Source organism: Trachypithecus francoisi, unplaced genomic scaffold, assembly GCF_009764315.1.
Source record: "Trachypithecus francoisi isolate TF-2019V2 unplaced genomic scaffold, Tfra_2.0 Lachesis_group2, whole genome shotgun sequence".
Taxonomy (NCBI): domain Eukaryota; kingdom Metazoa; phylum Chordata; class Mammalia; order Primates; family Cercopithecidae; genus Trachypithecus; species Trachypithecus francoisi.
This window is the reverse complement of record NW_022681465.1, coordinates 115,944,652-116,012,178: the sequence shown is the minus strand read 5'-3', so window position 1 is coordinate 116,012,178 and position 67,527 is coordinate 115,944,652. Positions and strand designations below refer to the sequence as shown.

The window sequence follows — 67,527 nt, the reverse complement described above, 5'->3', positions numbered from 1 at the left end:
ACCAGGGCCTGCCAGTGTCCGAGTGCCCGGAGCTCTGGCCCTCACCGGCCACAGTGGACCTGCTTTCCCTGTAAAGGGCCAACCAGTGTTTTTCACACTGCTCAGCTCTGCCACTGTGACACAGGCAGCCAGGTGGTGTGTAAACAAAACTGTCGCTGGACACTGAAACACGCATCTCATCTAACTGTCACATCTTTTGATTGAAAAATACAAGAACTACTCTTGGCCCATAGACCACAGCTCGCCATCCCCTGCCCTAAGGCAGAGAAGACACACTGGCAGCGCACAGCAGGTTGTGCACACAGACCTTGGTTTACACACGGCTGCAGTGTGACAATGAGGAGTCTCTGTCAGCTGCCCCCCCCCCCCCCCCCGCACTGCTGCCTTCCACACCATCCACTTCAACGGTGTCTTCTGCCTGGCTCCTACAGGGATCTTGGCTATGACCCCCACTCTCAGACCAGCACTCCCTGAGGAGACACTGAAGAGGTCTGAGCCCAGTGTGAGTAGTAGGGACACACCCAGTGCTGCCCTGTCTGTGTCACACCTGCCTTAATTCCTGGTCTGCATGTTAAGTTTTAGAAACTCCCACAATTAATATTCCTGGCTCTGGAGTTTGCTTAAAGAAAAACATTTTTAGAACCCCTGCATTAGCAGAGCTTACTCACTATTGCTCAGGGTAGACATAAGAGGACAAAACCAACTCCTAACCTCCCACACCTACAGACAAGCCCTGCAGTGGAGAACGTCCCATCCTTCTGTTTGTGTCGCTGAAATCAGAAGGGGGCAGGATGCTCTGAAGGGAAAGGTAGGAATAAATACAAAACTCTTGGTTCACTTGCCTGGTGGGAGATGCGGGTACAAGGCAGCTTCCTTCAGCCCTGTGGGTCCCTCCTGGGAGGGGTCCAGAGAGCTTGGCCCTTCGGATTCTGGCATCTGTAGGGACTGGAGTTCACCTGTGGACGGGTCCACTTCTTTTGAAGACAAATGGGTCCAGTCATCGTCTCCTCCTGAACAGTTATCAGACTCCATCTGTTCCTGGAACAAAACTCACCATGAGCACACAGGAGACACGCGCAACAGGCCAAGCCTGACCATGGCACTGACTCCTGGCAACCAGTCGGGGAGCGTGCACGCACACACGTGTTTAAGGCTGCAGGGGGCTACGGGCAACAGGGAGCCACTCACAAAGACCAAGTAACTACAAAGTTCTAGCAGGTTCCCAGAGTGACTTAAATGGCACAGACATCACTGCAACAGCAGCAGCTCCCTCGGGTTTCATAAGTGGCTGCATAGGTGCTGAGGATGAGGCGGAGGCGCAGCTACAAATCGCTAGGCTGGTCCCAGCTGGTGGGAGGGGCACAGGCTTGCCTCAGGCCGCCCCTCGGACTCCAAGGCGATCTTTCTCATTTGCTCTGCCAAAGATTGCGTGGCGCCCTCAACATTCCCACCCGGCTTGCTGGGGTCAGAGCAGCAGCTGCTTGGCTGTGAGCTGTTCTTCTCCTCTGTGCTGGAACTCTCTGGAGAGACAGGGGTCAGGCGGCTTCTTTTCCCTCCGTGCTCCACATCAATATCAACTTCGATGCCTAGAGGCCAAGGAGGAAAGAGAAAGCTGTGAAGCTCCCCCAAGGAGGCACCTGCGAGCAGGAGCTTGGCCCGTGGGGACTACAGACTCACGAAGATCTCACACGTTCAGTCCCCACACGCAGGTGAGGGTCTGGATGGTGGCACTCAGCGTGTGGATGCAGGGGCTAGGTTCTCCTACTCAGCTCAACCCCGGAATCACACAGTCAGTATGGGACTAGACGATGCAAACCTGTGAGTCCGAGGCTTCTCCCAATATCCCAGCTACAAATCTCTGTGGCTTCTGGAAACATTCTCGGTGTGCCCGTGATACTGGAGCTTTCTCTTTCTCCAATTCAGTAAAACATTAACCTCAGCAAGCATCTAAGGTCAGCTTCTAAGCCAGAAAGTCAAGGGAGACCTTGTTTTTCCTAACCTTGCAGGATATGGGCTACACAGCAGGTAGGGCCAGGCCCTAAGTACAGGGGGAGCCAATACTGCATGTGGCAGGCACCTCCAGCCACAGTGATGGAAGGCTGTGTACCTCATGACACTTGCACATAGAGGCTTTGTGTGATGACACATAACACACCTAAACGCTGGGGCTCTGCTCAGGGAGTGCACAGGCCATGCAGGCGAGGCGTGGGGCCCGACATGGCAGCACAGGGAGCCTGCACACTTCCAGGCTCACGTAACTCACCAAGGACAGGGAATAATCACCTGCGCTATTTTTGAAATTAAATAGTGTCAAAAGTCTCCATACCCACAGCTTAGAGTCACCAGTTGTCAAAGGCTGTGGTGCACACTCTGCTCCCATCCCACTCCCCAAAGCCTCCCTGCACCCTTTCAGCTCATGCTGCTCTCACCTGATGATCGAGTTCACATCTGTGCATTTCCTACTCTAGACCAGTATCTGCCTCCTTCCACTACCCTTTCCAAGACTCAGTTTTTTGTTAAAAGAACATTCAGTGTTTCAGCTAGTACCTCTATCTAAATGTTCTTTGCTGGGTCGAGGAGCGGACTATTTCCTTGGATAGCTTTTTGTTTTCCTACCACTGATGATGGCTTTTTTTTTTTTTTTTTAGACGGAGTCTCGCTCTGTCGCCCAGGCTGGAGTGCAGTGCCGCAATCTCGGCTCACTGCAACCTCTGCCCACCGGGTACAAGTGATTCTCCTGCCTCAGCCTCCAGAGTAGCTGGGACTACAGGCACATGCCACCATGCCCAGCTATTTTTTATATTTTTACTGTAGAGATGGGGTTTCACCATGTTGGCCAGGCTGGTCTTGAACTCTTGACCTCAGGTGATCCGCCCGCCTCGGCCTCCCAAAGTGCTTGGATTACCGACATGAGCCACCACACCCAACCTGCCTTCTCTTTTCATTTGCTAACTTTCCCCATGTTCTCCCATAGCATCTCCATAGTTTTCTACAAACTATAGACTATTGCTCAGAGAGTGAAGTGGATCAGAGGCCCCACTGGTTCTGGTGTTTTCCATAGAGAATGTCCCTGGCTGTGCAGCCTCCTGTTCCAGCCAGGACTGGCGGCTCTCTGGGCAGAGGCTCTGCTGCAATGCTGTGACCACCTTTACTCTCACCCTCTGTCCTATTAGGTCCCCTGTTTCCTAACACCTCTGTGCTTCATTTCAGGTTTATCTCTTCATGTGGTTCAAATCAAAGTTAAAATAATTAAGACTGTATACCAGAAAGTAACTTTGTTCTGCCCTGATACTTGATCGTTTTAGATGGTTATAGAATTCTAAGCTGGACCAGGCACAGTGGCTCACGCATGTAATCCTAACACTTCAGGAGAACGTGGGAGATCTCTCGAGCCCAGTTCAAAATAGGCCTGGGCAGCATAGCAAGACCCCATCTCTACAAAAAGTTTTTTAAACAGCTGGGCACAGGCTGGGCGCGGTGGCTCACGCCTGTAATCCCGGCACTTTGGGAGGCCAAGGCAGGTGGATCACAAGGTCAGGAGTTCAAGACCAGCCTGGCCAAGATGGTGAAACCCCGTCTCTACTGAAAATATAAAAAATAGCCAGGTGTGGCGGGGGGTGCCTGTAATCCCAGCTACTCGGGAGGCTGAGGCAGAAAACTGCTTGAACCCAGGAGGTGGAAATTGCAGTGAGCTGAAATCACACCACTGCACTCCAGCCTGGGCGACAGCAAGACTCCGACTCAGGTGGGGAGGGGGGGGGCGTAAAAAATAAAAATTAAAAAAAAAAGGCTGGGCGGGGTGGCTCAAGCCTGTGATCCCAGCACTTTGGGAGGCCGAGATGGGCGGATCACGAGGTCAGGAGATCGAGACCATCCTGGCTAACACGGTGAAACCCCATCTCTACTAAAAAATACATACAAACTAGCCGGGCGAGGTGGCGGGCGCCTGTAGTCCCAGCTACTCTGGAGGCTGAGGCAGGAGAATGGCGTAAAGCCGGAGGCGGAGCTTGCAGTGAGCTGAGATCCGGCCACTGCACTCCAGCCTGGGCGGCAGAGCGAGACTCCGTCTCAAAAAAAAAAAAAAAAAAAAAAAAAAATAGGCACAGTGGCACATGCCTGTAGTCCCAGCTACTTGGGAGGCTGAAGCAGAAGGATCACTTGAGCCCACGAGGTCAAGACAGCTGTACCACTGCACTCCAGCCCAGTTGACAGTGAGACCATTTCAAAAACGAGAACTCTAGGCTGAAAAGCCTTTTTAACTGATTTTTTTTTTTTTTTTAGATGGAGTCTCGCTGTGTCGCCCAGGCTGGAGTGCAGTGGCCGGATCTCAGCTCACTGCAAGCTCCGCCTCCCGGGCTCACGCCATTCTCCTGCCTCAGCCTCCCGAGTAGCTGGGACTACAGGCGCCCGCCACCTCGCCCGGCTAGTTTTTTGTATTTTTAGTAGAGACGGGGTTTCACCGTGTTAGCCAGGATGGTCTCAATCTCCTGACCTCGTGATCCACCCGTCTCGGCATCCCAAAGTGCTGGGACTACAGGCTTGAGCCACCGCGCCCAGCCTTAACTGATTTTTTAAGTCATCAGTTGTTCCATTGTCTCCTAACTTTTCATGATTGTTTGCTCTTTGTATTCCCAAGTATTTACAATAACCTAAAGTTTTAGAAGCCCCTCTTTATCCTCAGGGTTCTGACACTTGACAGTGATAAGCTTTGCTGTGGGGTCTTTCTCAGTCATTGTCAGGGCCGCTTTCAATCTAGAAGATAAGGTCCTCATTGCCAAGAAACTATCTTGCATTCCACGTTCATTTCCTCCTTTCAGTTTTCTGTTCTTTCTGGAATTCCTACTCATCCTATATGGGGCTTCTAGACTTGTTCCTACACTAGTTTTTTTTTTTTTTTTTTTTGAGACGGAGTCTTGCTCTGTCGCCCAGGCTGGAGTGCAGTGGCCGGATCTCAGCTCACTGCAAGCTCCGCCTCCCGGGTTTACGCCATTCTCCTGCCTCAGCCTCCCGAGTAGCTGGGACTACAGGCGCCCGCCTCGTCGCCCGGCTAGTTTTTTGTATTTTTAAGTAGAGACAGGGTTTCACCGTATTAGCCAGGATGGTCTCGATCTCCTGACCTCGTGATCCGCCCGTCTCGGCCTCCCAAAGTGCTGGGATTACAGGCTTCAGCCACCGCGCCCGGCCTAGTTTTCTTTTCTCTCCTTCTATCTCTGTTTTGTTTTTGGAGTATCTCCTTGAGGCACTATTAGAATCTAAGCCTTCTTTTGAAGTTTTTTTTCTATTTACATTTTTTAATTTCAAGAACTTTCTTATTCTATCCCCTTTGTTATCCTTTTTATAGTATCCTGTTCCTTTTTCATGCAGACAATACTCTTTTGTATCTCACTGAGGGCATTAACATTCTTTTCCCTTTAAGCCCTTTTCTCCCATGTGTGGGGCCTTTCCTCAGATGGCTGGTGACCCAAGGCTGTCTGATCCCCCTGAAACACTAAGAAAAGGTTGACAGGAGCCTTCTGTGAGGCCAGCGCCATCACTAACTTCTCCTCTGCAGGGTGACTGGGGGCCTGGCAGGCAGGAGCTGTAGGATGCTTCTCTGGGGGCATTCAGCCTCCCTCAGCAGGGACTCCCCATCTCCTGCCTGGCCAGGGAACTGACTGCTGGGCCCATTGCTCATTCGGGAGGCCCAGTTTCAGGCTGGTGCCTCACCCTGCCCTGTGTCTCTAGCTTCCCTGGGTCAGGTGCTCCTGGAATTAAACATGAGGTCTCCTTCAGTCGTTGGCAAGAGCTGTCATCTGGTCAAGTGGGCCCTGAAGTCTCTGACACTTCCTACAGGTTTTCAACCCTCCCCCCTTGTTCCTGCCCCCCATCACTCCCACCTCTTGCCTTTCCTGGTACCTGAACAGATGGTCTTGCTTCTCACCAGGATGCCTTGTTCTGGCACACAGATTTCTGAAGCTTCCCTCAGCAGGTTGCCACCCTCTCCCTCCATTTCCATCTTCCAAAATCTGATCACATCTTTGTCTTTTCCTCTATTACTTTGTCTATGGTGTTTTCTTTTTTGTGTCAGCCCTTTCCTGCTATTTCAGTAGCGTGTAGGGGGGAGCAGAGGTAAAAGCAGGCTTAACTACAAGTACCTCCATCTGTAAATAAATTGTTTTTCTCCTTTATTCTTCCCAACGTGTGATTATGAAAAGGTTGAAGCTGCCAGGCACAGTGGCTCACGCCTGTAATCCCAGCACTTTGGGAGGCCAAGGCAGGTGGATCACCTGAGGTCAAGAGTTCGAGACCAGCCTGACCAACGTGGAGAAACCCCGTCTCTAGTAAAAATACAAAATTAGCTGAGTGTGGTGGCGCACGCCCGTAATCGCAGCTACTCAGGAGGCTGAGGCATGAGAATCGCTTGAACCCAGAGGTGGAGGTTACAGTGAGCCAAGATTGCACCATTGCACTCCAACCTGGGCAACAAGTGCAAAAGTCTGTCTCAAAAAAAAGAAAAAAGGTTGAAACAAACAGAAAAGTTGAAAGAATAGTACAATCAACACCCACATGCTTTTTAAATGGGTGAGTGATGAGACTTGTCTGTAAACAGGTCAGAGAAATTACAGAATTAGGATTTCTCCAACTTGATGATAAAAGCCTGAGATTTCAGGGCTTATAAGAAGACTCTGCCGATGGAGTAGCCATTCTTGTATTCCTTTACTTTCTTAAGAAACTTGCTTTCACTTAAAAAAAAAAAAAAAAGTGGACGATGCTTCGTGCCCTGCTGCCCCACAAAGCGTCTGCGTGTGGGTGTGTTTATCAGAGATACCGTGACCAGGAGGGGCCCTGTGGCTTCATGTCCTGCATCTCGGGGCCTGCAGCCTCCCAGCCAGGAGTAGCCTGGGTCTCAGCGGTGGCTCCCTCAGCGGGTTCTCACCGCCCCACCAAAAGGCCTTGGCACTTCACATGAAAGCCGCCGCATACCCCACACACACTGCCACTGGGAGGCGGCTGTTGACTCGTTCCCCTTTGGGCCCTGCTCTGGGAACAGTCCCTTCTAGGCAGTTAACCTGTGAGTCATCCGGCTTATAGTTCTTCATAAAGAAAGGAAAGAAACTAGCTCTAACTTCTGTAACAGTCTAAGCCACTCCGTGACTGGCTCTCCTCAGCTGAAACCTCTCAGTCTATTTTACTAAAATCTTCCTTGCTTGTAGAGCTGCAGGCTCCTCCCTGGTTAGGAGAAAGCAATTCTATCCACTTTAAGCCTTTAAGCTTTTAGTGCTCAAAGACATCTGAGCACTTGCAAGATGATTCCTGTCTGTGCCAAGTGGGGCATCCAGTTCAGTTCTGAGATGCTGCACCAGCACAGGTGGGTCTGGAGACAGTGTGACCCCAAGCACCTGGGCAGCCTCCCAGACAGATTCCAGGCCCCACCAACACCCACTTACCACAATCAAAAAAGGTAAGGTCTGGGGATCTGCGCTGTTTTAAGTCTCTACCTGAACCTACACTTGCTTTTGTGACTTCCCAGGATGTCTCTCCTTTGTTCTTTGAGTGAAGGACTCTTGTTCATACCTCCAAATTCACCTGCAATTTCTCAGACCTTTACTATGCCCACAGTGAGTTGCAGGATTGAGGCACAGCCTATCTCTCAATCATGATCTCAGTGCTCCACTGTTCTACCCTCCTTCGAAGGCATTAAGAATACTGATTCTAGGCTGGGTGCGGTGGCTCACACCTGTAATCCCAGCACTTTGGGAGGCCGAGGTGGGTGGATCATGAGGTCAAGAGTTCGAGACCAGCCTGGCCAACATAGTGACACCCCCGTCTCTACTAAAAATACAAAACTTAGCCGGGCGTGGTGGCGGGCACCTGTAATCCCAGCTACTCTGGAGGCTGAGGCAGGAGAATTGTTTGAACCCAGGAGGCGGAGGTTGCAGCAAGCCGAGATCATATCATTGCACTCCAGCCTGGGTGACAAGGGCAAAACTCCATCTCAAAAAACAAATTAAAAAAAAACAGAATAGCGATTCTTCTTTCCTAGTCTCTGACTTCGCCTCTAAACTCTAGTACAGAAGCCATATGTGTTTGGGCTGTTCAGCAGCAATGGCAAGATGTCACTGCTGCCTCAAAGTGGAATGAGCAAGGCTGGGCACAGTGGCTCACGCCTGTAATCCCAGCACTTTGGGAGGCCAAGGCAGGTGGATCATGAGGTCAGGAGTTCAAGACCAGTCTGGCCAATGTAGTGAAACCCTGTCTCTACTAAAAAAAATACAAAAATTAGCTGGGCGTGGTGGTAGGTACCTGTAATCCTAGTTACCCAGGAGGCTGAAGCAGGGGAATCACTTGAACCCAGGAGGTGGAGGTTGCAGTGAGCAGAGATGGCGCCACTGCACTCCAGCCTCGGCGACAGAGCAAGACTCCACCTCAAAAAAAAAAAAAAAAAACGGAATGAGCAGAGTTGGAGCAGATGGCAGTCATGCCCTGTAGCCACAGGAGGCAGCAGGCAGGGTTCGGATGTCCCTCCTGGCAGCATTCTCTCAGACACTGAACACAACCTTTGGACAGGCTGACACAGCCTGCCACTGCAGTCGCAAAAACAGGCTCACTCTTCTAGAGAGAGATGCAAGTGTCCCAGCGATCCATCTGCCATCACGGATCCACCGTCATCTTGAACTAGAAGTTGGCTTCATTCACTGATCCTCACTGCCACATGCCTGACCCTGCAGCACCCACCCCAGACCCTTAGCCAGACACTAGCACTTTCTAAAGCCCAGCGGGGAGGGGTCTCAGAGCCTGAGCTCATGCCTGGGGTCAGGTGGCACCACTCTGGGGGTACACATTGGGGTTCACCCACCCCAGCAGACCCACTGTGCAACCTGAGGCACCAGAACTGGCTGTCACCCAGAGTACCTGCCTCCACGTTCTCCCCGCTCTGATGCAGGCCCAGCACCCAGAAGCACCGGAAAGGTTTGGGGGTTGTAAACTAAAAGAAGGAAAAGATAAATAGCATCTCAACTAACTACTGCCCAGGTCCTCAACAGTCCAAATCCCAAGGCCTGGCTTAGGGGAAAATGCAGACTATTGTTCACCCAAAGGAGGGCAGTCAGAGGTGACAGGCAAGCCCTACAACCAGACCCTGGTGACCCTCCGTTACTGGGACTGTCCCAACCAAATGCTGATTCTACGTCACTCCATGTAGAAAGTTTGAGAATTCTGTCAGGGAATTCAACCGTGAGTTGCCTGTGGTCCAGCATGTAGTAAAGGTTGATTTGAGGCAGCAAATCCTCACCAGTGTCAAGGGCATGTCAATTTCCCATTTCTCTGCAGTATTCCAGGTGAAGGTGACATAAAGCGCAGGCTGAGTGAGGGAAGCACTGGGCAGGAGGCGCACTCACCCAGAGGGCTAAGGGCAGCTGCCACACTCTCCCCCACGTTCTTCAGGAAATTCACACTGGGATCCTCCGACGGACCAGAAGCTTTGATTTTTACAAAGATAAAATAAAGATATCTTTAATGCCTTGGATACCTGTCACCTTCTTGCCAAGGTCCCTGTGTTCCTGGGTGACCTTTAACCCAGATGCCTCGTCCAGGGGCTCACTCAGCATCCCCCTCTCCTCCCTCCCACTCTGCACCCCCTGGCCCTGCACCAAGAGCCTCTCCACTCTCGCGCGCCATTCCCCCTCATCTGTGACCCTGGTGCTCAGCAACCCCACACAGGCTCAGGCTCAGTACATTGTGAATATTGATCACATCCTTGAGTAAATATTTACTCAAAGTCAAGCAAACATCCCATCTTTGTCCCAGAGGGTGATAACTAATAAAATCAGAATCCAAAAAATCTAGACTGCAAAGCTAAGGGTAAGTCTTTAACTTACAACTATGTTTAAAAGGACTTGAGAAACTTTGGCTCTGATCTTCCTGACAACCATCACAAAAGAGAACAAAGTGCATCAAAAACCCTGGGCTGTAAGGGCCTCCCTGCCTGCACCTCACGGCACCTGGACAGGGCAGCCTCCTGAGGTGGGAAGGGCTATGCAGGTGAATTTGTGGCTTCAGGCACTCACACCTCAGTTTCCCTGTTTGGGAAATGCAGAGCATACTCCCCGCTTTGCGGGGTTCTTGTGCGATTGTAGGACACCGGGAAGGTGGGGAGGTATCCTAAATTCTTGCCTTGCACACAGGCTTTGCACAAGGGCTCTGCGCACAGGCTGCCTGACTACTGTCACCATTCAGAAGCCGGTTCCAACGCAAGCCTCACCTGATTCCGCTGTGGGACCAGGGCGGGCATCCCCTGCACGAGGAGGACGTGGGCTCCAGTTTCCTGGTGGGCCCATTTCCCATCCTGGCCACCCGAAGTGCCCATGTTTCAGCTTCCGGAGCCAGCGGCTGTGCGAGAAGCCCTGGAGAAGGAATTAGCAGAGGGGCAGGCAGTGAGCGGGTCAAGGTTCCTGCCACCCTGAGCCCACCCCAGGCCTGCCCGGAGGGCCTGCTCACCTCAGACAGGTGCCCGAAGGGGCTGGGGAACGCCAGCTTGGTGTGGCCCTGGTGCAAGCCCTTTCCCTCACAGACGCTACACAAGTCATAGTCTGGACAGACGCTGCACTTGTAGCGGGTTCCTACCACGGGCCCGTTGCAGCCATCACAGATCACATTGGGGTGCACCATGTTGCGGGGCGCCTCCTGAGCACACGGTGGGCGGTGGTCCCGCCGGCACTCTTTTTTCTCTACAGGAAGGGCAGAGAGAGCTGCTAGGGTGCGGCCCCCTAAAGTGCTCCCCCTCTATCATCACTGTGGGGCTGTCACTGCCAGCAAGGCCCCTGGGCCTCCTCTCCAGCATGGAGTCCACACAAAATTCAGCTGCTTAGGTGAGGGCAGCAGAGCAACCAAGAACCTGCTAGGAGGTTCCCAGTCCCTGTGTCTGTTACCTGGGAACTGTGGCCCAGGCAGCAGAGCAGCAGCAAGGAGCCCGGTCTGTACGGCTTTGGCCTTGCTCTTCACCCAAGCACCGCAGCAGCAGACCCCATCCCTAGGGGTGAACACGGACTCCTCTTTCTCAGGTCAGGCACAGCACTTAGTATGCTTTTTTTTTTTTTTTTTTTGACACAGAGTCTCACTCTGTCGCCTAGGCTGGAGTGCAGTCGTGTGATTTCAGCTCGCGGCAACCTCTGCTCTCCAGGTTTAAGCAATTCTGGTCTCAGCCTCTTGAGTAGCTGGGACTAGAAGCGCACACCACCACACCCAGCTAATTTTTGTATCTTTAGTAGAGACAAGGTTTCACCATGTTGGCCAGGCAGGTCTTAAACTCCTGACCTCAGGTGATCTGCCTGCCTCGGCCTCCCAAAGTGCTGGAATTACAGGCATGAGCCACCACACCTGGCCTATGTCCCTGTCTTAAACAGCCCTCAAATTACGGACCTCTTCATTGGTGGAACATCAAGCCCTGTTTTTCACTCAGCAGGGAACTGAGTACAAGCTGAGCTGGCTTCAGACAGCCCCCAGAGCAGCTCCTTACCTTTAATGTAGATTCGGAAGATGTCATCCTTCACGTAGGACATGGCCATTGTCAACTCCTCGTCACTGGAAAAGGCAACCAAGTCCCCGTCTTCATCTAGATTGTTTAAAAGACAGCACATAAGCACCCAGAGGTTCTCAGCTGGACATAAGCTGCTGGAATGGGCTGAGGCCAGATGAAAGGGACACTCACAGGGCTATAAACTGGAGCACCTACTTGAGCCACGGAGGGCAGGAGTGAGAGGCAAGACTGCCCCCTTGCTCTGGCACCTCCTGGAAGGTGAGTGCTCCAACCTGGGCCCTGGACCACAGCCACACGCAGGGGGTGGAGGGCCCTGGACCACAGCCACACGCAGGGGGTGGAGGGCCCTGGACCACAGCCACACGCAGGGGGTGGAGGGCCCTGGACCACAGCCACACGCAGGGGGTGGAGGGCCCTGGACCACAGCCACACGCAGGGGGTGGAGGGCCCTGGACCACAGGGGCAACAGCAGCTTCGGCTGCTGCACTTATTTAGACTCGGGCCAGCTTCCTCTTCAGAAACGTGCCACCTCATTCCACATCCGACCAGGTCCATGTCCATCTTCAACTGTGGGAGATCCCTGCCTGTGACCTGCTTCTGAGGGGCCCAGCCCCACAAAGGCCTTAAACTTCTAGTGGCTTGGGGGTAAAGGAGACAAGGGCATCTGTCTACTTCCTTCCCTAACAAAGCTAAAAAGCATGTATTGGTATGTAGTCTGCAGTTGTGACAGATACATGTGAGCTCAAAGGGCTTTAAAGCACAACCGTGCAGACCAAACCACACCATCCACTGTGGGAACAGGTGTGGCACCCAAAGATGCCAACAGCCCAAATGTCTGTCAACTAATGAACAGGTAAAACATGGCCCATCCATACAACAGAATATTATTCCTCCAAAAAAAACCGAAGTACTGATGTGTGCCACAACATTGAACACACTACACTAAGTGAAAGAAGACTACATTGTATGATTCTATTTACATGAAATGCCCAGGATTGCAAGAGGGATAGATACAGAAAGGAGGTGAGTGGTTGCTGGGGGCATGTGGATGGGGGTGATAAAAGGTATGTATGGCGTTTATAAGGTGATGAAAAGCTCTCAGATTGAATATGGTTCACAAACCTATGAAAATGGTGAAAACCACTGACTTGTACACTAAATGGGTGAACCCTTATGCCAGTTACAGCTCAAAATCACAATTTTGTTTTTAAGAACAGGAGAGAGCCTGGCAGGCTGGCAGCACTCCAGAGGGAGGTCCTAGCACTACCAGGTCCCAGGGGCCGGCCTTGGCCACCTCCCTAACCCCACCCCCAGCAGCCACTGGTCACACCAGCGCAGCAGGAAACAGTTCCTGGGCTTCTGTGCCCACACCAACATTTCTGAAGAACGTTCTCGTCTTGTCCCTCTCTCCACTTGCCAATGGGATAACATCTATACTCGACCTAGCCTGGAGCATTCCTCGGGCAATCAGTGCCCTCCTCCCAGGCGCTGTCGCGGCGCTCCCGAGTCCCCCGCTTGTTTACCCGCGTCGATCCCTCCCCTCCGCCGGCGCTCCCCGGGCTCCTCCGGGCCATTATCTGAACCACCACCTGGCGCAGCAAGATGTCGGTGTAACCCGAGTGCCCGCCTGACCACCCAGTTCCCGCGGAGAGCCAGAGAGTTCGCCCCGGCGCGTCCTGGCCAAAATCCCCAACAGCGCGGGGGGGGGGGGTCTGACGCTCCCAGGCTCGAGCCCCCGGCCCGCAGGGCTCCACCGCCCCAAGGAGCCACCGCTGAACAGCGGGTCCCGGCCTTGGTCACCACGCCAGTCACCAGGCTGACACTCGAGGCCGAACTGGGGACCCATGCAGACCACCGCCATTCAGGGAGCAGCCAGAGCAGACCCCTCACGGCCCACCAGGCGTCGCCGAGAAGCGAGAGGGCAGCCACCCCGCGGCAGGAGGCCGGGCCCGGCCTGCGTCACCGCCCCCGCCCTGCCCGGCCCGCTCACCGCGGTAGTGCGCCTGGAAGCCGCCGGGCCGCAGCGCGGGGAACAGGGCGGCCACCCGGCTCAGCAGCCGCTCGCAGGGCCCCGGACCTGCCGCGTCCTCGGCTTCCGCCTCAGGCTCGGGGCTGAAGCAGAAGCTGAAGCGGCGGATCTCGCGCGCCGCGTCCTCCTTGCCCAGAAGGTAGGCCTTCACGGTGAGGGACGACATAGCGAGCGGCGAGCTGCGGAAAAACTGGCCGTCCGGCTCGAGGCTGACGCGCGGCTTTTGTAGGACCGCGGAGGCCCCGCCCCGCCTCGAGAGGGGCGGAGTCTGTCGCGCCCTCCCAGCCTCCGCCACGGGCGTCGTGGCGCGAGAGCCGCCCTGCAGAGGCCCCTTCAGTACTAACCCCTTCCCCGCTACCCTTCGCTCCAGGTCTCCCGGCCCCTCATTGCTGACCCCTCTCTTCACTGCCCCAGTGCACCAAGGACCCCAAGAAACCGGCCCTGGCACTCACATAGGCCTGGGCTCCAGCCTCTGCACCTGGGATCAGGGGACTGTTCAGCCCCTCGCCCCTCCCAGGTTTGGGCCTGGTCATGACTCAGCAATATCCTCCGTTGGGGGTACCCAGTGCAGGGAGAGCTGACACAGCCCCCATATCAGGAGGCTGCTAGGTCGCCCAGTGGGCACCGCTGGTCAGAACAAGCTGGCTCTCAGGGTGCTGTTCCGACCCTGCCATGGTCAGCCTCCAGCGGGGGCAGCCCTCTTACAGCGCGTGGCACCCTCGCTGATGGCCCCTAACTGGGTTGAGGGACGGACCCCGACTCTGGCCTGAGCACCAGAGAAGTTCCCAGTTTAATAGGAGTGGAGTTGAGAGGTGCTTGAGGACCAGCTAAGGTCTCCTGAATGTCAGTGGTCGCCAAATGTTCACTGTGGCCCAAGCGACTCCTTATGGGCTCCTCAATTCAGCGGGCAGTGCCCATGGCCCTGTGGGGGCTCAGGTCGGTTGGCCTTGTGGGCAGCCAAGGGGGTCAGGCAACAGTCTCCTCAGCTAGGAATGAAGAAACTCTACTTTATGCCACCAAAGTAACCTGTCCGCCAGAACTGGGGCAAGGAGAGGGGCAGGACGGGTGGTCACCCTCGGGAGCCTCCCAGGCAAGGTCCTGTGAGTAGGAGGTCAGAACCTGCTGGGTCCAACTCATCCCATTTCAGGCCAGGGCTTGCAGGAGTTGGAGAAACGTCCCAGCGGGGGAAACCCAAACCGAGGGAAGGGTGGCTGGATGGGGCCATTCAGGTGTGAAGGTGATGTGTGGGTGCGCGCACAGCAGGGGCTGGCCCACAGGTGTGAACCATCCTTCCGGGAGAGCCTGAAGTGAGCAAGTCTTCCGCCCTGCCCAGAGCAGCACCCTCTGTGGAGAGGGTTCAGGCCTCTCCCTGCATCCAGAGGGGGAGTGCCCCAGGGCCTGCTGGAGCCACTGCCTTGCAGACAGGGGCAGGGGACACAGAGGGGCATGCTGGCAGAGGCTGCGGCCTACAGACAGGTGCTGGCCAAGCTGAGTCAGCAGCCCAGGCGCCTTAGAGCCACGTGGCCCCCGCCGAGGGCCGGCCTTCCTGCCCCAGCTCCTGGCTATGGCTCGGTCTGAGCAGGGTGAGGGACACAAGGAAAGCCCTCTGGCTCTGGGAACATAGCTTTGAGCTCCCCCAAGAAGGAGCTCCTTTGCCTTCTCGCCATTGGGCCCGGGTTGGGATCGTGGGAAGTTTCCGCGGGGGCTGGGGGCAGCTGAAGAGACTCGGGGTGGGAGGGGAGAAGGAAGCACAGAAGGGGTGTCCTTGGGAAGCTGGGGTGGAGACCCCGGCTGTGGCCCTTCCCCGCACGCCTTGTAGCCCCAGCGGCCGCCCTGCCCCCATGCGAGGCCAAGGCCTCCAGGAGGTAAACAAGCCGCGGCGGGAACCCCCTGGCAGGGCCCTCCCTCCCGCCGCGGAGGTCAGGTGGTCTGGCCGGCAGTGAGTCAGCGTCCCATGACTGTTGTCGTAATAGGGGGATCCCCGGCCCCCTGCCGCCACCCATCTCAGTGACCTCTTACCTGGAGGCTGGGCTGGGAGTGGCTCCGGGGTCACTGTGAGTCCCCTGAGCAGGAAGAGCGTGCAGCGGCCGGAGCCAACCAGACCCTGTCCCCCTTCTCCCGTCTGGCTCCTTCCCCTTTCCCGATGCAGTCCCACCCCGCAAGCTCCCCGCCTCCATTGGCCCCCCTCCCACCCTCCAGGGCCCCCTTCCCACCCTCCAGGGCCCGGCGTGTATGCCCAGGGAAAGCTCGGCACCTGAGTTGGAGACCCACTATGGACCAGCGTCTCATTTCCTCATCTTTCAAATGGGGCTGAAGTGGGAGGACTTGTGCTGCCTTACCAGGCCATGGAGTGTGCGAGTTGTTTAGCTGCTTTTGGGGCTGTAAGCTGGGGGGTCAGGGCAGGGCAGAGACTGCAGGGGGCCTGAGGTGAAAGAGTGGGGAGGGCAGGAGAGGCCTGAGCCAAGCACCCAGTGGTCCCAGGAGACCAGGCAGTTGGCCACAGGGTTGGTCTGGTTGTGTCTGTTGCTGCCCCGCGTGTGGTAACCATCTGGTCAGTTCTCCCTTCCCCCTTCCCAAATAATCCCATACCTTGGCAGTGGTGTTCCTAGGTTCGCTTCTTTTCTTTGGGGTGTGGAGCCAAGTGTCCACGTGGGTGCTGGGGCAGCCAGAGACAGGGCCACTGAGGGATTCAGGCTGCACTGCTCTGGGCCATCTTTAGGGAGATTGACAATCACAGAGGACACAGTGCCTCCAGGCCCAGCCCTAGGCCCAGGGGATGAGTTCCTCTACGGAGGTCCTGGTCTGTGAGGGGACCTCCAGGCCTTCTGCACTGCAGCCATTCCCTTCCACTCACATGGGAGGGCCACAGCCCTCCCTACAATCTTCCAAATCATGCCAGCTCATTCTACCTGGTAACTTTTCCCTGGCTCTCCCTCTGGTCCAAAACCCTTTCCCCTCCTGCCCTACAAGGCAACTTCCCACCCTAAATGTCCCCTCCTCAGTGGGGCCTTCCTTGACCACTCCCTAGGAAAAATCCCCAGGCACTGGACATCACTCTTGTTTTTCTTTCTTTTTTTTTTTTTTTTTTTGAGACAGTCTCACTCTGTCACCCAGGCTGAAGTGCAGTGGCATGATCCTGGCTCACTGTAACCTTTGCCTCCCAGGTTCAAGCAATTTTCATGCTCCTGCCTCAGCCTCCCAAATAGCTGGGATTACAGGTGCCGGCCACCAAGCTTGCTGATTTTTGTATTTTTAGTAGAGACAGGTTTCACTGTGTTGGCCAGGATGGTCTTGAACTCCTGACCTCAAGTGATCCGCCCACCTCGGCCTCCCAAAGTGCTGGCACTGCAGGCTGAGCCACCCTCCAGGCCAGACATCACCCCCTTTTAGCCCTTTCAGACAAGCCCAAAGCCCAGGCAAGAGGTGTTGGGGCCATGGGAGGGGGCACGCCCACAAGGGGTTTGCAAAGATCTTTCTGAAAGAAAAGGAGTTCAAGTCATGGACTGACATGGTTAGAGAATTCGGTGATGCCAAGTTGTCAGGCGTGAGAACCCCAGGGACCCTCTCCTACTGGAAGGCCAGAGCTACAGAAAGAGGTCCCCCGACTGTCGGAATTTCTCCAAATAATTTCAAATGTAGCCTGCCTGGGGATGGGGGCGAGATCCTGGGCCCTCAGGGGCACTGAGGGGTCGCCCATGTAGGGGGACATTGCCACATGGGGGCGGCCCTCGCCAACCCCAGAGTGGGGAAAAGGGGGAGGGATGGAGGACGAAGCCGGGCCCTGTCTGAACGCACAACGCGGAGCAGGAACCACAGCCCTGGTCCCCAGAAAGCGCGTGCGGCCCAGGGCAGAACCTGCTGGGGTTCCAGCTCGGGCGCAAGGGACGTGGGTCACTGGAAGACGGGAAGCGGGCCGCCCGTGGGGAGGAGACTGGACCCGACCCCGGCCCGCCCTACCCGCGTGGCGACGCCAGCGCTGCCCCAAAGCGTGTCCCGGCCCCTGGCGCTGCTCTGGCCCAACCGAGCACGCCCGCGGGCGCTTCCCCTGCCCCGGGCAGGAAGCCTCCCACCCGCGTCGGAAGTGGCCTGCCCGGGGCCACCGGCCTGCAAGTCCCCGTGTTCTCGAGGTCCCTGCCTCGTTGTCCCACGCACCTGTAGCCGGCGGGAGGGGCTGAGAGGAGGGTTGCGCTGGGACCTAAGGCCCCGCCCCCTCGCCAGCCTCTGCCTTCCTCGGTCACCCGGTGGCCGGAGACCCAGGGGCATTGCTGGGGTACCCCAAAGCATAGGGTTAGAAAAGACAGGAGGGGGCGACAAGGAGTAGGGAGGGTGGCTGGGGGAAGACGGCAGAGTGACCCCGGAAGGGTCCAGGCGCCCCAAGCCCATCGAAGACTGGAGGCCCTCAGTGAGGCCTGGGGGGACTGTGGGAAAAGAAGCTCAAGAAGGGGAATCTGGAGCGAGGTGGGGGAGAGGTCAGCATGGCCTTCTCTAGGAGCGCCAGCCCCAGACAGAGCGGTGACAGGCTGCATCAGGGGTACCCCGTCTATCCTGAATTGGTCAGGAGTGTGGGATCCCGTGGAGGGGGCTGCCCCCGGAACAGGAGCAATGGCCCTCTCCCTCCCCTCCACTTGCTCCCCTCGAAAACCTTCTGGAAGAGGCCAGGCGCGGTGGCTCACGCCTGTAATCCCAGCACTGGTAGGCAAGGTGGGCGGATCATGAGGTCAGGAGTTCGAGACCAGCCTGGCCAACAGAGTGAAACCCCGCCTCTACTAAAAATGCAAAAAATTAGCTGGGCATGGTGGCAGGTGCCTGTAGTCCCAGCTAGTCGGGAGGCTGAGGCAAGAGAATCGCTTGAGCCTCGGAGGCGGAGGTTGCAGTGAGCTGGAATGGTGCCACTGCACTCCAATCTGGGTGTCTCAAAAAAAATAAATAAATAAATAAAAATAAAGAAAAGAAAACCTTCTGGAAGAATTATCTGACTTTGAGGATCTAACCCTTCTTGCTCCCAATGCTTCCTAGCAGGGCCCGCACCCCAGGGCGGGTACTTACTGCAGTCCCCCACCTCCAGCTCTGCACACCCACAGCCCAGTGCCCGCTCTTCCCCCTCAGCCTCCCGACCAGACTCAGCTCTTCAACCTCCCTGGAGTCCCTGTGCACCCATTTTGTTCTCTGCCTGTCCCTGCCCTGACTGTGTGGGCTCAGGTAGCTTTGTGGGGTGTGTGGATGTTGTGTGGGAGTGTATGTGTGCCCCATGTGTCTCATGTATTATAACCCTGATGGTCTGGAGCAGAAGGCGTGGGGTCATCTGTGGATAAAGGCATGGGGTTATCTGTGGATAAAGGCGTGGGGTCATCTGTGGATGAAGGTGTGGGGTCATCTGTGGATGAAGGCGTGGGGTCATCTGTGTATGAAGGTGTGGGGTCATCTGTGGATAAAGGGTGGTATTCAAGCAGGGTCCTCACCTGTGTTAGGCCACCACGTACTTTTGCGTACAGGTAGGGTGAGGTAAACCTACGACCCAAGCTTGGTCAACCAGAGCATTGTAGCACCCTGGGTCAGGGATGACATGTGACCCACGCTGGCGGATGAAATGCACGCTGGGGCCATCTGCAAGCAGGAGCCTTGGGGAGGGGGGAATCCTGAGCAGATCAAAGCTTGATCTCAGTATCTGACTCCTGGATCCAGGCTGGCCTAATGCTGGATTATCAAATGGCTTAAGCCAGTGGATTGTGGTTTTGGTCAGTTGTATCCAAGAGTAGTGACCCATGCCGTATACCCCATGCCTGTTCCAGGTTTTCTTTTCTTTCTTTTTTTTTCAAGACAGAGTCTTGCTCTGTTGCCCAGGCTGGAGTACAGTGGCTTGATCTCTGCTCACTGCAACCTCCACCTCCCGAGTTCAAGCAATTATGCTGCCTCAGCCTCCCAAGTAGCTGGGATTACAGGTGCCCATCACCACATCCCACTAATTTTTATACTTTTAGTAGAGATGGGATTTCACCATTTGGCCAGGCTGGTCTTGAACTCTTGGCCTCAAGTTATCCACCCGCCTCAGCCTCCCAAAGTACTGGGATTGTGAGCTACCATACCCTGCCTGCTCTAGGGTTCCTGATGGCAGTCACGGTCAGAATACAAGCCAGAAATGGTCACAATACAGGCCAGAAACCTGGGAGTCAGCTATGACCATGTGCTCCCCCTTAAGCCACCAGCAGTTCCTGTTGATTGTACTTTCTGGCAATAGCAACGGTAATAATACACATGTAGCACATCTTTTATGCCAGGAAACATTCTAAATATTTTAGTTTTTAGAGACAAGGCCTCACTTTGATCCCCAGTCTGGAGTGCAGTGGTATGATCACGGTTCATGGCAGCCATGATCTTCTTGGGCTCAAGCGATCCTCCCACCTCAGCCTCCTACAAGTGCTGGGATTAGAGGTGTGAGCCACCTCACCCAGCTTGAATATTTTTCTGCATATTAACTTACCTGTTCCCTTGAGGTGAGACCATGTGATTAATTCTGGCCAAGGACCTGAGTTGGAAGAGCCATATGTCACCTACCTATACGCCAAGCATTTATTTATTGGCCAGTATTTATTTGCCAAGCACTTATTTATTTGCCAAAGCTTCTAGAGCTCTCTTTCTCTTTGCCAAGAAAGCCTGTGATTTTCACATGGCTATTCCTGTAGGCTGGGCAGGAACTGCGATGAGCAGAGACCCCAGGGAACCCTTGATGGGTATACAGCTTTGAGTATACTTGTATTAGATCAGAGAAATTGGGGGTGGTTAGAGCAGCATAATCAAGCCTATCCTGACTGGTTATTATCCCCACAGGCTCAGAAGGGACTAAGTTGCTGTAGCGGACGGAAGCAGAATTATGAACCCAGAAGGGCCATTCCCTAGGACATCTTGACCTCAGTGATGTGCATTCTCCAAAGACTGTCCTGAATCCATCTCCTTCGCCTAATCTCCATTCCCCACCCCTCTGACCCTCCATTCCAGACTTTCTCCTGGATGGTTATGTCAGGGAGGAAAAGCTTTTCCTCTACCCTCTTAGATGCAGCATCTGGGGGCCTGCAAATTAAATTGACAAAAGACAAATTAGCAAGAGAAATGGAGTTGTGTAGCTTTTAGTTTTTTATTTGAGATGGAGTCAGTATTGCCCAGGCTGGTCAGGAACTCTTAGGGTCAGAGGATCCTCCCACCTCTGCCTCTCAAGTAACTGGGACTACAGGCTCACACCACCACCCCATAGACATTCATGTTCTAGGAGGTTAGAATTGGGGAGCTCATAAACCAATGAAAGGTTGGGGGAAAGGGCACTTGGGGAAAACAAAGGACTTCTAGGAAAGATCATATGATCATATGCTGGTTTTGTGACAGCATCTATTTGCCTGTGGTGCCATCTCTGGTGATAAGAGACCCTGGTCCCTCCCAGGGAGGGGGCTTATCTCTGTTTCCTCTTATTCTCTCCAGCTGCTTTCCATGCCTGCCCGAAAGGTTATATTTTATCTTATTTTATTTTATTTTATTTTGAGAAAAAGTCTCACTCTGTGGCCCAGGCTGAAGTGCAGTGGCAATCAGAGAAGTCAAGTGATCCTCCCGCCTCAGCCTCCTGAGCAGACTATAGGCACATGCCAACATGCCTGGGTTTTTTTTTTCTTTTTTTCATAGAGAGGAGGGTCTTGCTGTGCTAACCAGGCTGATTTGAAGCTCCTGGCCTTGTGTGAAAATGCTCATTTTAAAATACAAATACAACCCCAGCCTCCACGCCTCTTCTTGTTTTAGACTTTATGCACAGCTTCAAAGGTAAAAACCCAAATTCAATTCCCAACACTGTGTACTGGGTCCTGCAAGCTGTGCTCTGCCCTGCCCTGGTCTGCCCCAGGGCCAGCTCTCCTGGTACTCATGCCACCTCCCCCTATCCAGGCCTTCCACCCTTACAGGCATGGTTAATTGTCCCATTACAAGCTGCCCACGGACCTCGCCTTTCCACCCTATGATGAGGTGGCTGTGGATGGGACTATGGTAAGACGGTGAGGAGGTCAATGTCAGTGCACATGTGTCTGTATCATTAGTGACATGTGTGTCTGGAACATGGTGAATATACAGAACATTTGCTATGAAGGAAACAGCCAGCTGCCAGGTGAGGTGAGGCTTTAGGGCAGGGCTTCCAAATTTCTACTGTGCCAGGGACATCCTTAGCATCTGCAGAAGATGAAGGACGCCTGGTTAGAAACACGCTTTCTTTTCCTTTCTTTTCTCTTTTCTTTTCTTTTCTTTCTTTTCTTTTCCTCTTTTCTTTTCTTTTCTTTCTTTTCTTTTCTTTCTTCCTTCCTTCCCTCCCTCCCTCCCTCCCTTCCTTCCTTCCTTCCCTTTTTTTGAGAACCGTGTTTTGAATGCATTACATTACCAAAAAAGTTAATATTGAAATGCAAACGTCAAAATATAAAAACACGGCCATTTGCTCTTTTCCTAGACTAGTTACGGCTGGGCCTGGTCAAGCCTTGTGAGGCTGAGGCTAGGGAGTTCCAACCATCAACCTTGGAAGAGCTGTCTTGGAGGCAGGCAGGTCCAGAGCCCCACGTGCCATGGGACCTGAACCCACAGCAAGCCTGGGCCGGGCCACCGGATAACTTCCCTGTGCTGAGCCACCACTCCTGCCAAGGTCGTCAGCTCTAGGGGAGCACCGCTGCGAGCTGGCTGACGCACTGCGCCTCCACCGGCACGGAGCCCTTCCCGGAGATGAGAGGGGCCAAAAACAGCCTCAACACTCCCGTGTCCGGGAGTCAATGGCTGAAACCACAGACGGGCTCCAGTCACCTCAAGAAGACACGGCCACCGCGCCCAGCTGTTCCCCTCTTTCTAGATGGGTAGCCATTCATCTTCAGTCTGTACCCCTTTTGAATGCATCCTGAATCCCTGGGACTCCTTTGAAAAAATGCCATCATTTTTCCTTTCTCCTCCTCTGCCCTCTCTTCATGGATAGATAATTGTAGTCTCTGTACTATGGGACACTCCCCACAGATGCATCCTCCAAACTGGGAAAAGTTAATTTCCCAAACCTTAAACTGGTTGGCTTAGGGTTGTGCTCGGGAAGGGAACCTAGAACCCCAACATGCTGGCAAAAGGGGAAAGTTTTTACCAGCCGGGCTTTGGCCTCCCTCCTCCCATGCAAACTGGTAAAAGGCTGAGGCAGAAGGATCCCTTGAGCCCAGGAGTTCAAGACCAGCCTGAGCAACATCGTGAGACCCTGTCTCTACAAAAAACAGAATAAAACCCCAAAATACAAAAAAAATTAGCCAGGCATAGTGGCATATGCCTGTGTAGTCCCAACTACTTGGGCGACTGAGGTGGGAGGATCGCTTGATCCCAGGAGGTTGAGGCTCCAGTGAGCCAAGATCATGCCATTGCACTCCAGCCTGGGCAACAGAGTGAGACCCTGTCTCAAAACACACACACACACACACACATAAAAGTGCGTTGATTTAAGGAAAAATATTAAAAGTATTAAACCAGTAAACACGAAGGAAATGGCCTATTGGTGACCAAGTTTGGGAAGCTCTTTTGAGTCTCCTCTCCCTCTACACTCAGTGGCTTCAGGGTAGGAAGATCTGGGATGAGGTGGGAAGAACCTGGTGTCCCAGCACCATGACCCTTGATCCTGACCCTGGCTGTAACCTCTCCACCCCACCTTTCTCCCTTTGAAACAGGGACCCGCATTGTCTGGCTCCCTTCCCATTTGCTGCTGCTCTCTGGGCCTGCCTGCAGCCCAGACTCCCTCAGGCACTTCCAGACAGGTGAGTTCTGCCTGTCACCCTGTGCTAGGAGTTTGCCTGAGGACTGCCACTGCCTGCACCAAACGGAGCACAAAAGTCCAGTTGCTGTCCAAACTGTAGCCCGTGGGCCTTTCCTTTGTTCTTACCACACGATGTAAGTGCCTATTTGTTTTGGGATTACTTGCCAACCCTCAGCCCACTTTATCTTCCTGAAGATTTTCTGGGACAGCTCTTGGAGGTGTCCACTCCTTCTGTTCTTAGCCTGTGGTCCAGGGACCCAGAATTGGGGAGGTCCAGGAGCTAATACTTGGTATGTCCTTCAGTTATGAATGGAAGTAGCAAAATCTACCAGAATTAACAGTAGCTCTGACTGTCAAGACAGAAATCAGTAGGTGTTGCAGACACCTCAAAATAGCCGTTCCATTCACAGCAGTAACTTCAGATTTCTGGTACTTATTTGTCCTGCCTCTAGATCTCATAATTTAATGAGTTTATTAATAAAGAATCATGGCTGGGTACAGTGACTCAGGCCTATAATCCCAGCACTCTGGGAGGCCTAGGCAGGAGGATCACTTGAGTCCAGGAGTTCGAGACCAGCCTGGGCAACATGGCAAAACCCTGGCTCTACAAAAACTAGCCTGTAGTCCTGCTACTCTGGAGGCTTGAGGCTGGGAAGCAGAGGTTGCCGTGAGCCATGTTTGTGCCACTGCACACCAGCCTGGGTGACAGAGTGAGACCCTGTCTCAAAAAGAAAAAAAAAAAAAAGGCTGGGCACGATGGCTCACACCTGTAATCCCAGCACTTTGGGAGGCCAAGGCAGGTTGATCACCAGGTCAGGAGTTCGAGACCAGCCTAGCCAAGATGGTGACACCCCATCTCTACTAAAAATAGAAAAATTAGCCAAGCATGGTGGCAGGCACCTGCAATCCCAGCTACTTGGGAGACTGAGGGAGGAGAGTCGATTGAATCCGGGAGGCAGAGCTTGCAGTGAGCCGAGATCAGGCCACTGCACTCTAGGCTGCGGGACAGAGTAAGACTCCATCTCAATAATAATAATAATCAGGTGTTTCAGTATCACAAATGTGTGTGTGTTTTTATTTTTTCAAGCTAAATGTTCTTTGATGGTAGACTGGATAAAGAAAATGTGGTACATATATACCATGGTATACTATGCAGCCATAAAAAAGAACAAGATCGGCCAGGCGCGGTGGCTCACGCCTGTAATCCCAGCACTTTGGGAGGCCGAGACGGGCGGATCACAAGGTCAGGAGATCGAGACCATGGTGAAACCCTGTCTCTACTAAAAATACAAAAAATTAGCCGGGCGCGGTGGCGGGCGCCTGTAGTCCCAGCTACTCAGGAGGCTGAGGCAGGAGAATGGCGTGAACCCGGAAGGTGGAGCTTGCAGTGAGCCGAGATCGCGCCACTGCACTCCAGCCTGGGTGACAGAGCGAGACTCCGTCTCAAAAAAAAAAAAAAAAAAAAAAAGAACAAGATCATGTCTTTTGCAGGAACATAGATGGAGCTGGAGGCCATTATTCTTAGCAAACTAATGCAGGAATAGAAAAGCAAATACCACATGTTCTGACTTATAAGCTGGAGCTGAATGGTGAGAACACATGGACACAAAGAGGGGAACAACAGACACTGGGGCCCATTGAAGGTGGAGGATGGAAGCAGGGAGAGGAGCAGGAAAAATAATAATGGGCACCAGGCTTCATACCTGGGTGATAAAATAGTGTGTACAACAAACGCCCACGACACAAGTTTACCAGAATAACAACCTGCTTATGTACCCCAAATTTAAAATAAACATTAAGAAGAATAATTTCTTTTAAAAAAATTGTGAAATTTATCATAAATACTGGAATCTCCAATATTAGACAGTCATTTCAAACAACACTAATTTCAGATGATCCCTTTTATTTAGATGCCATGCATCTCTTTGTTTTGATCTAAAGTCACTGTCTTATATTACCCTACTTTTTTTTTTTTCCCGAGACGGAGTCTTGCTCTTGTCGCCGAGGCTGGAGTGCCGTGGTGCGATCTCAGCTCACTGCAAGCTCCACCTCCTGGGTTCACGCCATTCTCCTGCCTCAACCTCCTGAGTAGCTAGGACTACAGGCGTCCGCCACCATGCCTGGCTAATTTTTTGTTTTTGTTTTTGTTTTTTTTTGAGACAGAGTCTTCCTCTGCCACCCAGGCTGGAGTGCAGTGGCACGATCTTGGCTCACTGCAAGCTCTGCCTCCCGGGTTCATGCCATTCTCCTGCCTCAGCCTCCCAAGTAGCTGGGACTACAGGCGCCCGCCACCACGCCCAGCTAATTATTTTTGATATTTTTTAGTAGAGACGGGGTTTCACCATGTTAGCCAGGATGGTCTCAATCTCCTGACCTCATGATTCGCCCATCTCGGCCTCCCAAAGTGCTGGGATTACAGGCGTGAGCCACCGCGCCCAGCCAATTTTTTTGTATTTTTAGTAGAGACGGGGTTTCACCATGTTAGCCAGGATGGTCTCGATCACCTGACCTTGTGATCCGCCTGCCTCGGCCTCCCAAAGTGATTACAGGCGTGAGCTACTGCGCCCAGCCAATATCAGCCTACTTTTTAAAAATTCTACTTAAAATGTTTATAGTTTTAAAATAAATATATTGCCAGCTTGGAGAGACGTGGGGTACTTGTCTACACACATGCATTATCAATTCACTACAAAGGCTGCTGCAGCCACCACTGGGGTTCTTATGCCTCCTCTTGTGGGAGCCATGATGCTTCTTTTTTTTTTTTTTTTTTTTTTTTTTTTTTTTTTTTTGAGACGGAGTCTCGCTCTGTCGCCCAGCTGGAGTGCAGTGGCCGGATCTCAGCTCACTGCAAGCTCCGCCTCCTGGGTTCACGCCATTCTCCTGCCTCAGCCTCCGGAGTAGCTGGGACTACAGGCGCCCGCCACCTCGCCCAGCTAGTTTTTTGTATTTTTTAGTAGAGACGGGGTTTCACCGTGTTAGCCAGGATGGTCTCGATCTCCTGACCTCGTGATCCGCCCGTCTCGGCCTCCCAAAGTGCTGGGATTACAGGCTTGAGCCACCGTGCCCGGCCGATGCTTCATTTTTAACATCTAATTTATGTTTGCCCCATTCCAGGGCTTCCCGGCCTTTGTTAGCATTTGAAGATATTGTTCTTGCCATCAGTCCTTCAGGGTAACTGCTGAAGCTGCCTCCTTTCAGTGATTATGCCTTCTTTAGTCAAAGTAATTTTTTTTCTGGGTCCTGAGGATGTGGTTTGTGTATAAGTCTCTCATCTACTGAAACCATATTTTAAGTGAAATATTAGTAGACTGAAGTTTAATTATTTTCTCTATAGGATTAACTACAGAATATTCTAGCTCATGTGTTTTGGTTCTTGCTGTACCAATAAGCGACTTGTAGTTCCCACTCTGTGCAGAGAAGTCTGTGCCCATGCAACTCTTCACTGGATCTGTATGTCTGTCCAATACCAACCCACACCATGCTCTGGTTCATAGAGCTTTTGGGTATTTCTGCAACTGTTGTAACAGTTTCTAGTGGTGTTTTTGGCCGGGCGTGGTGGCTCAAGCCTGTAATCCCAGCACTTTGGGAGGCCGAGGCAGGCGGATCATGAGGTCAGGAGATCGAGACCATCCTGGCTAACACAGTGAAACCCCATCTCTACTAAAAATACAAAAAACTAGCCGGGCGTGGTGGCGGGCGCCTGTGGTCCCAGCTACTTCGGAGGCTGAGGCAGGAGAATGGTGTGAACCCGGGAGGCGGAGCTTGCAGTGAGCTGAGATCGCACCACTGCACTCCAGCCCGGGTGAGAGCGAGACTCCGTCTCAAAAAAAAAAAAAAAAAAAGAGGGGAGCAGGCATCCCTGGTTCCCTTCTCTTCCTAGCAAATACCCAGGGTACATGAGGGAGAGAAGAGCATCCTTTCTCTTCCGTCCTTGCATCCCTGAGTCCTGGTGACCTTGGCAGGTGCCACCCATGGGTGCCAGAGGCTTGCACCCATGAAGCAGGGAGGGCCTTGAGAATAGGAATTATTCAGTCTCACCTATGTCTCTATCCCACCTTGGAGTTCCCTAGACCTCATTTAAGCCATGAATACTATCAGCATGACCATTATCCATGAAATGGGGGGCTTGGCTTAATAGTCAGGAATCAACCATGCCCATGTGCTCTGTGTCTTTTAGCTTCTATTATTGTGTGCCTCTGGATCCCTTAGATCAAGATTTCTTTCCTAGGGCTTTGACTCAAAGCTTGGAATTGAGTTTGGGACAGAAATGTGTCTGGGGGGCGGGGGTGTTGCGTGGACTCATCATAAGCAGAATGTTAAGGTGAAGCGGTGGAATTGAGTCCTCCTCCAACAAGGGAGAGAAAAGGATGTCATGCCCAGAAAACTGGTGGCTGTAGTTATGCTTGCTAAGATTTGGGTGCCTGGTGCTTGGCTTTGGTTAGCTCCCTTGGTCTTATTTTCCCAAAAAGGAAACCTCCAGGTGATGGGCATCCTATTTACTCCCATCACCTGGCAGGAATTGCAGGATAATTGCTCAGAACTAGAATACTGATCCAGATTTTCACATTAACTATCCTTTTGTTCTTTCTGAGCTATAGCCAGAGATTGCTGGTTGACTCACAGGAACAAGAATAACTATTTCTACAGAGGCCTTTTAGGTTGGCTTTGATGAAACTCTGTTCCACAAGGAATCTCACTCAGATAAGACCTTTTAAAACCTCGGGAGGCCGAGGTCAGGAGATCGAGACCATCCTGGCTAACACAGTGAAACCCCATCTCTACTAAAAAAAAAATACAAAAAATGAGCCGGGCGAGGTGGCAGGCGCCTGTAGTCCCAGCTACTCGGGAGGCTGAGGCAGGAGAATGGCGTAAACCCGGGAGGCGGGGCTTGCAGTGAGCTGAGATCCGGCCACTGCACTCCAGCCTGGGTGACAGAGCGAGACTCCGTCTCAAAAAAAAAAAAAAAAAAAAAGACCCAAGATAAACTTGGGGCTCCTGGGCCTGTTAGAAAGTGACATTCTTTACTGACCACAGGTCAGGAACCATGTACAGGGACTGTGTAGATGAGGGTATGAGGCCAGTTTTTTACCTCCAAGGGGCTTTTATTGGATCTACAAGTCGAGCTTGACACAAAAGGAAGTATATCCTTCCAGTCAAAGCATTGGTAAAACAGCCACTTTCTCCAATTGTGTCCTGTTGCAAAAGAAAAATGGATTCTCATCTCCAGGAGCAAGATGGCCGAATAGGAACAGCTCCAGTCTCCAACTCCCAGCACGAGCGACACAGAAGACCGGTGATTTCTGCATTTTCAACTGAGGTACTGGGGTCATCTCACTAGGGAGTGCCGGACAATCGGTGCTGGTCAGCTGCTGCAGCCTGACCAGCGAGAGCTGAAGCAGGGCGAGGCATCGCCTCACCTGGAAGCGCAAGGGGGAAGGAAATCCGTTTTCCTAGCCAGGGGAACTGAGACACACAACACCTGGAAAATCGGATAACTCCCACCCCAATACTGCGCTTTAAGGAAACAGGCACACCAGGAGAATATATCCCACACCTGGCAGGGAGGGTCCGAAGCCCACGGAGCCTCCCTCACTGCTAACACAGCAGTCTGCGGCAATCTATCCGCAAGGCAGCAGCGAGGCTGGGGGAGGGGCGCCCGCCATTGCTGAGGCTTAAGTAGGTAAACAAAGCCGCTGGGAAGCTCGAACTGGGTGGAGCTCACAGCAGCTCAAGGAAGCCTGCCTGTCTCTGTAGACTCCACCTCTGGGGACAGCGCACAGCTGAAGTCAATAGGGGAAGCAGCGGGGGCCGGTGCAGACGCGAACGACTCTGTCTGACAGCTTTGGGGAGAGCCGTGGATCTCCCAACGCGGAGGTTGAGATCTGAGAACAGACAGACTGCCTGCTCAAGTGGGTCCCTGACCCCTGAGTAGCCTAGCTGGGAGACATCCCCCACTAGGGGCAGTCTGACACCCCACACCTCACAGGGTGGAGTCACCCCTGAGAGGAAACTTCCAAAGGAAGAATCAGACAGGTACACTCGCTGTCAGCAATATTCTATCTTCGGCAACCTCTGCTGCTGATACCCAGGCAAACAGGGTCTGGAGTGGACCTCAAGCAATCTCCAACAGACCGACAGACAGCCCTTCTGACTGTCAGATGGAAAACTATCAAACAGGAAGGACACCTATACCAAAACCCCATCAGTACATCACCATCATCAAAGACCAGAGACAGATAAAACCACAAAGATGGGGAAGAAGCAGGGCAGAAAAGCTGGAAATTCAAAAAATAAGAGCACATCTCCCCCTGCAAAGGAGCGCAGCCCATCGCCAGCAACGGATCAAAGCTGGTCAGAGAATGACTTTGACGAGATGAGAGAAGTAGGCTTCAGTCCATCAAACTTCTCAGAGCTAAAGGAGGAATTACGTACCCAGCGCAAAGAAACTAAAAATCTTGAAAAAAGAGTGGAAGAATTGACAGCTAGACTAATTAATGCAGAGAAGATCATAAACGAAATGACAGAGATGAAAACCATGACACGAGAAATACGTGACAAATGCACAAGCTTCAGTAACCGACTTGATCAACTGGAAGAAAGAGTATCAGCGATTGAGGATCAAATGAATGAAACCAAAAGAAAAAAGAAGAAAAAGAAATGAACAAAGCCTGCAAGAAGTATGGGATTATGTAAAAAGACCAAATCTACGTCTGATTGGGGTGCCTGAAAGTGAGGGGGAAAATGGAACCAAGTTGGAAAACACTCTTCAGGATATCATCCAGGAGAACTTCCCCAACCTAGTAGGGCAGGCCAACATTCAAATTCAGGAAATACAGAGAACGCCACAAAGATACTCCTCCAGAAGAGCAACTCCAAGACACATAATTGCCAGATTCACCAAAGTTGAAATGAAGGAAAAAATCTTAAGGGCAGCCAGAGAGAAAGGTCGGGTTACCCACAAAGGGAAGCCCATCAGACTAATAGCAGATCTCTTGGCAGAAACTCTACAAGCCAGAAGAGAGTGGGGGCCAATGTTCAACGTTCTTAAAGAAAAGAATTTTCAACCCAGAATTTCATATCCAGCCAAACTAAGTTCTTCAGTGAAGGAGAAATAAAATCCTTACAGATAAGCAAATGCTTAGAGATTTTGTCACCACCAGGCCTGCCTTACAAGAGACCCTGAAGGAAGCCCTAAACATGGAAAGGAACAACCGGTACCAGCCATTGCAAAAACATGCCAAAATGTAAAGACCATCGAGGCTAGGAAGAAACTGCATCAACTAACGAGCAAAATAACCAGTTAATATCATAATGACAGGATCAAGTTCACACATAACAATATTAACCTTAAATGTAAATGGACTAAATGTTCCAATTAAAAGACACAGACTGGCAAACTGGATAAAGAGTCAAGACCCATCAGTCTGCTGTATTCAGGAGACCCATCTCACATGCAGAGACATACATGGGCTCAAAATAAAGGGATGGAGGAAGATCTACCAAGCAAATGGAGAACAAAAAAAAGCAGGGGTTGCAATCCTAGTCTCTGATAAAACAGACTTTAAACCATCAAAGATCAAAAGAGACAAAGAAGGCCATTACATAATGGTAAAGGGATCAATTTAACAGGAAGAGCTAACTCTCCTAAATATATATGCACCCAATACAGGAGCACCCAGATTCATAAAGCAAGTCCTTAGAGACCTACAAAGAGACTTAGACTCCCATACAATAATAATTGGAGACTTCAACACTCCACTGTCAACATTAGACAGATCAACGAGACAGAAAGTTAACAAGGATATGCAGGAATTGAACTCACCTCTGCAACAAGCGGACCTAATAGACATCTATAGAACTCTCCACCCCAAATCAACAGAATATACATTCTTCTCAGCACCACATCGCACTTATTCCAAAATTGACCACATAATTGGAAGTAAAGCACTCCTCAGCAAATGTCAAAGAACAGAAATTATAACAAACTGTCTCTCAGACCACAGTGCAATCAAACTAGAACTCAGGACTAAGAAACTCAATCCAAACCGCTCAACTACATGGAAACTGAACAACCTGCTCCTGAATGACTACTGGGTACATAATGAAATGAAAGCAGAAATAAAGATGTTCTTTGGGCCGGGCGCGGTGGCTCAAGCCTGTAATCCCAGCACTTTGGGAGGCCGAGACGGGCGGATCACGAGGTCAGGAGATCGAGACCATCCTGGCGAACACAGTGAAACCCCGTCTCTACTAAAAATACAAAAAAAAAACTAGCCGGGCGAGGTGGCGGGCGCCTGTAGTCCCAGCTACTCGGGAGGCTGAGGCAGGAGAATGGCGTAAACCGGGAGGCGGAGCTTGCAGTGAGCTGAGATCCGGCCACTGCACTCCAGCCTGGGCGACAGAGCAAGACTCCGTCTCAACAACAAAAAAAAAAAAAAAAAAAAAAAAAAAGATGTTCTTTGAAACCAATGAGAACAAAGATACAACATACCAGAATCTCTGGGACACATTTAAAGCAGTGTGTAGAGGGAAATTTATAGCACTAAATGCCCACAAGAGAAAGCAGGAAAGATCTAAAATTGACACTCTAACATCACAATTAAAAGAACTAGAGAGGCAAGAGCAAATACATTCAAAAGCTAGCAGAAGGCAAGAAATAACTAAGATCAGAGCAGAACTGAAGGAGATAGAGACACAAAAAACCCTCCAAAAAATCAATGAATCCAGGAGTGGGTTTTTGAAAAGATCAACAAAATTGACAGAACGCTAGCAAGACTAATAAAGAAGAAAAGAGAGAGGAATCAAATAGATGCAATAAAAAATGATAAAGGGGATATCACCACTGACCCCACAGAAATACAAACAACCATCAGAGAATACTATAAAGCCTCTACGCAAATCAACTAGAAAATCTAGAAGAAATGGATAATTTCCTGGACACTTACACTCTCCCAAGACTAAACCAGGAAGAAGTTGAATCCCTGAATAGACCAATAGCAGGCTCTGAAATCGAGGCAACAATTAATAGCCTACCCACCAAAAAAAGTCCAGGACCAGATGGATTCACAGCTGAATTCTACCAGAGGTACAAGGAGGAGCTGGTACCATTCCTTCTGAAACTATTCCAATCAATAGAAAAAGAGGGAATCCTCCCTAACTCATTTTATGAGGCCAACATCATCCTGATACCAAAGCCTGGCAGAGACACAACAAAAAAAGAGAATTTTAGACCAATATCCCTGATGAACATCGATGCAAAAATTCTCAATAAAATACTGGCAAACCGGATTCAGCAGCCAGCACATCAAAAAGCTTATCCACCATGATCAAGTGGGCTTCATCCCTGGGATGCAAGGCTGGTTCAACATTCGCAAATCAATAAACGTAATCCAGCATATAAACAGAACCAAAGACAAGAACCACATGATTATCTCAATAGATGCAGAAAAGGCTTTTGACAAAATTCAACAGCCCTTTATGCTAAAAACGCTCAATAAATTCGGTATTGATGGAACGTACCTCAAAATAATAAGAGCTATTTATGACAAACCCACAGCTAATATCATACTGAATGGGCAAAAACTGGAAAAATTCCCTTTGATAACTGGCACAAGACAGGGATGCCCTCTCTCACCACTCCTATTCAACATAGTGTTGGAAGTTCTGGCTAGGGCAATCAGGCAAGAGAAAGAAATCAAGGGTATCCAGTTAGGAAAAGAAGAAGTCAAATAGTCCCTGTTTGCAGATGACATGATTGTATATTTAGAAAACCCCATCGTCTCAGCCCAAAATCTCCTTAACTGATAAGCAACTTCAGCAAAGTCTCAGGATACAAAATTAATGTGCAAAAATCACAAGCATTCTTATACACCAGTAACAGACAAGCAGAGAGCCAAATCAGGAATCAACTTCCATTCACAATTGCTTCAAAGAGAATAAAATACCTAGGAATCCAGCTTACAAGGATGTAAAGGACCTCTTCAAGGAGAACTACAAACCACTGCTCAGTGAAATCAAAGAGGACACAAACAAATGGAAGAGCATACCATGCTCATGGATAGGAAGAATCAATATCGTGAAAATGGCCATACTGCCCAAGGTTATTTATAGATTCAATGCCATCCCCATCAAGCTACCAATGACTTTCTTCACAGAATTGGAAAAAACTGCTTTAAAGTTCATATGGAACCAAAAAAGAGCCTGCACTGCCAAGACAATCCTAAGTCAAAAGGACAAAGCTGGAGGCGTCACGCTACCTGACTTCAAACTATACTACAAGGCTACAGTAACCAAAACAGCATGGTACTGGTACCAAAACAGAGATATAGACCAATGGAACAGAACAGAGTCCTCAGAAATAATACCACACATCTACAGCCATGTGATCTTTGACAAACCTGAGAGAAACAAGAAATGGGGAAAGGATTCCCTATTTAATAAATGGTGCTGGGAAAATTGGCTAGCCATAAGTAGAAAGCTGAAACTGGATCCTTTCCTTACCCCTTATACGAAAATTAATTCAAGATGGATTAGAGACTTAAATGTTAGACCTAATACCATAAAAACCCTAGAAGAAAATCTAGGTAGTACCATTCAGGACATAGGCATGGGCAAGGACTTCATGTCTAAAACACCAAAAGCAACGGCAGCAAAAGCCAAAATTGACAAATGGGATCTAATTAAACTAAAGAGCTTTTGCACAGCAAAAGAAACTACCATCAGAGTGAACAGGCAACCTACAGAATGGGAGAAAATTTTTGCAATCTACTCATCTGACAAAGGGCTAATATCCAGAATCTACAAAGAACTCAAACAAATATACAAGAAAAAAACAAACAACCCCATCAAAAAGTGGGGAAAGGATATGAACAGACATTTCTCAAAAGAAGACATTTATACAGCCAACAGACACATGAAAAAATGCTCATCATCACTCGCCATCAGAGAAATGCAAATCAAAACCACAATGAGATACCATCTCACACCAGTTAGAATGGCAATCATTAGAAGTCAGGAAACAACAGGTGTTGGAGAGGATGTGGAGAAATAGGAACACTTTTACACTGTTGGTGGGATTGTAAACTAGTTCAACCATTATGGAAAACAGTATGGCAATTCCTCAAGGATCTAGAACTAGATGTACCATATGACCCAGCCATCCCACTACTGGGTATATACCCAAAGGATTATAAATTATTCTACTACAAAGACACATGCACACATATGTTTATTGCGGCACTATTCACAATAGCAAAGACTTGGAATCAACCCAAATGTCCATCTGTGAGAGACTGGATTAAGAAAATGTGGCACATATACACCATGGAATACTATGCAGCCATAAAAAAGGATGAGTTTGCGTCCTTTGTAGGGACATGGATGCAGCTGGAAACCATCATTCTTAGCAAACTATCACAAGAAGAGAAAACCAAACACCGCATGTTCTCACTCATAGGTGGGAACTGAACAATGAGATCACTTGGACTCGGGAAGGGGAACATCACACACTGGGGCCTATCATGGGGAGGGGGGAGGAGGGAGGGATTGCATTGGGGAGTTATACATGATATAAATGATGAATTGATGGGTGCTGACGAGTTGATGGGTGCAGCACACCAACATGGCACAAGTATACATATGTAAGAAACCTGCATGTTATGCACATGTACCCTAGAACTTAAAGTATAATAATAATAAAAATAAAAATAATAAAAAATAATAAAAAATAAAAAATAAATAAATAAATAAATAAAATAAAATAAAATAAAAAAAGAAAAATGGATTCTTTTTTTTTTTTTTTGAGACGGAGTCTCGCTCTGTCGCCCAGGCTGGAGTGCAGTGGCCGGATCTCAGCTCACTGCAAGCTCCGCCTCCTGGGTTCACGCCATTCTCCTGTCTCAGCCTCCCGGGTAGCTGGGACTACAGGCGCCGCCACGTCGCCTGGCTAGTTTTTTGTAGTTTTTAGTAGAGACGGGGTTTCACAGTGTTAGCCAGGATGGTCTTGATCTCCTGACCTCGTGATCCGCCCGTCTCAGCCTCCCAAAGTGCTGGGATTACAGGCTTGAGCCACTGCACCCGGCCATGAAAAATGGATTCTTATGGCACTAATGCAAACAACTATATTGCCATAAGTTAAGAATATTCACAGATGGTTTCCAGATTCTAGAGGAGCTGGACAGAAAGAAACAAACATGCTCCAAATTTAGTTCACAGGAGTATACCTTACTCAATTATTATTATTTTATTTTTGAGACACAGTCTCGTTCTGTCACCCAGGCTGGAGTACAGTGGCACGATTTCAGCTCACTACAATCTCTGCCTCCTGGGTTCAAGCAATTCTCTGCCTCAGCCTCCTGAGTAGCTGGGATTACAGGTGCCCGCTACCACGCCTGGCTAATTTTTTTGTATTTTTAGTAGAGATGGGGTTTCACCATCTTGGCCAGGCTGGTCTTGAACTTCTGACCTCCCGGGTTCAAGTGCTCCACTTGCCTCAGCCTCCCAAAGTGCTGGGATTACATGTGTGAGCCACCATGCCTGGTCACCTTACTCAATTATTAAAGAAAATTTTGAAACTCAAGTTTGATTTGGGGAAGCCTGTTAAATATGTTAGAGGTTTAAAACACTTGACGTTATAAAACAGAATTTCAGATTACCATAAATTATTAATTTTGCCAAAATGACTCAAATCTTAAGGAAGGAAAAACCGTTTTTTTTTTTTTGAGATGGAATTTCACTCTTGTTGCCCAGGCTGGAGTGCAGTGGCATGATCTCTGCTCACTGCAACCTCCGCCTGCCAGGTTCAAGTGATTCTCCCGCCTCAGCCTCCCAAGTAGCTGCGATTACAGGCATGTGCCACCACACCTGGCTAATTTTGTATTTTTATTTATTTATTTTGAGATGGAGTCTCGCTCTGTTGCCCAGGCCGGAGTGCAGTGGCATGATCTCTGCTCACTACAAACTCCACCTGCTGGGTTCAAGCAATTCTCCTGCCTCAGCCTCCCGAGTAGCTGGGACTACAGGCATGTGCCACCATGCCTGGCTAATGTTTTGTATTTTTAGTAGAGACAGGATTTCTCCATGTTGGTCAGGCTGGTCTCAAACTCCTGACCTCAGGTGAGCCACCCACCTCAGCCTCCCAAAGTGCTGGGATTACAACAGGCATGAGCCACTGCAACCAGCCAGGAAGCAAAAACCTTTTATAACATTTAACAAATTTTGCCACAGAGCAGATCAGTGCCCAAAGAATACCTTGTTGTGCTTTTCTTTTATTGCTCAATTTACAGAAAAACCATATAATACTTAGGCAATATGTTCACACATGGAATTTTGCAAGATTAATTTTTACAATCCTTACACCACTTGTTTGAACTTCTAGCTTTATCTTATCTAATTTAAAATAATCCTTCAACCCTAGGCAAAACTGAAGGGGGCCTGCCCCTCCACACCCATACGTATTTCTCGCAAGGTGGAGACGAGAGACTGAGAAAAGAAATAAGACATGGAGACAAACTATAGAGGAAGAAAAGTGGGCCCAGGGGACCGGCACTCAGCAAGTGAGGACCTGCAGCAGCGCTGGTCTCTGAATTCCCTCAGTATTTACTGATCACTATCTTTACTATCTCAGCGAGGGAAATGTGGCATAACTATAGGGTGAAGGTGGGGAGAGGGTCAGCAGAAAAACATGTAAGCAAAAGACTCTGTGTCATAAATAAGTTTAAGGAAAGGTGCTGTGCCTGGATGTGTACGTAGGCTAGATTTATGTTTAACTTTACATAAACATCTCAGTGCAGTAAAGAGTAACAGAGCAGTATTGCCACCATGATGTCTCGCATGTGGCCATAAGGCAGTTTTTTCCTATCTCAGAATAGAGTAAGTATGGTCGGTTTTACACCGAGTCATTACATTCCCAGAGACATGCAGGTGGCAGATGCCTTCCTTTTATCCCAACAGCACAGAGGCCTTCCTCTCTCACTAACCCTCTTCAGCACAGACCCTTTATGGGTGTCGGGCTGCGGGGCTGTAAGATCTTTCCCTTTCCGTGAGGCCATATCTCAGGCTGTCTCAGTGGGGAGAAATCTGGACAATACCCAGGCCAGAATTTCTTGGGCAGGGGTCCCTGCGGCCTTCCGCAGTGCACTGTGTCTCTGGTTAATAGAGAATGGAGAATGGCGATGACTTCCACCAAGCATACTGCCTGCAAGAACATTTTTTTTTTTTTTTTTTTTTTTGAGACGGAGTCTCGCTCTGTCGCCAGGGCTGGAGTGCAGTGGCCGGATCTCAGCTCACTGCAAGCTCCGCCTCCCGGGTTTACGCCATTCTCCTGCCTCAGCCTCCGGAGTAGCTGGGGCTACAGGCGCCTGCCACCTCGCCTGGCTAGTTTTTGTATTTTTTTTTTTTTTTTTTGAGGCGGAGTCTCGCTCTGTGGCCCGGACTGGAGTGCAGTGGCCGGATCTCAGCTCACTGCAAGCTCCGCCTCCCGGGTTTACGCCATTCTCCTGCCTCAGCCTCCCGAGTAGCTGGGACTACAGGCGCCCGCCACCTCGCCCGGCTAGTTTTTGTATTTTTAGTAGAGACGGGGTTTCACCGTGTCAGCCAGGATGGTCTCGATCTCCTGACCTCGTGATCCGCCCGTCTCGACCTCCCAAAGTGCTGGGATTACAGGCTTGAGCTACCGCGCCCGGCCGTTTTTTGTATTTTTTTTAGTAGAGATGGGGTTTCACCATGTTAGCCAGGATGGTCTCGATCTCCTGACCTCGTGATCCGCCCGCCTCGGCCTCCCAAAGTGCTGGGATTACAGGCTTGAGCCACCGCACCCGGCCTGCAAGAACATTTTTAACAAAGCACATCCTGCACAGCCCCAGATCCATTAAACCTTGAGTCAACACAGCACATTTTTGTCAGCACAGGGTTGGGATGAAAGTTACGAATTAGGCCGGGCGCGGTGGCTCAAGCCTGTAATCCCAGCACTTTGGGAGGCCGAGGCGGGTGGATCACGAGGTCAGGAGATCGAGACCATCCTGGTTAACAAGGTGAAACCCCGTCTCCACTAAAAATACAAAAAAACTAGCCGGGCGAGGTGGCGGGCGCCTGTAGTCCCAGCTACTCGGAGGCGCAGGCGGGAGAATGGCATGAACCCGGGAGGCGGAGCTTGCAGTGAGCCGAGATCGCGCCACTGCACTCCAGCCTGGGCGACACAGCGAGACTACGTCTCAAAAAAAAAAAAAAAAAAGTTACGAATTAACAGCATCTCAAAGCAGAACAATTTTCTTAGTACAGACCAAAATGGAGTTTGTCTTCCTTTTTCTACATAGACACAGTAACAATCTGATCTTTCCTTTCCCCCACACAAATTTACATTTTTATGCTTTTTTATAATCATTTACTAAAAAAATACATATTGGTCTTACACGTCTCACATGTATATCTATTTTCAGTAGTTTCAATTACATATTAAAATGGTAACTCCTAGCAATTTTTTTTTTTTTTTTTTTGAATCTTGTTCTGTTGCCCAGGCTGGAGTGCAATGGTGCAGTCTTGGCTCACTGCAATCTCCACCTCCCAGATTCAAGTGATTGTCTTGCATATCCCTCCCGAGTGGCTGGGACTACAGGTACGCACCACCAAGCCCGGCTAATTTTTGTATTTTTAGTAGAGACGGGTTTCATCATTTTGGCCAGGCTGGTCTCAAACTGCTGACCTCAGGTGACCCGCCCGCCTCAGTCCCCCAAAGTGCTGGGATTACAGGCATGAGTGACTGCAACCAGCCACTCTTAGTAATTTTAACTTTAATGTAAAACCTGGGCCAGGAGCGGTGGCTCATGCCTGTAATCCCAGCAGACTGGGAGGCTGAGGTGGGTGGATCACAAGGTCAGGAGTTCAAGACCAGCCGGGCCAACATAGTGAAACCCCACCTCTACTAAAAATACAAAATTAGTCAGGTGTGGTGGCACTTGCCTATAATCCCAGCTACTCAGGAGGCTGAGGCACGAGAATTGCTTGAACCTGGCAGGCGGAGGTTACAGTGAGCCGAGATTGTGCCACTGCACTCCAGCCTTGGCGACAGAGCGAGACGTCCTCTCGAAAACAAAAAATAAAAATAAAACAAACAAACAAAAAACTGGTAAGTTTTTTTTTTTTTTTTTTTTTTTTGAGTCAGAGTTTCACTCTGTCCTCCAGGCTGGAGTGAAGTGGCACGATCTTGGTTCACTACAACTTCTGCCTCCTAGGTTCAAGCAATTATCCTGCCTCAGCCTCCCAAGTAGCTACGATTACAAGTGTGCACCACCATGTCTGGCTAATTTTTGTATTTTTAGTAGAGATGGGGGACTTCTCCATGTTGACCAGGCTGGTCTTGAACTCCTGGCCTCAAGTGATCTGCCCGCCTCAGCCTCCCAAAGTGCTGGGATTATAGGCGCGAGCCACCAAGCCTGGCCAAAACCTGGTAAATTGTTTTATTACATGCTAGGTGCAGCCAAGGTTTGGACTCCTTCTAGCATAATTAAGGGTATGGTTAGTTCCATGTGTCCCCAGGCCACCAACTGGGAAGCAGCAAGTCAAATAGTTCTCAAAACCCAAAAGGCAGTTCATAACCTTAAAACATTTAGCAAGCCTAGTACCTAACCTGAATAATTATTTTATTATTTTTATGTTTTATTTTTTTTGAGACTGAGTCTTGCTCTGTTGCCCAGGCTAGAGTGCAGTGTCGTGATCTCGGCTCACTGCAAACTCTGCCTCCCCGGTTCAAGAGATTTTCCTGTCTCAGCCTCCCGAGAAGCTGGCGCCTGCCACCACACCCAGCTAATTTTTGTATTTTTAGTAGAGACACAGTTTCACCATGTTGGCCAGGCTGGTCTCGAACTCCTGACCTTGTGAACTGCCCACCTCGGCCTCCCAAAGTGCTGAGATTACATGTGTGAGACACGGCATCCAGTCTAACCTGCATAATTATTAGTCCACCTATTTATATTTTGATGACATCCACTTTTTGCCAATAATCTTTTTTTTTTTTTTTTTTTTTTTGAGACGGAGTCTCACTCTGTGGCCCAGGCTGGAGTGCAGTGGCCGGATCTAAGCTCACTGCAAGCTCCGCCTCCTGGGTTTACGCCATTCTCCTGCCTCAGCCTCCCGAGTAGCTGGGATTACAGGCGCCCGCCACCTCGCCCGGCTAGTTTTTTGTATTTTCTTAGTAGAGACGGGGTTTCACCATGTTAGCCAGGATGGTCTCGATCTCCTGACCTCGTGATCCGCCCGTCTCGGCCTCCCAAAGTGCTGGGATTACAGGCTTGAGCCACCGCGCCCGGCCTTTGCCAATAATCTTTAAGGCTGTTTTTATTTCTTAAAGATTAGAGTCATGTGAACTGAAAAGTCTTCCCGGCCGGGCGCGGTGGCTCAAGCCTGTAATCCCAGCACTTTGGGAGGCTGAGACGGGCGGATCACGAGGTCAGGAGATCGAGACCATCCTGGCTAACACTGTGAAACCCCGTCTCTACTAAAAACTACAAAAAACTAGCCAGGCGACGTGGCGGCGCCTGTAGTCCCAGCTACCCGGGAGGCTGATACAGGAGAATGGCGTGAACCCGGGAGGCGGAGCTTGCAGTGAGCTGAGATCCGGCCACAGCACTCCAGCCTGGGTGACAGAGCGAGACTCCGTCTCAAAAAAAAAAAAAAAGAAAGAAAGAAAAGTCTTCCCTTTAAAAAATATTTGATCTGGCCGGGCACGGTGGCTCATGCCTGTAATCCCAGCACTTTCGGAGGCCAAAGTGGGTGGATTACCTGCGGTCAGGAGTTCGAGACCAGCCTGGCCAACATGGTGAAGCCCTGTCTCTACTAAAAATGCAAAAATTAGGCCGGGCACGGTTGCTCGTGCCTGTAATCGCAGCACTTTGGGAGGCCAATGTGGGCGGATCATGAGGTCAGGGGTTCGAGACCAGCCTGGCCATTATGGCAAAACCCCGTCTCTACTAAAAATACAAAAATCAGCTGGGTGTAGTGGCGGGCGCCTGTAATATCAGCTCTTGGGGAGGTAGAGGCAGAAGAATCACTTGAACACAAGAGGCGGAGGTTGTAGTGCGCTGAGATCATGCCACTGTACTTCAGCCTGGGGCGACAGTGCAAGACTCTGTCTCAAAAATAAATAAATAAATAAAAATAAAAAATAAAAACAAATTAGCCAGCCGTGGTAGCGTGCGCCTGTAGTCCCAGCTACTTGGGAGGCAGAGGCAGGAGAATCACTTGAACCCGGGAGGTGGAGGTTGCAGTGAGCTGAGATTGTGCCACTGCACTCCAGCCTGGGCAACAGAGTGAGACTACATCTCAAAAAAAAAAAAAAAAAAATTTGATCCAAGTTCTTGACTTCCTTTAGGCCAACTAATTAGAGCTCTTTTTATAGACATTACACACACAACACATACACAATTACACAGGCAGAATAAAACCCAGTCCGCACAAGATCCTTTGTTTGCCAATCTTTTATTTGGATCATTGGCCTCTGGGTGCTTTTAATCCCTGGGGTTCTATGAAGAAAACAGGTTTGTCGCAAAACAGGGTCTCTGGCACCTCCTGTTTTTCCCAAGGAGTCCGAGGTTATTAGAGCTTGAATATCTGCTTTTAATTAAGTTGACTTTTAACGATAGCACTCTTTAATACAGTCCTTTTAAAATTTATTACCCGACTTTACCCAGGCCAAATGGCCAATATTCCTGGCTTTCAAACTTTTTAAAGGCTCAGAAAAAGGAAACTCCAACGTGGTTCATGGAGGGGAGGGGAATCAACCAATAGCAAAAGGTCATGCAGATATCAAACCAGAAGAAACTCACCTGGGAAGCCAGAATGAACTCTGAGACCCAGGAGGCTAAGCCACGCCTTGCCACAGGGTTACAGGCCACGTCCCCAAGGACATAAAACAAGCTGGAGGCCTGCAGTTTACTAGGGACCACACAGAAAGACACACAAAGCACACCAGATTGGCTACAGCTTAAGACCAAACTCATAAATCCTTTTTCACAATTAAAACTCCACAGAAAATATAAACAGTGATCCCCATTTTCCAGCCCAGCAAAACACCTTCCAACTGGAAAAAAAAAAAAAAAATTCGCTTAAAAGTCAACTTTTGGCGGGGGGTGCGGTGGCTCACGCCTGTAATCCCAGCACTTTGGGAGGCTGAGGTGGGCGGATCAACACATCAGGAGCTTGACACCATCCTGGCTAACATGGTGAAACCCCGTCTCCACTAAAATACAAAACTTTAGCCAGCCGTTGCCGTGGGCACCTGTAGTCCCAGCTACTCGGGAGGCTGAGGCAGGAGAATCGCTTGAACTCGGGAGGTGGAGCTTGCAGTGAGCCCAGATGGCGCCACTGCACTCCATCCAGCCTGGGTGACACAACGAGACTCTGTCTCAAAAAAAAAAAAAAAAAAAAAAAAAAGCGGGGGGTGGGGGCCGGTGCGGTGGCTCACGCCTGTAATCCCAGCACTTTGCGAGGCCGAGGCCAGTGGATCACGAGGTCAGGAGATCAAGACCATCCTGGCCTACACGGTGAAACCCTGTCTCCACTAAAAATACAAAAAAATGAACTGGGCGTGGTGGCAGGCGCCTGTAGTCCCAGCTACTCAGGAGGCTGAGGCAGGAGAATGGCGTGAACCCAGGAGGCGGAGCTTGCAGTGAGCCAAGATAGCGTCTCCAGCCTGGGCAACATAGGGAGACTCCATCTCAAAAAAAAAAAAAAAAAAAAAAAAAAAAATCAACTTCTGACCCGGTGGGGAAAAGAAAAGAAAAAAGCTCAAATATGCCTGGGGGCTGGATCACTACTGTAATCCCAGCACTTTGGGAGGCTGAGAAGGGCGGATCACCTGAGTTCAGGAGTTAGAGACCAGCCTGGCCAACATGGCGAAACCCCATCTCTACTAAAAAGACAAAAATTAGCAGGGCATGGTGGTCCACACCTGTTATCCCAGCTACTTGGGAGGAGGCTGAGACAGGAGGTTCCTTTGAACCCGGGAGACGGAGGGATAGCATTAGGTGATACACCTAATGTAAATGATGAGTTAATGGGTGCAGCACACCAACATGGCACATGTATACATACGTAACAAATCTGCATGTTGTGCACATGTACCCTAGAACTTAAAGTATAATAAAAAATAAAAATAAATTAAAATTAAAATAAAAAAAAATTGTTGGCCCGGCGCGTTGGCTGACGCCTGTAATCCCAACACTCTGGGAGGCCGAGGCAAGCGGATCACCTGAGGTCAGGAGTTGGAGACCAGCCTGGCCAACATGGTGAAACCCCATCTCTACTAAAAATGCAAAAATTAGGTTGGGCGCCCCTGGTGGCTCACACCTGTAATGCCAGCACTTTGGGAGGCTGAGGCAGGCGGATCACCTGAGGTCAGGAGTTCGAGACCAGTCTGACCAACATGGTGAAAGCCTGTCTCTACTAAAAATACAAAAATTAGCTGGGCATGGTGGCACATGCCTGTAATCCCAGCTACTCAGGCAGGTGAGGCAGGAGAATCGCTTGAACTCAGGAGGCGGAGGTTGCGGTCAGCCAAGATTGCCTGACTGCACTCCAGCCTGGGTCACGGAGCAAGATTCTGTTTCAAAAAAAAAAAAAAAAGACCAGGTACCGTGGCTCATGCCTGTAATCCCAGCACTTTGGGAGGCCAATGTGGGTGGATCACGAGGTCAGGAGTTTGAGACCAGCCTGACCAACATGGTGAAACCCCACCTGTACTAAAAATACAAAAAAATTAGCTGGGCGTGGTGGTGCGCGCCCGTAATCCCAGCTACTTAGGAGGATGAGGCAGGAGAATTCTTTGAACCTGGGAGGCAGAAGTTGCAGTGAGTCGAGATTGTGCCACTGCACTCCAGCCTGGGCGACAGAGCGAGACTCCATCTTTAAAAACAAAACAAAACAAAAAAGGCCGGGCGTAGTGGCTCACGCCTGTAATCTCAGCACTTTGGGAGGCTGAAGCAGGTGGATCATGAGGTCAGGAGATCGAGACCATCCTGGCTGACACGGTGAAACCCCCGTTTCTACTAAAAAATACAAAACATTAGCCGGGCGTGGTGCTGGGCGCCTGTAGTCCCAGCTACTCGGGAGGCTGAGGCAGGAGAATGGCCTGAACCCGGGAGGCGGAGCTTGCAGTCAGCCTAGATCACCCCACTGCACTCCAGCCTGGGCGACAAGGCAAGACTCTGTCTCAAAAATAAATAAATAAATATTTTAAAAATTACCAAAAAAAATCCAAAAAAATTGTTTAAAATTTTTTAATTTTATAGAGATGAGGTGTCACTATGTTGCCCAGGTTGGTCTCGAACTGGTGAGCTCAAATGATCCTCCTGCCTTAGCCTCTCAAAGTGCTGGGATTACAGGCATAAGCCACCACACCGGGCCTAGGTGACTAAGTTTTAACGTTAAGTAACTCATTAACAATTTCTAAGGCCCTTTATGTCACAACCTAAGTGAAAAGCCATTATCCTTTGCCACAAATAGAAGACACCTGTGAAAATAACGACAGTTTCCTCTAGCAGGCGCCTACAAGCCCCAGCCTCTAGTTCGGAAAGTTCCAGGAGCACTGAGTGGGGAGCCCTGTCCTTTAACACTGGGCCTCAGGATCCAGCCCACCTCAGCCTCTGGCTCGGCCACCCACGTTTTGGCATCAATCTCTCTGTGGGAGAATTGTCTAGACCCGTCGAAGCTCCCGATTCCACCCAGCCCCCGCTGTGGGCCGGGGCTGGACTAGGAACACAAAGCCGCATTCACTCCCAGTCTGAGTCCAGCCCCTCAGGCCTCCCCCGAGCGGGCGGGGCAGAGGTCCCTGCAGCCTCCACCGGGAACCGGGCCCCTAGGACTGGGAGGTCCAATCTGGGAGCGGGCCAGGCGCTGCCCAAAGTCTTAAAAAAAAAAAAAAAAAAAATTAGCCGGGCGCCTGTAATCCCGGCTACTCCGGAGGCTGCGATCGCAGTGAGCCGAGATCGCGCCATTGCATTCCAGCCTGGGCGACAGAGCAAGACTGTCTCAAAAAAAAAAAAAAAAAAAAACCCCACAAAAATCCGAATGAAGGCGTGGGCCCTATCAATAGCCTGCTGGGCTGCGCGGGGCGAGGTGGCTGCTGCACCACCGGGAGCAGGCCCGTTCGTTACTCCCGTAAGCGGCGCGCTTGGGCCGCCACTATCCCGGGAAGCCGGTCCGGTTCTGGGCTGGTCACTGATCTACACCCACGACCATCGGCCCTGATACCCGCTAGAACGGCCCATTGTTCCCGCCTCCCGGGCCCCTGCGCGTCTCAGTCCCGCGCCCCAGAGGAAGCTCCTGAGCGGGGAAGCGCCCTGGGCGGCGCCGAAGGCAACGGTGGCTCCCGACTCCAAGCGCCCAGTCCCCCGCGCCACCCAGAGCCCCTCACGCTCGGGAAACAGCCCAGAGAACGTGCGAGTGGGGTCGGGGTCCGCGGGCGGAGGAGATGTTGCCGAGAAGAGTACCTGGGCCCGGGAGCGCCGCCCCCGCCGCCCGCCCCGGCTGCGGTCGACCCGCACTCCCACTCCGGCCTTACCTGAGGCCGACTCGCACGAGCCCAAGCGGGCTGCGGGAGCCGGTCGGGATCGCGGGCGCCGGCCCCCACCCCGCCCTCTCGCGGCCCTGGCGGCGGCGGTGCTGCGGCCCCTTTAAATCCGGGCCGCCCCGCCCTGCGCCGTCGTCTCCGCGGCGGCCCCAGATCCAGGCCCCAGATCCAGGCCGGGCCGCGGCTCTCGCCGCCCAGCCCAGCCCAGCCCGGCCTGGCCCGGCCCTGCCGCGGAGGCGAGGCCGCCAGTGTCCCGCGCCCCTGATACCTGCAGTGAGCCTGGTATCTGCCTCTGCTCCTCTGAGCCTGTTCCTTTTCCCTGAGTACAGGGCACAAAGCTGGCGCCCTGAGGAGCGGCAGGCGCGCTCCCCGGCCCGGTCCCCGCCCGGCCCCGGGCCCCCCGCCCCGGGGCCGGGGCCCCTGCAGCCGCCGCCTTCCGACCCCTGCGCCCCGGCCCCGGTTCCCCGGGCCATGCAGCCTCGGCCCCGCGGGCGCCCGCCGCGCATCGGAGGAGATGAGGCTCCGCAATGGCACCTTCCTGACGCTGCTGCTCTTCTGCCTGTGCGCCTTCCTCTCGCTGTCCTGGTACGCGGCACTCAGCGGCCAGAAAGGTAAGCGCGACCCCCGCCTGGCCCGCACCTGGCGCACCTGGGCGTCGGCGGCGGGAGCGGGCCCGGCGGTGGCCGCGGGAGGCGGCCGGAAGCCGACGCAGGCGCCCCTTCCCCGCCCGGGCGGCGCGGAGGACGCCCCTCCCACCCTCCGCCACTTGTTTGCTGCTGGAGCCGCGGCGTCCTCCTCGGGCCCGGGCTGCGCCTGCCCGCCCAGCGCTGGCCGCGCCCGTGGGTGCCCCGGACCGGACTCCGCGGGCGCAGCTGAGCTGGGGACCCGTGGGGTTCTCGGAGAGGGGCACAGACCCAAGGTCACAGAGGTCCCGGAACGCCAGCCACAGCCACTTGGGCAGGACCTGGGCCGGCGTGAGGGACACAGGCGCGAGGGCACCGCTAGGCGGTCAGGCATCCCCCCATCAGCCCTCCCCCCACCCTGCCTCCCGCTGTCCCGCGCCGGCCTGGGCCAGCGACCCCGGCGTGACACCCGGTCCTGGGTCTCCATCGCCGACCCCCGGGCACCCGGAACGCCTCGGCAGCATCCGGCCAATGGAAGCGGGGGAGGGAGGGAGAGGCGTCCTGAGCCAGCCCGGCCACTGCTGCCCTGCGCTCCTGTGCGGCCCCAGCCCGTCCCCCGCACCCCGAGCTTCCCGGGCTGGTCCCCGCCCTCCGCGTCCACCCAGCGCTCTTTCAGGCGGAGGGTGCAGATCGACCCCCGTCCCCCTGACCGGTCTTGGCGATGGTGGGGCCGAGTAGGGCCTGAGCCCTCCGAGGCGCTCTTCCCCTAGCCTGGAGGTTCCGGGAGAGTGGCCTCCTGCCTGCCTGCCTGCTGGAGGCCTAAGCGGGCTGAGGCCACCTGCCCCCTTGGCCTCCCCGCCACCTGCTTCCCTGTTTCCCTGTCCCGGAGCGCCACCCCAGAGAGGCTGAGGAGGAGGCTGGGGGGACCTGGACCCTTCCGGACCCTTCGAGCCTCAGCTACCCTTGCCAAGCTCTGCCACCGCGCCCGCCTGCCGCACTTGTTCTGTCAAGGCAGAGGCCTGGGCTGGCCTTGGGGCTCCAGGGCCAGAGCCCCATCACCCAGGGACTCTGCGGGGAGATAGCCTGACAGGGGAGGGATGGCTGGGGCAGAGGCCCCGGTGGTGGCGTATATTTTCAAGGGCAGGCATGACTGGGGCAGAATTCTCTGTAGGTAGGGTGTGTCACCTGGGGAAGGACATTCTGGGTCCTTGGCAGGGTGACTAGCAGACTGGCATGAAGGCCTAGGTGGGGCCTTATCTGAAGGGCTGGGGCACACTCTTCCAGTCGTGGGTAGAGCCATGAGCCCCTGCCCTTTGTCCTCAGCCAGTGTGTGCCTCCCACAGCAGCCACATGCCCCCAGATTGATGTCAGGAGCCACCTCTGCAAGCCTGGCTTACCACAGGGAGCCAGTCTCCGGGACAGCAGAGTGAGGGAGAGGCACTGGCTCCATGGGACCCACTGCGCCTGGGGGGGCATCCGGGAGGCTGGCTCTTAGAGGGCCTGGGGAACAGGAGAGGAAAGAAGGGGAGCACTTAGATTCAAGGGCCCAGCCCCTAGGGGATGGAAGCCTGAGGATCCTGTGAGGCATGAGTAGGGGGTGACCTAGGCCTGCCTTGTTGAGGGGCTGTCACTGTTTCTGTGGTGACTCAGTAGGACCAGGTCATTGGAGGCCTCAAGCGAAGCTAGGAATCCAGGCTATTATGTGAACCCATCTCATTGTCACATGTAGAAAGTCTGTCTTAAGCCCCTGGTGAAACCAGGCTTAGCCAGTCTGAGGCCAAATTGGAACCTGGCCTCCACTTTGCAGCCAGTGGGGGTCCAGGAACTTGAGGGAAGGACCCAGGAAGTGGAATCTGCAGAGAAGGAAGGAGGTGGGCAGGGAACCAGAGAGGAAGGACAGCAGGTGCGGGCGTCATCCTGGAAGCCCAAGGTCAAGCCCAGGACGGCCTCTTTAGACTAATGCAAAATGGACCCTGGAGAAGGGTTTGGGGCCCAGTTTCATATCTGGCCTGTGGAGCAGCTCTGCCAGCACTCAAACTGTGGCCTTCGGCCAAGCACCTGCTGAGGATCTGCCCAGGGAGGCAGACCCTTGGGGGCGGCCCAGGGTCTCAGCCACACAGCTCTCCCAGCCTCCAGGCTGTCCCCCTCCCCAGGCCTGGACCTCAGCAATGATGGACACCCTCCTTGACTCCTAGGAGTGTGCAGGGTCTGGAGAGGAGACAGACATCTGCTGCACACATGCATGGTGACAGCAGACCATTAACGGGCCTGATACCTGCCTATGCCCCTCTGATCCTGTCCCTTTTCCCTGAATACAGGGCACAAAGGTTGTGGCCCAGCTTGGCTCTTTAATCTTTTCCCAACCAAGAGGGAAGCAGGGGGAACTGTGGTTTGCGGGCCTCAGGGTGTCCTAATGACTCGCCTCCAGGGAGGGTTACACAGCCTCCAGGCCTCATTGCTGCTGTTCTTAACAGTGTGGCCCTGAGGCAGGAAGGTATGGCAGGGGCTCCCAGGCTGGCCCCTCTCCTCACCTGAGCTGCCTCCCCAGCTCCCGAAGGTTATAGAGTGTCAGCATGGCTTGGCAGAGCCCTGGCATGGGGCCTGGCCCATGGGGAGGCAGTCACAGAGTTGGACCCACAGTTGAGGGCAAGGCAGGTGGGGGAGCTGGCAGGCGGGGGAGGCTGCCCAGGGCCAGGGCCTGCAGTGTGCAGGGAAATGACAGAAGGGTTGGTGTAGGCGGGAGCCCGTGGGTCCCTTTACCTCCTGGTAAACAGAACCTGGGGGAGAGGGGCGGCCCCTAGGAAGGAAGCCAGGGTAAGGAGCAGGCTGTTTCCAGGGTGATTCAGGCAGCGTCACCCACCACTGCCCACCCAGCCTGTCCATCTGAGGCAGTCGTGTGGGACAGAGAAAGCCAGGATGGGGCTCGGGGATGGGCAGTGGCTGTAAGTAGGCAAGCGGGGACTGGCATCTAGGCAGGAGGGAGGCGCACCTGCAGGTGCAGGCGGCTCTGAACCCACTCCTGATGGCTCTGTAGGCCTCTGCACCTCTGTCCCATCCCTGTGGGCAACCACTGCCTGCACCTCGGTGTCGCCCAGCAATGGGTGAGTGTTGGGGTAGCCAGCTCTGCATTCAAGGGGTCAGGTTTCCAGGGTAACCCAGCCCCTGAGCCCAGTGTGGAGCCTGGCAGATCCGGTAATCCGACTCCCGCTTCCCTCCCGCCAGGGCCTGTCCAGAGGCTCCACCTGGCCTCAGCCTGTAGCCCCAGAGAGGCAGGGTGTGGGAGGGCGGGGGCTAGCTTCTTGGGTAAGAGATGCCTCAGGGAAGATCCACTTGGCTCCCTGCTCCTCTTGCCCAGATCCACCCCTTCCTATTCCCTGGTCACTTGGCACTTCGACCTCCTGCCCCTGCTTTGGAAAGGGGTGTGTCCTGAGGTGACTGAACTTTGCCTGATCATGACCTTGATCATGCACAGGGCTGCTGGCGGGGTGAGGCCATCCCACGGAACTCTGGGGTCTGTGAACCCACAAAGGATCAAGGAATGGAAGAGCTATCTGTGGGTAGAGGGAGTTCTGTCAGGCTTCTTAAACTTGGAGATTGGGAAACATAAGGCCTTGTAGGCCACATAGGTTTTCAGAGGCTCACCTGGCAGAGGCCTTGAGCATACTTCCGCATGGACTGTGGGCACCGAGCCACCAGGAGGTTGTTGATCTGTCTTGCTCACTGGTCCCTGCCAGACTGGTGGTGCCTCTCTACTGTCGGGCAGCCCTACCTGTGTGCTGCCCCGTCTGCCTACAGCCCTCATGCCTGGGCCCAGCTGGAGGTTCTGACATGGGTCCCCTGGGGTGGCATGCGGACCCTTCAGGGTGCCCCAGGCCCAGCACAGGTCTCCAGAGACACAGGCACCAGAGCATTCAGAGCTAGTCCCCTCGCTGCTGTTGACTGTCCTTGAGCAGTGAAGTGAGGTGGGCTCCTGGAACTGCAGCAGCCGCCCCCTGGGGCCATTGTGAGGCTAACAATCCAGGGCAGGGTGGGCAACCAGCGACTGCCACGAGGACAGTGAAGAACTGGCACCAGGACTTTGGGTATCCCATGCCCTGGAAGGAGCATGTGCTGCAAAAAGCAAGAGTGGGCTTTGGAGGCCAACGGACAGAGCGGATTCGGTCTGAGGCTGTTCCAGCCCTTGCTTAGGATCCACCTACCTAGGTCTGGAAATTGTATTCCCACTGCAGATGACTCCTCAGAGAATAAAATCAGCCCGGGTGGGGAGAGTGCTGGAAGAGGGCAGATTCCCCTGGTTTTCTCCCCACAAGCATTAGTGTCAGTGTAATTTCGGAGTGACCCCAGCTGTCTCACGTGTGGCAGGCACGAGAACAGATGTGAATGAGCTATTGCACAGACGGGCACCCAGATGTGCGCGCTGGCACTAAAGGGCCGTAGGGCGGCTCTACACTGCCCCCTCGTGACGGCTGCGCACCACCTGCAGGCGACGTTGTGGACGTTTACCAGCGGGAGTTCCTGGCGCTGCGCGATCGGTTGCACGCAGCTGAGCAGGAGAGCCTCAAGCGCTCCAAGGAGCTCAACTTGGTGCTGGACGAGATCAAGAGGGCCGTGTCGGAAAGGCAGGCGCTGCGAGACGGAGACGGCAACCGCACCTGGGGCCGCCTAACAGGTGAGGTCTGGGGCGGGAGGGGGAAAAGGCGGGGGTGGGCTGGTTGTAGGCTCCCTGGTCTCAGTCCCGATCCTTCACGACCCACCCAGAGGACCCCCGATTGAAGCCGTGGAACGGCTCACACCGGCATGTGCTGCACCTGCCCACCGTCTTCCACCACCTGCCACACCTGCTGGCCAAGGAGAGCAGTCTGCAGCCCGCGGTGCGCGTGGGCCAGGGCCGCACGGGAGGTAGGGGCGTGGGCAGGGAGGAGCACGGGGTAGGGGGGGCGGGTGGCCCCCGCGCCCTTCCCAGCGTCGCGCCTCCGTCCCCCATAGTGTCGGTGGTGATGGGCATCCCGAGCGTGCGGCGCGAGGTGCACTCGTACCTGACTGACACTCTGCACTCGCTCATCTCCGAGCTGAGCCCGCAGGAGAAGGAGGACTCGGTCATCGTGGTGCTGATCGCTGAGGCAAGTGAGCCGGGACGCGGGGTTGAGGGACATTCAGAGGAGCCCCCGCGGTATAGAACTGACAGCAGGAGCCATTCGGGAGGAGAAAGCTGTCGGAAGTTCAGTTGCTAGTTTCGTTCGCAAATGTTCCAAGATAGAAAGTTGAAAAGAAGGGGCTTCCTGGCGCCCTCTACCCCTAGGCACGCCCCTCGCCCCGCCCTTGGCCGTGCCAGTCCCAAAGGGAAAGGGCTGTCTCTGGGGGCGCCCTTGCTCTGCTCTCAGCACAGCAGGCTCCCTACCTCCACGTGGGGGGCATCTGAAGCCATGCCCCTTCTCCAAGCCCTTCCAGGCCTTTTGGGGCAGCAGCAGCACTAAGGGAGGGTGCTTGGTCTCCCCACAGACTGACTCACAGTACACTTCGGCAGTGACAGAGAACATCAAGGCCTTGTGAGTACTGGTGGCCCCAGAGAGCTGGTGGCAGGAGGGCTCTGCATGGTGTCGTGCTGGCAGGTTCCTGCCTCCCCATAAGGTAGCGCCTTTCCTATCTTGCGGGGAGGCAGGGACCTGGTGGGGGAGGGGTGGGTATGCAGAAGTGGCCCAGCCCCTGTGGAGCTGTTGCCTCACGTGGCTGGGTGTAGGGAGTGGTGGGGGGCTGGCACTGGGTGAGCCTCAAGAAAGAGCCAGGGTCTGCTGGGCTTGGCCCCCCTCAGCCCCTGGAGGCTGCATATGGACTGGGCCTTCCCATCCCCCAGGTTCCCCACGGAGATCCATTCTGGGCTCCTGGAGGTCATCTCACCCTCCCCCCACTTCTACCCTGACTTCTCCCGCCTCCGAGAGTCCTTTGGGGACCCCAAGGAGAGAGTCAGGTACTAGCACTCCCCCATACCCCCAGCAACCTGCCCACCTGTGCTGAGAACCCATCTACTGGTATCTGATTCCAGGGCGTTTCACTGCAGTGCCCTGAATTCTCCATGGGAGGACCTGTGCATGGGGGTGGGGGGACAGAAGCTGCCCACCCAGTGGCTTCTCTGTGGAGCCACACTGGAGGTGGAGGGGTCTGAGCTCCTGAGGCCCCGCCCTGGCCCACAGGTGGAGGACCAAACAGAACCTCGATTACTGCTTCCTCATGATGTACGCGCAGTCCAAAGGCATCTACTACGTGCAGGTCAGCCCCAAGCCCTGCGCTGCCCTGCCCTGCTATGGGTCTGGTCCATCTGGGTGCCCTTCCTGAGCCCCAGCCCCTCTCTGCTCAACCTGCAGCTGGAGGATGACATCGTGGCCAAGCCCAACTACCTGAGCACCATGAAGAACTTCGCACTGCAGCAGCCTTCAGAAGACTGGATGATCCTGGAGTTCTCCCAGCTGGGCTTCATTGGTGTGTCCCTCCCCTAACCTGACCGTGCCTTTCAGTCCCACCCACCTCTGCCATCCTCTCCCAGTCCCACGCTGTGTCCGCTATGAGCCTTTGCCCAGGTTGGGCCCCGCCTGGTGTGCGTGCTGCAGCCCCACCTGGCCTGTTCCCATTGCCTATGCATCAGACATATCTGGCCTCACCACCTGTCTGCCCCCTTGTGCTCACACCTGCCTGAAGCCTGCCCCTGGGTTTGCTGTGGGACTCTCAGGGGCACCCTGCAGGGAGAAAGGAAGTATGGCAGAGCAGCACTGCCCACTCAGTCCCCCTTCCCTTCCTACCAGGCAAGATGTTCAAGTCGCTGGACCTGAGCCTGATTGTAGAGTTCATCCTCATGTTCTACCGGGACAAGCCCATTGACTGGCTCTTGGACCATATTCTGTGGGTGAAAGTCTGCAACCCCGAGAAGGATGCGGTGAGCAAGAGCTGGCAGGACTGGCAGGGGCAGGGCCAAGGGGCCGGCAGCCTCCAGCACAAACTGTCCCTGTCCTTATATCTGATCACATAAGAGAGGGCACTGTCAACTGTGGGAGGGCCCTGGTAGCCCCCAGGAGAGGCCGTGTGGAGGAAGGAGGGCTAAGCCGAGTCCTGGGGTGTCGCCCGCCCTCCACAGAAGCACTGTGACCGGCAGAAGGCCAACCTGCGGATCCGCTTCAAGCCGTCCCTCTTCCAGCATGTGGGCACTCACTCCTCGCTGGCTGGCAAGATCCAGAAACTGAAGGTGGGCTGCACTGCACGCTCTCCCTAGGCCGGGGTCAAGGTTGGGGCCCACGCCATCACTGCTGTCCCTTCTCTGCTGCAGGACAAGGACTTTGGAAAGCAGGCGCTGCGGAAGGAGCATGTGAACCCGCCAGCAGAGGTGAGCACGAGCCTGAAGACATACCAGCACTTCACCCTGGAGAAAGCCTACCTGCGCGAGGACTTCTTCTGGGCCTTCACCCCTGCCGCGGGGGACTTCATCCGCTTCCGCTTCTTCCAACCCCTAAGACTGGAGCGGTCAGTGCCAGCACCAGGGGTCTGCGATGGGGGGCGGGGCTGGGTGGCCACCAGGGTATAGGCTCCACCAGCAAATTAACCTCACATTCTTCAGTGTCCTCATCTGAAGTGGGCCTCCTAATGGTAGCTACCTTGTGAGGACTAAGTCAGGCAGCCCATAGGAGCTCAGCCATGTTTCACCTCACCATCCTCCCAGAGGAAGGCCCTGATCTCCTTGCACAGCCTGACAGCTGCGTGGGGGCCCCCCTGGTGCAGGCCTGGCCTTTCTCTGCTGGGCCTTGGGTGCTGTACTGGAGCGCTGACCCTGCAGCAGCTCACAGGCCTGCCTGGCTGCAGGTTTTTCTTCCGCAGTGGGAACATCGAGCACCCGGAGGACAAGCTCTTCAACACGTCTGTGGAGGTGCTGCCCTTCGACGTAAGTGCAGTAGGGTGTGGTGTGCATGGAGGCTGAGCCTCCCGCAGCCACCTGCTTCAGCCCTTGATTCTGCCCCCAGAACCCTCAGTCGGACAAGGAGGCCCTGCAGGAGGGCCGCATCGCCACCCTCCGGTACCCTCGGAGCCCCGACGGCTACCTCCAGATTGGTGGGTAGGGGGCTGGGGGAGAGCGTGGGCTGGGGTTCGGGGACACCCTCTCAGCGCTGCCCTCCCCCAGGCTCCTTCTACAAGGGAGTGGCAGAGGGAGAGGTGGACCCAGCCTTCGGCCCTCTGGAAGCGCTGCGCCTCTCGATCCAGACGGACTCGCCTGTGTGGGTGATTCTGAGCGAGGTGAGGCCGGGCAGGGCCAGGCCAGGCGCGGGGAGCAGCCAGAGAGACACTGGCGGAGCTCAGAGGCCCTGCTGACCCTGGGTCCGGCTCTTCCAGATCTTCCTGAAAAAGGCCGACTAAGCTGCGGGCTCCTGAGGGTACCCTGTGGCCAGCCCTGAAGCCCACGTTTCTGGGGATGTCCTCACTGCCGTCCCCGGAGGGCCAGATACGGCCCCGCCCAAAGGGTTCTGCCTGGCGCCGGGCTTGGGCCAGCCTGGGGTCCGCCGCTGGCCCGGAGGCCCTAGGAGCTGGTGCTGCCCCCGCCCGCAGGGCCGCGGAGGAGGCAGGCGGCCCCCACACTGTGCCTGAGGCCCGGAACCGTTCGCACCCGGCCTGCCCCAGTCAGGCCGTTTTAGAAGAGCTTTTTCTTGGGCGCCCGCTGTCTCTGGCGCGAACACTGGAATGCATATACTACTTTATGTGCTGTGTTTTTTATTCTTGGATACATTTGATTTTTTCACGTAAGTCCACATATACTTCTATAAGAGCGTGACTTGTAATAAAGGGTTAATGAAGTGTGTGCCTCAAATGTGAACGCCCTGGACATCTCCCTCTGCCCCTGCGCCTGGCTTCATTTGCTTGGTCTGTGCCCCAACGTGCCAACTAAGCCCGGCACTGGGCCTACCCACCCAGCATCAGCAGCGACCTTGCCCTGCTAAGTCAAGGAGCCAGCCTGGCCTGCAGGCGCAGTGCCACCTCGGCGCCACCTCACCCCCGTTCCTAAGATCAGGCCGCAAAGTCAGTAATTCACTGGTGAAAGCAGCGCAGAATCCGGGACCACAATACCCACAGCAAGTCCCCCAAATGCCTCCCCCATGTCCAAGGTCTGCAATGAGGCCTTCCCTTAGCTCCTCAAGCTGAAGGCATTTCCCAGCCTCCTTGTTCCCCTCCGTGTGTCTCAGCTTGGTCCTCATCCTGGGTTCCCGGCACACTTCTCTGGCACGTTAGGGTCTCCCGCTCACCTCAGGGCCTTTGCACACACCGTTCCCCCTGCTTGGCAAGCTCTCCTTTCTCCGTTTCTCCTGTATACTCGGCTAAGTCACTTGTTTGTTTTGTGGGCCTCCCCTGGATCCCCAAGCCTTCTGTACATTTCCTTGAGACCTGTCACTGACTCACTATGTTCCCATGGTGCCCGCAGCTCTGCGGACCTGGGAGGGCTGCCCTGAACACCTACAGTTAACAAGGGGGATCCAGTGCTGACCAAAAGGCCCCTGCCCTCACCGGAGGAGAGATCCACAGGCTGTGGGTGGCACCGCAGCTGCACAGCTAGGTGCTGGGCCCCGCGCCTGCAGGCTAGTGTCAGCTGTGAAGGCCAGGGAACGAGGGACTGGGTGGCTGAGAGTCAGAAGAGGGGAGGCCCCTGAGGAGGGGGACCGGTGAGGAGACGGCTGAGCGCTAGCAGGGTGAACCCCGGCAGGACTGGGCGGCCCTGTAACCCAGAGGCTGAGTAGGGAGTGGGGTGGGAGGTGAAGACCGGATCCAGTCCCGCCCCAGGGGGAGGTCCCGTTCCTTCGCAGCCCCTCCCACGCCGCCCCTCTAGAAAGCCCGCCAGGCTGCCCGGGCTTGGGCTGGGCCCCTCCAGGGTCCGTGCCCGCGGTGCGGCACCCCCGCGGCCCCAGAAAACGCAGCCCGGGTCTCGGTCACGAGAACTTTAATGATAGAGACTAGGATGCGGAGGCGAGCGCCGCTTCCCGGGGCGGCTGGAGGCTCCGCCTCTTCGTTCCCGGCTCCGCCGGCCCAGCGGCCTTGGTCTTCAGGCCCACGGCAGCAACGTCCGCAGCCGTCCGAGGAGCGCGGCGCGCAGCGCTGCCGGGAGGAAGTGGGCGAGCAGGCCGAGCGCAGCCAGCGCCACCAACAGCCAGAGGGCGCGCGCGCTCGCGTACAGGGGCGCCAGCCTGCGGGCGGCGGTCAGCGGGGCGGTGGCGCGAGAAGGCCCAGCTTCTTCCCCGCCCCAACCCCGGCCCCACGGGGACTTCCTCCGGCCGCCGCCAGGGCTCGCCCACCGAATTCCCAAAGGCGCTGGGCTCCGGCCCGTCGTCCGCCCGCAGCTTGGGCCCCGCTCCCCAGGACCCCGCCCGCCCGCGACCTTTCCCCGGCCCCGCCCCGCCCCGCCCCGCTGCCCGCCCCGCCCCGCTGCCCGCCCGGCCCTCACCTGAGCTGCGCGGAGCGGGCGTAACCCTGGAAGTAGCGGAGGCGCGCGAACAGGTAGACCAGGCCGCACAGGGCCGCCGCCCCTGCGAGAGGTGCGCGCGGACCTCGTGAGCGTGGTGCACGGCCGCCAGGGGATCCAGCGCGTGCGCCCCAGCCCCACACCCCGACCTTCATGAAAGAAGATGCCGGCGACCCAGAGCGTGGCGAGGAACAGCGGGAAGTACTCGCTGCAGTTCACCCTGCGGTGGGCGGGTGGGATGAGCACGCCGGCCGGGCTGGTCCTGCAACCTGGACCCGCCCGGGGCTCGCTCCCCGTCCCGCGCCCTCCCGCTGCGCCTCACTGGGCTCGGTAGACGCGCTCGAACTCGGGTGGGCCGGTGGTGAGCGGCGGCGACACGCGGAAGGCCCTGCGCGCCGAGATCACCTGCAGGGAGAAGTAGGCTGGGGGAGGACGGGGAGCAGGAGTCAGGTCTGGACTCCCGAAGCCCCGGAGATGGGAGTGGGAAGGATCCTTCACGTGGCCGTGTCCTCTCTTCCCTAAGGCGGAACAACTCCCTGCTCTCTCCTGAGGAGACCTCCCGTCTGACCCAGCCCTGGCCTGCCCTGTGTCCCTGACATTCAGCGGGGAGGGCAGGACTGAAGCCTGGGGCGCAGAGAGGCTCTGCCCCAACCTGTGAGTGTATGGGGGAGGGTGGGTGATTGAGCCACAGGGACACCTGCTCGCGAGAGAGCTCACCTGAGTCCTTGTTTCTGACTCATTTCACTCGCAAAACACAGGCAAATGCAGCTTTCAGGTCCCTGGCCAGCAAGTGCCTCGGGAGCCTGAGGGCAGAGCTGGCCGCATCCTCCCAGGTGCAAGGAAGCACACTCCCTGTAGCTATCAGTCCCTGGTCACCCACCTACCAGAGCCCACCCGCAGGGCCCTTGACCCTGCCTCAGGCCAGGATCACTAAAGCCTGGGTCCCTGTGCCTCCAAACCTCAGTTTCTCTGTTCCTGCATTCTGGCCCCAGGCCTAAATCTGACAGACACCTTCTCTTCTGCTCCCAGGAGGTTACAGCTGGGACTCCCCTAGCCTAACCCCAGGACCCCAGGGCTGGGGTACTTGCAGAGGGTGGGCTGGCCCCAAAGTTTCTCTGTGAGCAGGAGCCCTTCCCTTGGTCAGGGGAGGCCAGTGCTGGCTGTGCAGTCCCTCCCGAGACCTCCCGTCTGACCATCTCCCCTTGAATCCTGCAGCCCTGGCACCTTTGGTGCTGGGCACCCTGCAGACGGGTGTCACAGGGTGGCCATCCAGCTCAGTATGAGTGCAGCTGGAGGTCAGGCTGGCCTGTCTGTTCAGCCTCTTCAGAGCCCCCTCCCCAGGCCGTGCCTTATCCTAGCCCACACACTGTGGGGCAGTGGTGTCTCTAAGTGGCTAGGATATCTGGCCCAGGAATGTGTCCTTCAGAGCCAGTCTGAGAAAGGCATTAAGCAGGCTCCTTTAGGGGGCTGGAGGAAGGAGTCGCACCTCTGCCCTGCTCCACGCGGTCCCAGTATGGAGGTGCCTCCTTTGAAGCAGGGCCAGGGAATGGGGGCCGCTTGCTGGGACGCCCAGAGAGGGGACAGCTGGAAAGAGCAGGGATCAGCTTCCCCAAGCCCATGGCTATCCCACCATTTGTTCTGGCACCCTTGCCACCCCCAAGTCCTACAGTTCTCACAGCCAGGTGCCCCCCCAGGTCCCTGAAAGTCCCCACCCTCCAGCTTGGGCCTGGGCTGGAGTCCCTGCCTCTGCCCTCCACCTGGACCTAGGGGGCAGAGGGCAGGCTGTAGGGATCTGAGGCCCACCCTCTTCCTAGATAGGAGCCAGCCCACCTTGCAGCAGGACTCCCAGGAGGGTGACGGTGGCCAGTAGAGCTACCTCGTCCTTCATGGTGCCGTCGGCTGCGGTGGCACGGGCTGTGTGTAAAGGCGAGCTGGGGAACACGTAGCCCCGTCTGTTGCTCAGAGGTCGGCCCAGGAAAGGAAGAGCAGCCTCAGTGCTCTCCCCACCCCAACTCAGTGGAGGGGGTGGTGGGGGTGTGACCATACCACACAGAGCCAGGCCAGCAGGGAGGAAACCAAAGTCTGGACAGGGGAGAGAAGCCAGCTGGAAACTGCCTCGCCACTTCCTGATTGTTCGTGCCCCTTCCTTGCCTAGTCCCATGTGGCAGAGCCCAAGCTGTCCATCTGGGTCAGCTCCAGCTGTGGGTGTGCCCCCTGCTGCATCACCCCACTTTCTCCAGGGCCTTGGAAACCCCCACGTTATGCTAGAGCCAGCTAGCTCCAGGCTCCCGGCTGACTCCCCCACCCACCTTATCTGTTCCCTGCCCCCATCCAGACTGTTCTTGGCAACCCCTGCTGCACCCTCCTCTGCGGAAGCCCTTCCCAGTGCCTTTGGATTCCGAATGGAGTCCCAGCGCCCCCCAGCCACACTGGGCCCCACCAAGCTCTTTCTCCTTCAGGAAACCTCATGCCTGCCAGCCTCAGTCGATTGCAGGGGTTCCCTGCACAAGGGCCCCCTGGGTGGCAGGAGGGTCAACCCTTGTGGGCCATCCCTCTCTCGGGCCTCTCCTGGGCCTTCCACAACAGTCACCTGCCCGTGACTTTCTGCCCTGTAGCCCTCTTGCCTCAGGGTAACAACCCTCCACAACCTACCTAAGACAGCAGCCGTCCCCACACTCAGGCCCTGTGGTCTGGACAGCACTGACTCCTGCCCCTTCCAGGCCTATGAGATGCACACTGAGCCAAGGCTGACTCAAGATGGTGAGACATAGTTCTGGAAACTTCCTTAGAACTTTGGGACAGGAAACTCGGAGTGGGGAGGGGGACTACGGCGGGCCACTCTGAGGAGGAAAGAGCTCACACAGGGCCAGGCAGAGGAAAGGCGGAACCTGAGGACTCCTGTCTGGAGCCCTGGGTGTCCCCCTTGCCCTGCCTGGAGCGCCCCCGGCCTGCCAGTCTAACCAGTTGTGCCTAATGGCCACTTCCTCTTTTGGCTTGAGTGGGTTTGCGGTGGCTTTTGGTCAGACGTGGCAAAGTCCAGACCCAGAAGCATGGGCAGGAGCTGGGGGAGACCACATGCAGGTACAGTCCGTGCTGCAGGGGTCGGGCCGCATGGCTCTGCCCTCGCACCTCGTCCTTCCTTGCTGCCCCAAGCCCAGCTCCAACCTGAGGCTTGGAGCCTGCCGGGCTCTCTCAGAATCCCTTCTTCCTTCTTCTCTGGGTATCCCCCCACCCCCGCCACCTCCGCCCCCAGAAACCAGATACGCCCCAGCTGGAGGCTCTGTGTGGTCCTCCAGGGCAGGGGCCAGGGCTCAGGCCCGGCCCCTGCTTTAGACCAAGGTGTGACAGTCATCTTGGGACTCAGTGTTGGAAGAGTACCTCCTAGATCCTGGGACACAGATGCAGTGCCAGGGAGCGGTGGTGGCCGCGTCCTCAGACTGCCCACTCAGCCTCCTTCCTCCCTGACACCTGCCCCACAGGGCCTGCCTGAAGGGTGGGATGCAGGCCACCACACAGGGGTTGACGGTGCCAGTGGGCTGTGCCCAGAGTGCCTGTGTGCACCATGCATACATATCTGCATGCCCCTTGGTCCGCTGTCACACATCCATGTCTTTGTGCTTGTGGGTGTCCATGTGTCTTCACAAGTCCAGGCCCTCCTGTCGGCCAAGCTCTCATTTCCTCCAAGGCCTGAGCGTCCTCCCTTCGGAGTTCATCCCCTCATTCCGCAGCAGGAAGCCAAAGCCTGACATCAGCAGCTTCTGAGGAAGTCCCTTGGCGGATATGCAGGGCAAGGACCTGGGTCTTGGCCCCAGGAGCCCTCCCCGGGTCTCTTGGTCCCCACCTCCCTCCCTCTGAGCCTATCCAGGCTATCAGGGCCCTGCCTGGGCTCAAGCCAGCTCAAGCTGACAGAAGGGCCAGCCAAGCCCCCACCCCTGCTCGGGCCACCCAGATTCCATATTCCTGTCTAGCTCTGGAGGCACCAGTATCAGGAGGGAAGCGAAACCTCCTCCCTGAGCCTCCACAGAGCCCTGAGGAGCCTGTGATGCCCACCCACCAGGACCTCTGGGAGGCAGAAAGGCAGAACCATTGCACAGAAAAGAAACCAGAACTTCTGTGCAGTGGATCATAAGCAGTGCATAACTCAAACCCTGAGCTTGAACAACACAGTTTATTTAGAAATCATTTTATATTTGAGACAGGATTGTGCTGTGTTGCCCAGGCTGGAGTGCAGTGGCTCAACATACCTCACTGCATCCTGGAACTCCTGGGCTCAAGCAATCCTCCCACCTCAGCCTCCCAAGTAGCTGGGACCACAGGTTCTAATTTTTTTTTTTTTTCCAGAGATGGAGTCTTGCTATGTTGGTCAGGCTGGTCTCAAACTCCTGGGCTCAAGTGATCCTCTGCCTCAGCCTCCCAAAGTGCTGGGATTACAGGCTTATTTTAGACTTACAAAAACGTTGCAAAAATCTACAGTCTCGGCCAGGCGTGGTGGCTCACGCCTGTAATCCCAACACGAGGTCAGGAGATCGAGACCATCCTGGCTGGCACGGTGAAACCCCGTCTCTACAAAAAATGCAAAACATTAGCCGGGTGTGATGGCAGGCGCCTGTAGTCCTAAGGAAGGAGACCACTACTACTCCTGCTGCCCTCCTCCCCCCGGCCACCTTGCCTAGTTCACAAGACAGGAGGAAAGAGAGAAACAAAAGTAAGATAAATAGCCAGACAACCTTGGCACCACCACCCGGCCCTAGTTAAACAAAGTAATAATAATAACATCAACCCCTGGCCTAAACTACTTGTGTTATCTGTAAATTCCAGACACTGTATGAAAAAAGCATGGTAAAACTTTCTGTTCTGTTAGCTGATGCATGTAGCCCCCAGTTACGTTTCCCACGCTTGCTTGATTTATCGTGACCCTTTTACATGGATCCCTTAAAGTTGTAAGCTTTTAAAAAGGCCAAGTATTTCTTCTTCAGGGAGCTCAGCTCTTAAGACGCGAGTCTGCCGACGCTCCCGGCCAAATAAAAAACCTCTTCCTTCTTTAATCCAGTGTCTGAGGAGTTTTGTCTGTGGCTCGTCCTGCTACAGTCCCTGCTACCCGGGTGGCTGAGGCAGGAAAATGGCGTGAACCCGGGAGGCAGAACTTGCAGTGAGCCGAGATCGCACCACTGCACTCCAGCCTGGGTGACAGAGGGAGACTCTGTCTCAAAAAAACCAAAAACAAAAACATAGACTTAGATAAAACATTTGTGAATCATACATATGATTTTTAAAAAAACACTTTGTATTCAGAATATATAAAAACTCTCAAAACCGGATAGTAAGAAGACAGTTTCCTGAGTAAATGTGTGCAGATTCCTGTAGGACAGGGATCACTTGCTGCACAGCTGAGAACTGATTCAGTCTGGAAGTGGCCTGGGATCATGAGAGCCTGAGTCTTTACTGGGGCAGCTAGCCTGGCTTCTCTCTGCTTCTCTGTTCTTTTCTTTTCTTCCTTTTTTTTTGAGACGGAGTCTTGCTCTGTCGCCCACCCTGGAGTGCAGTGGCATGAACTCGGCTCACTGCAAGCTCCACCTCCCAGGTTCACACCATTCTCCTGCCTCACCCTCCCAAGTAGCTGAGACTACAGGTGCCCGCCACCACGCCTGCCTATTTTTTTTGGTATTTTTTAGTAGAGATGGGGTTTCACCATGTTAGCCAGAATGGTCTTGATCTCCTGACCTTGTGATCCACCCACCTCGGCCTCCCAAAGTGCTGGGATTACAGGCGTGAGCCACTGTGCCTGGCCTATTTTATTTTTTTGAGACAGTCTTACTCTGTTGCCCAGGTGGGAATGCAGTGGCGTGATCTCAGCTCACTGCAACCTCCGCCTCCTGGGTTCAAGCAATTCTCCTGCCTCAGCCTCCTGAGTAGCTGGAATTACAGGCGCACGCCAACATGCCCAGTGTATTAGTCTGTTTTCACGCTGCTCATAAAGATATACCCAAGTCGGGGCAATTTACAAAAAAAGAGGTTTATTGGACTTATAGTCCCACATGGCTGGGGAGGCCCTACAATCACGGCAGAAGGCAAAGAGGAGCAAGTCATATCTTACGTGGATGACAGCAGGCAAAGAGAGAGGAGCTTGTGCAGGGACACTCCCAATTTTTTGGTTTTTTTTTGTTTTTTTTGAGACAGAGTTTTGCTCTTGTTGCCCAGGCTGGAGTGCAGCGGTGCAATCTCAGCTCACTGCAACCTCTGCCTCCCAGGTTCAAGGGATTCTCCTGCCTCACCCTCCTGAGTAGCTGGGATTGCAGGCACCCACCACCACACCCAGCTAATTTTTTGTATTTTTACAAAAAGTACAAAAAAATACAGCCTGCCCATGTTGGGGGCTGTGATCCACCCGCGTTGGCCTCCCAAAGTGCTAGGATTACAGGCGTGAGCCACCAAGCCTGGCCAATTTGTTGGTTTTAAAAACAGGAGTTTCCCAGGCTGGGCCTGTCCTCACCTGAGATCAGGAGCTGGAGACCAGCCTGCCCAACATGGCGAAACCCTGTCTGTACTAAAAATACAGAAATTAGGCCGGGCGCGGTGGCTCAAGCCTGTAATCCCCAGCACTTTGGGAGGCCGAGACAGGCGGATCACATGGTCAGGAGATCGAGACCATCCTGGCTAACACAGTGAAACCCCGTCTCTACTGAAAAATACAAAAAGCTAGCCGGGCGAGGTGGCGGGCGCCTGTAGTCCCAGTTACTCGGGAGGCTGAGGCAGGAGAATGGCGTGAACTCGGGAGGCAGAGCTGGCAGTGAGCTGAGATCCCGCCACTGCACTCCAGCCCGGGCGATAGAGCGAGACTCCGTCTCAAAAAAAAAAAAAAAAAATACAGAATTAGCTGGGCATGGTGGTGTGCACCTATGATCCCAGCGACTCAGGAGGCTGAGACAAAATCCCTTGAACCCAGAAGAAGGTGGAGGTTGCAGTGAGCTGAGACCGCGCCATTGTACTCCAGCCTGGGCAAAAATTCAAGTTATTGCACTTTTGATCTCTTGCCACTAAGAAAGGCACATAGGCCTTGGTGGCTCTTTGGAGGTTTTGGATGCAACACAGTTCACACTTGGGACTGCTGCTTTGACTCCTGCCAGGATGCAGGGCAAGCGACCTCCTGCTTGGTTCACAAAATCAAGCACACCCCTGGTGCTAGAAATAACTGTGGTACAGACAGAGCCAGGTGGTGTTTCTAGCAGAAGCCTCATAAGACAGTCATAGTGCATAATCTTATGATCCCAGATCAAGGCTGTGTGTTCCCCAGCAGGGAATGGACATTGTTCCAAAAACAAAACAAACAAAACTGGACGTTGGGACATTGGGGCACTAAGTGATTGTGTGGCCAGAGCAGTCTGCCACAGCAGCTGGTTCTGTTGGGCCCAAGAAGTCCAACAGTGGGGCAGGCCCAAGGCCATCCTTCCACTGCAATGGAAGTGGTGCTCCAGCACCCACGGCGTCCCAGTGCACAGGTAAGCACAAGCAAACTCCTATGTCACCCACTGCTGTGACTCCAGCATGCTTCCTGACAGTAGCCAAAACCTGCCCCCAGGGAGAGGCTCTCTTTCACCAGTGGCTTGTGTTTCCAGGTTCCTGATGGTGTCTCTTAATGCACAGAAGCTCTTAAATTGACTGTAACAAATGAATCAGTGTTTTACCTTATGGTTAGCTCTTTTTGTGTCTTATCTAAGAAATTCTTCCCAACTCTGAGGGAACCAAGATAGTCTCCTATATTCAGGTCTGCAATCTACTGTAGTCCCAGCTACTTGGGAGGCTGAGGTAGGAGAATCGCTTGAACCCGGGAGGCAGAGGTTGCAGTGAGCAGAGATTGTGCCACTGCACTCCGGCCTGGGCGACAGGGTGAGACTCTGTCTGAAATTAAAAAAAAAAAAAAAAAAAAATTCATAAGTGAGGGTTCTGCCCTCAGGACCCAGTCACCTCTTAGTAGGCCCCACCTCCCAAACTGTTGCATTGGGGATTAAATCCAGCACATGAGCGTCTGGGGCATGCATTTAGCTCATTTGCTTTTTCTGGATATTTCATATAAATGGAACTATACAGTATGTGGTCTTTCATGCCTGGCACAACTTAGCAAAATGTTTTTGAGGTCTTTGTAGTATTTTCACAACTTTTTTGTAAGGTTGAAAATATTTCAAAATGAAAAGCTAAAAAAAGAAAACATGGCCAGGTGCAGTGGCTCACATCTGTAATCCTAGCCCTTTGGGGAGGCTGAGGTGGGCAGATCACCTGAAGTCAGGAGTTGGAGACCAGCCTGGCCAACATGGTGAAACCCTGTCTTTACGAAAAACTACAAAAATTAGCCAGGCGTGGTGATGGGCACCTGTAATCCCAGCTACTCAGGAGGCTGAGGCAGGAGAATTGCTGACTCCTGCCAGGATGCAGGGCAAGCAACCTCCTGCTTGGTTCACAAAATCCGGAGGCAGAGGTTGCAGTGAGCCAGGATCGCGCCACTGCACTCCAGCCTGGGCAACCGAGTGAGACTCTGTCTCAAAAAAAAAAAAAAAAAACCCCATGAATTGCTTGTGGCCCTTTCCCTCATGGAAGGGACTCAGTTTGCACCAGGTGGTTGGTTGGTCTCCTTACTCAGTCCCTTGAGGAGACCAACACTGGTCTCTGTCACTGGCAGGCTGGATACTTGGGCACTTGGGTGGCAGATCTGGATTCGTCTGGGGGAGCCAGAGCCATGATGCTGGGATCCCGCTCAGCCCTGCCCCTGTCACTGTTGCTTACTGCTCATGAGCTCACCTTGGTGGGCCCAGCACTCAGGGCCCATGACAGAGGCTGGCTGGTGGTCACTGCAGCTGAAACTGCGACTCAACTTTGCTGTGTTCGCAGCAGACTGCTGTCAGCTGCTAGGAACCATTTACGTCTTTTTCGGCCCAGACTGGAAAGTCAAATGAGCATCTATGGCCGGGCACGGTGGCTCACTCCTGTAATCCCAGCACTTTGGGAGGTCGAGGTGGGTGGATCCCCTGAGGTCAGGAGTTCGAGACCAGCCTGGTCAACATGGTGAAACCCCATTTCTACTAAAAATACAAAAATTAGCTGGGCGTGGTGGCAGGCACCTGTAATCCCAGCTACTTGGGAGGGTGGGGCAGGGGAATTGCTTGAACCCAGGGGGTGGAGGTTGCAGTGAGCCGAGATCGTGCCACTCTACTCCAGCCTGGGAGACAAGAGCGAAATTCCATCTCAAAAAAAAAAAAGTATCTATGAGGCAGACCACCACCCTGCATCCGACCCACTGGGAAGAAAGGCTCCCTGTCATTTCTTCTCTGGGTCTTCCCCACTGTGGCAGCTCTTGCTTCCCAGGCCAATACCCAGTGTGAGGCTTCTGTCAACTATCAAGTGAGTCTTTTTTGATTACATACCAAGGCCAAGGAAATGGCTGGGTGGACCTGTGGACCCAGAGGTCCCACTAGGCACTGGGCTTAGGCCAGGATTCCGTTTCTTCTTCTTCTTCTTCTTTTTTTTTTTTTTGAGATGGAGTCTCGCTCTGCCGCCCAGGCTGGAGTGCTGTGGCCGGATCTCAGCTCACTGCAAGCTCCGCCTCCCGGGTTCACGCCATTCTCCTTCCTCAGCCTCCCGAGTAGCTGGGACTACAGGCGCCCGCCACCTCGCCCGGCTAATTTTTTTGTATTTTTTAGTAGAGACGGGGTTTCACCGTGTTAGCCAGGATGGTCTCAATCTCCTGACCTCGTGATCCGCCCGTCTCGGCCTCCCAAAGTGCTGGGATTACAGGCTTGAGCCACCGCGCCCGGCCCTTTTTTTTTTTTTTGAGATGGAGTTTTATTCTTGCTCCATCAGTGATAGCCAAAAATTGCTTGTTGTCTTCGTAGTATTTGTTTCCATATTTTTCTTCCTCCACTAATGTGCCAACACTCCCATCATTTGCCCTGAAAAAACTTCGTAACTAGCCGTGGAGGCAGCTGTAGCTGCTGACCTGCTGCAGGCTGTGCTTCAGACCTGCAGTCCTTTGGCCTCATCCTTCAGGCTGTGGTACTGGGGGAACCCGTCCCCGATAGTTAACGTGGGTTCTTTTCTATTTCCCTAAGTGTTGGCTGGTCTGAGAAATAAAGGGAAAGAGTACAAAAGAGAGAAATTTTAAAGCTGGGTGTCTGGGGGAGACATCACATGTCAGCAGGTTCCATGATGCCCCCTGAGCTGCAAAACTGCAAGTTTTTATTAGCGATTTTCAAAAGGGGAGGGAGTGGACGAATAGGGTGTGGGTCACAGAGATCACATGCTTCAAAGGCAATAAAATATCACAAAGCAAATGGAGGCAGGGCGAGATCACAGGACCACAGGACAGGGCAAAATTAAAATTTGCTAGTGAAGTTTTGGGCACGCATTGTCATTGCTAACATCTTATCAGGAGGCAGGGTTTGAGAACAGACAACCGGTCTGACCAAAATTTATTAGGTGGGAATTTTCTCATCCTAGTAAGCCTGGGAGCGCTACAGGAGACCAGGGCTTATTTCATCCCTTCG

The 67,527-nt window shown here is 53.7% G+C and overlaps 4 protein-coding genes and 1 pseudogene across 8 annotated transcripts in view; 1 reads left to right on the top strand and 4 right to left on the bottom strand.

Moving 5' to 3' along the window:
• Positions 1-13,880, bottom strand: part of SQSTM1 (sequestosome 1) — a 14,204-nt gene extending 324 nt beyond the window's left edge. The window contains exons 1-7 of one of the 2 annotated variants that reach the window (XM_033178523.1): positions 13,506-13,880; positions 11,495-11,590; positions 10,477-10,706; positions 10,241-10,382; positions 9,378-9,458; positions 1,372-1,586; positions 843-1,038 (exon numbers count right to left, since the gene is read on the bottom strand). In XM_033178523.1, the coding sequence (XP_033034414.1) occupies positions 843-1,038; positions 1,372-1,586; positions 9,378-9,458; positions 10,241-10,382; positions 10,477-10,706; positions 11,495-11,590; positions 13,506-13,710 (1,165 nt within the window). In that variant the 5' untranslated portion in view covers positions 13,711-13,880. The remainder of the gene's footprint in view (positions 1-842; positions 1,039-1,371; positions 1,587-9,377; positions 9,459-10,240; positions 10,383-10,476; positions 10,707-11,494; positions 11,591-13,505) is intronic. The other variant, XM_033178524.1, reaches the window with a different exon arrangement.
• A 6,045-nt stretch (positions 13,881-19,925) lies between these two features.
• On the bottom strand, positions 19,926-46,387 carry LOC117064353 (spidroin-1-like). Of its 2 annotated transcripts, XM_033178537.1 has the most exons (3): positions 45,884-46,387; positions 42,150-42,258; positions 19,926-20,609 (listed from the first exon to the last, which is right to left on the bottom strand). In XM_033178537.1, the coding sequence occupies exons 1-3, from the start codon at positions 46,363-46,365 to the stop codon at positions 20,589-20,591; spliced, it is 612 nt and encodes a 203-aa protein (XP_033034428.1). In that variant the 5' UTR covers positions 46,366-46,387; the 3' UTR covers positions 19,926-20,588. The 2 variants fall into 2 exon arrangements, with proteins under 2 accessions (XP_033034428.1, XP_033034427.1); XM_033178536.1 differs by lacking the exon at positions 19,926-20,609 and having other exon boundaries at positions 41,678-42,258.
• On the top strand, positions 46,140-55,341 carry MGAT4B (alpha-1,3-mannosyl-glycoprotein 4-beta-N-acetylglucosaminyltransferase B). 2 transcript variants are annotated; one of them, XM_033178521.1, is made up of 15 exons: positions 46,140-46,503; positions 50,999-51,184; positions 51,274-51,414; positions 51,502-51,635; positions 52,015-52,061; positions 52,367-52,480; positions 52,704-52,779; positions 52,875-52,989; positions 53,310-53,440; positions 53,639-53,746; positions 53,828-54,021; positions 54,358-54,436; positions 54,516-54,603; positions 54,674-54,786; positions 54,883-55,341. In XM_033178521.1, exons 1-15 carry the CDS (start codon positions 46,407-46,409, stop codon positions 54,904-54,906), a joined length of 1,647 nt encoding a protein of 548 aa, XP_033034412.1. In that variant the 5' UTR covers positions 46,140-46,406; the 3' UTR covers positions 54,907-55,341. The 2 variants fall into 2 exon arrangements, with proteins under 2 accessions (XP_033034412.1, XP_033034413.1); XM_033178522.1 differs by having other exon boundaries at positions 46,204-46,503; positions 53,642-53,746.
• Positions 55,342-56,459: 1,118 nt separating this feature from the next.
• On the bottom strand, positions 56,460-59,288 carry LTC4S (leukotriene C4 synthase). 2 transcript variants are annotated; one of them, XM_033178535.1, is made up of 5 exons: positions 58,826-59,287; positions 57,318-57,417; positions 57,145-57,215; positions 56,978-57,059; positions 56,460-56,720 (listed from the first exon to the last, which is right to left on the bottom strand). In XM_033178535.1, the coding sequence occupies exons 1-5, from the start codon at positions 59,154-59,156 to the stop codon at positions 56,579-56,581; spliced, it is 726 nt and encodes a 241-aa protein (XP_033034426.1). In that variant the 5' UTR covers positions 59,157-59,287; the 3' UTR covers positions 56,460-56,578. The 2 variants fall into 2 exon arrangements, with proteins under 2 accessions (XP_033034426.1, XP_033034425.1); XM_033178534.1 differs by having other exon boundaries at positions 56,978-57,215; positions 58,826-59,288.
• Positions 59,289-59,682: 394 nt separating this feature from the next.
• On the bottom strand, positions 59,683-60,741 carry LOC117064352 (annotated as a pseudogene).
• Between the last annotated feature and the right edge of the window lie 6,786 nt (positions 60,742-67,527).

Coding starts and splice junctions, on each gene's coding strand:
- LOC117064353 (XM_033178536.1), bottom strand. CDS start 46,365: ATGGCCCGGGGAACCGGGGCCGGGGCGCAGGGGTCGGAAGGCGGCGGC. Junction 42,259..45,883: donor CTCGTGCGAGTCGGCCTCAG/GTAAGGCCGGAG, acceptor TGTGGTCCCTAG/TAAACTGCAGGCCTCCAGCT.
- MGAT4B (XM_033178521.1), top strand. CDS start 46,407: ATGAGGCTCCGCAATGGCACCTTCCTGACGCTGCTGCTCTTCTGCCTG. Junction 52,062..52,366: donor ACAGAGAACATCAAGGCCTT/GTGAGTACTGGT, acceptor CCCATCCCCCAG/GTTCCCCACGGAGATCCATT. Junction 54,604..54,673: donor CGACGGCTACCTCCAGATTG/GTGGGTAGGGGG, acceptor GCCCTCCCCCAG/GCTCCTTCTACAAGGGAGTG.
- LTC4S (XM_033178534.1), bottom strand. CDS start 59,156: ATGGGACTAGGCAAGGAAGGGGCACGAACAATCAGGAAGTGGCGAGGC. Junction 57,216..57,317: donor GAGCGCGTCTACCGAGCCCA/GTGAGGCGCAGC, acceptor CGCCCACCGCAG/GGTGAACTGCAGCGAGTACT. Junction 56,721..56,977: donor GCCCGCTCCGCGCAGCTCAG/GTGAGGGCCGGG, acceptor CGCCGCCCGCAG/GCTGGCGCCCCTGTACGCGA.